Source organism: Microtus oregoni, unplaced genomic scaffold (assembly GCF_018167655.1).
Source record: "Microtus oregoni isolate MIOR12 unplaced genomic scaffold, Mior012 000074F_001, whole genome shotgun sequence".
NCBI lineage: Eukaryota > Metazoa > Chordata > Mammalia > Rodentia > Cricetidae > Microtus > Microtus oregoni.
Genome location: NW_024543988.1, coordinates 304,126 through 356,471, shown reverse-complemented (window position 1 = coordinate 356,471; position 52,346 = coordinate 304,126). Strand labels below are relative to the sequence as shown.

At 44.7% G+C, this 52,346-nt stretch overlaps 1 protein-coding gene across 3 annotated transcripts; it reads right to left on the bottom strand.

Annotated features, from left to right (window-relative positions):
• Positions 1-12,763: 12,763 nt before the first annotated feature.
• On the bottom strand, positions 12,764-36,971 carry LOC121441209 (cAMP-dependent protein kinase catalytic subunit PRKX-like). Of its 3 annotated transcripts, none has more exons than XM_041642363.1 (9): positions 36,617-36,971; positions 27,952-28,120; positions 23,793-24,056; positions 19,138-19,257; positions 17,345-17,440; positions 15,124-15,181; positions 14,331-14,408; positions 13,819-13,968; positions 12,764-13,602 (listed from the first exon to the last, which is right to left on the bottom strand). In XM_041642363.1, the coding sequence occupies exons 1-8, from the start codon at positions 36,780-36,782 to the stop codon at positions 13,843-13,845; spliced, it is 1,077 nt and encodes a 358-aa protein (XP_041498297.1). In that variant the 5' UTR covers positions 36,783-36,971; the 3' UTR covers positions 12,764-13,602; positions 13,819-13,842. The 3 variants fall into 3 exon arrangements, with proteins under 3 accessions (XP_041498297.1, XP_041498298.1, XP_041498299.1); XM_041642364.1 differs by having other exon boundaries at positions 12,764-13,599; XM_041642365.1 differs by lacking the exon at positions 17,345-17,440.
• Between the last annotated feature and the right edge of the window lie 15,375 nt (positions 36,972-52,346).

Below are 52,346 nucleotides of genomic sequence, written 5' to 3'. Positions count from 1 at the left end.
TCAATTCCCAGCAACCACATGGTGGCTCACAACCACCTGTAATGAGCTCTGGTGCGCTCTTCTGGCCTGCAGACATACACAGACAGAATATTGTGTACATAATAAATAAATAAATTAAAAAAAAATTTCTCTCCAGTCAGCAGCCCTCCCTGCAGCTGTGGGAGATGACCTGTTGGTTATCCCATGTCAAGGCAAAAGCCAGAATATTTTTTTGAAATCTCAAGCTTCTCCACCACCAAGCTCTGCTGAGATGTGCCAAGGAGCCCCCACCCCTAAGCACAGTAGGCCACCACTGTCGTTCTCCGCATGGTTTGCATCTTGTGGGATCAGCATTGGTGGCTTCTGCTTTGTAACCAGCTGCCCCTTCCTCAGAGCAGCTGCAGGTGCAGCCCAGGCACAGGATTGCCTTTCCCTCCCTCTGGATTCAGCCTTTCCAAGGTCAAGGTCCACTTGAAGTTCACTCAGTAATATCCTTTTAATGTGTTTTATATTGATTCCACTGCCTTTTTTTGTGGAAATAAAATTTGACCTTAGAACTTATCAAATGAACTTTGTCAAGATTTGAACGTTAATGTCTTTTCAAGGCAAGTGGGACTGTCCTTGAAGCAGTAGTGACGCCCTGAGGAAGCTGTTGGCCTGACTGCCTATGTTCACCAACTCTTTCTACTAGGGGTCTAGAGCCTGTGGAGAAGATTGCCTCAAGAAGTCTTGCTTTCTGCTTTAATCTTAGTTCTTTAACTTCAGGGCTACCTAGGGCTCATAAGCTTGGAAGACAGTTCTGGGTTTTGCCTATAAACAAGGGAAACAGGTCCTCTCAGGCAGTGTAACACTATTTAAGTTTTCCAAGTGTTTGGTTCCTGTGGTGCATAAATGAACTATGCTTTTAGTTCTAGGTGTGCATGGGGCAGGTTTCTGGAGACGTCTATGTGCCCAGGATGGTCAGAGCATTGGGCCTGCATTTCTACATCTGTCTCTACATTGGCAGAAAAGTGACAATGGATCTTATTTCATTCATATTCAAATTTGTAATAAAATGCCAAATTCTGTCAGAAGTTGTCCAAACAAGCCACCATTTGTTCTTATTGCTTTTCTGAATCTAGAGATAGTCCAATTGTCTCATTGCTTAGCTCTACCTGCCTGTTGACCCTTACTGCTCTCTGCTCACTATGAGAGGGTTCTCTTATGCCAGAAGCCCCTCTCAGGGACTCTCAGCCCCAGAACTGACAACCATGGAAGCAGAGGCCTGCCTGGCTTGGAGTCAGTGGTGTCCCTCTGGGTTTGCATGCCTTGCTCTTTCCAGCCCTGCTCTGGAGCAGGCTTTGAGCAAGCTGGCAGGCAGCTCTGGCTGCTCGAAACTCAAGAGCTGGATCCTCTAGAGAAGGGGAGATCTGTGGAGCAGCCAGCTACCCACCCATCCCTGACACAAGTTGGCTCAGGAATTCACATCCCCCTGGTTCCTTGAAGTGCCCCGGGTCTTGTCCTGCTCTTTCCATGATGGCAGAGAATAGACTTTCTAAGATGCTGTGACCCCATTCTGTCCTTAATAAAAATGTTCTCAGACACACACACACACACGGAGTTTTAATCATATATATATGTATGTATATATATATATATATATATATCTTATACAAATAATTTCCATTTCCCCATTCGATACCTACTGTAGCCAAAGACACAAGCAAACAATAAACACAGTTCTAAATATATTATGATGGTATTCTATAAAATGTCTTAATTTTAATAAAAGAAACATTTTAAGCAATAAAAACCTTTAGAAGAGCTCACTTGGTAAAGTACTTGCAACCTCAGTTTGATTCCAAGACACCCCTCCCCCTATTTTTTTTTATTTTGTTTTTCTGGGACAGGGTTTCTTTGTGTAGCTCTGACTGTCTTGGAATGTGCTCCTCAACAAGGCTGGCCCCAAACTCAAAGATTCACCTGCCACTGGGTACTGGGATTAAAGATTTGTGCCACCACCACCCAGCTTCCAGAACCACCCTTTAAAACAAAACAAAACAAAACAAAACAAAAGAAAAAAACCCTCCAGACAAAGTCAGGCATGGTGGTGCACACCTTTAACCTCAGCACTCTGAGCAGAGACACGTGGCTCTTTGTACCTTCAAGGCCAACCTGCTTTACATTGTGAGTTCCCGGCCATATGAAGCTACATAGTAAGACCCTGTTTCAAAATGTGTGTGTGCTCTCTCACACACACACCAAAAAAGAAAAATCTAGGCTTAGAGTACATTCTTGTAAGCTCAGCTCTTGATAGGAGAAACAAGTGGTTCCCTGGGATTCACTAGCCAGCAAGCTAACCTCATCTGCTTGTTAAGTTCCAGGCCAGTAAGAGACCAAAGCAGTAGGATGCAGATTGTAAATGATTACCCAAAATCTGTACATAAGAGTTTCCTAGCTTATGTGGTTCAGGCAATCAAATGCTAACAAAGCATCAGTAGTGTAAAAGATTTGAATGTGGCATATACCTTGTGTATCACAACACTGAGTTTTAGATAGGTTAACAATGGTAATGGACTTATTGGTTATAGGTCCAGTACCACCAGTTCAAGGGAGGTTAGTGATATCCTCTGTGGTTGCCATTAACAAGTGATCAAAGTGTTATTCAAGCCACACAGTACTCTGTCTGATTTGTCTATTCTCTGAAAGAAGTCAATCTAATTGTCCATTTTGCATAGCATCCAAGTGTATAGTTAAAGTGGATTAAACATTCTTAGAAAGTAAAAACTGAGCTGTTAGTTGTGCTGAAACTGCTGTACCTTAACAAGATGTCTTTCATGCTCTGCTAATGTGTCTGCTTGCTGTGCTTGGGGAATAGTTAAAACTGTAATTGCCAGGGGAGCAACAATATCAAACTGAAGGAACCATCATTTCCATTTTTGTTGAATAGGGAAATTAGAAATTTGGTAAGACTGAGAAAATTTAGCACATTTAGGAAAATTATTCTGCACATCAAAATCTATTTCAGAGAACTGGAAGTTATATTTATACACATTGGGTCTTTGGAGTACACCAATATGTCTATGTTTTAAGGACAATATTATAGAGTTTCTGTGTTCTAATATTTCAGAGGTATGTTTTCTTTGGGCATATCCTGGTCTCTGGTGTTTAGTGTATAATTTATGTTTCTGATTATTCCCTTCACATATCATCCAATAGGGTCCAGGGAGATTCCCCAGATATGACAATCCACGAATGATGTAGGAGGGCCATCTGTCTATGTTATTTTCATTGGTTAATAAAGAAACTACCTTGGCCTTTTGATAGTCCAGCCCTTAGGTGAGTGGAGTAGACAGAACAGAATTCTGGGAGAGAGAAGCAGAGTCAGGCAGCCGCCATGGAGCCAGCCGCCAGGTCAGACATGCTGAATCTTTCCTGGTAAGCCACCACCTCGTGGTGCTACACAGATTATTAGAAATGGGTTAATCAAGATGTGAGAGTTAGCCAATAAGAGGCTGGAACTAATGGGCCAGGCAATTTCTTTATTAACCAATGAAAGTAACATAGACAGATGACCCTCCTACATCACACAAAGAATATATGTTTAAAAGAAATGTGTCTCAAAGATGTGAGTTGAGTTAAAACCTATTGTTGGTACATGTGTTATTCGATACTTTAGCCCAATTACCATTAAAAGGTTGAATAGTATTAAGTTTATGACAAGATGCAGTTATTATTTTAGTAATTAAATTATCACAGTTAAATTCCTGTCCAAGGGATGTCAGTGTGGTTATTTCTCAGAAAATTGGGAAACAACCTTCCTCAAGACCCAGTAATTCCACTTTTGGGTATATACCCAAAGGATGCTCAATTGTACTACAAAGACATGTGCTCAACTATGTTCATAGCAGCATTGTTTGTCATAGCCAGAACCTGTAAATAATCTAAATGTCCCTAGACCGAAGAATGGATAAGGAAAATGTGGTACATTTACACAATGGAGTACTACACAGCAGAAAAAAATACAACAACTTGAATTTTGCAGGAAAATGGATGGAGCTAGAAAACATCATTTTGGGTGTGGTAACCCAGACACAGAGAGACAAGTATCACATGTACTCACTCATAAGTGGTTTTTAAACATAAAGCAAAGAAAACCAGTCCACAAATCACAATCCCAGAGAACTTAGACAACAATGAGGACACTAAGAGAGACTTACATAGATCTAATCTACATGGGAAGTAGAAAAAGGCAAGATCTCCTGAGTAAATTGGGAGCATAGGGATCTTGGGGGAGGGTTGAAGGGGAGGAGAGAGGCAGGGAGGAGGCAGAGAAAAATGTAGAGCTCAATAAAAAAAAAGAGAGAGAGAGACTGTTGATCTACTTCATTCTCAGTATTAGTGATCCAGGTGTGATATCTCAGTAGATGCATGGTGCTCGAATAGAGGATATATATTTAAAATAGAGCCAATTCAAAACTGAGGCCAGTAGGACTACAATTAAGGTGATATAAAGTGTGAGGAGAGTGCTGGGCTGTGTATCTGCCATTAGATCTTAGGATGTAGCTTCAGTTTTGGCTTCCAGGACCAAAGCTAAATCTACTGTCAATATGAGCTTGTGTGCTACAAATTTGTAAGTTTTAAAAACGTTATTATGTCTCCTAATGATGGTATATCTGGTAAGTTCTTCTCCTAACTGAAAACAGTCTGGAACAAGGTAAGTTGTATCTGGGAGGCCAAATCTCAAATTAAAACCACTTTTCATATAAAATGAGTGGAACTAGTAAAAATGAAGGTAGTAAAGTAGCAGATAGTGACAAGCTGCTATAGACTATTTAGAGTCTGCAAAATTGGCCTAATACTTTGTTCTGATAAGCGTTGTGAGGCGGGAATGCAAGCATTCCCATTGAGGCAGATAGTGGAATTAGTCAATACCTAGTGTCTCCAGGTAAGATTGAAGGTATTGTTGACATTCAGATGTTGGAAAGGAATAAATTATCATAGATAGGCTGAGTCCCAATACTGTCTGGGTTTTGACTTCAGGGTGTAAGCTGCTTTGCTAATAAAAGCCAATTTTAGGTTGAGTTATTCTGATGTTAGTTGTTCTTTGATTATGGCATTACCACTCTCAATGTTTCCTGATGCTTTAGGGCAGTGGTTCTCAACCTGTCGGTCACAACCCCTTTGAAGGTTGAACAAGCCTTTCACAGGAGTTGTCTAAGACCACTGAAAAACACGGATATTTACATTATGACTCATAGCAGTAGCAAAGCTACAGTTATGAAGTAGCAATGAAAATAATTTTATGGTTGGGGGTCACCACAACATGAGAACATATTAAAGGGTCACAGCATTACAAAGGTCGAGAACCACTGCTCTAGGGTTATATGATGCATAAAAATTCCATCAGATATCTACTTCTTTAGTCAGTCCTTTGCCAGGCTATTATCATAGATTTAAGACAGCCAAAGGCCCTGCCCCAGAACCAAAGATTGTTCATGGAGGCTTGTCATGTAGGATACGTGCATCTGCTGTGCCTAACCCTATAAAGGTATCTGCCACTAAGCGTGCGTATTTGTTCCTATATTTCGTCAATGGTCCTATGAAGTGTATTTGTATAGTTAAATCTATCTTACAACATGTAGCCTTGCCAATGGAGTTGTAATCTAGTTGGCTTCTGTGAACACTTTTCACAACCCTTAATAGTATTCTTAATAACATGCCAGGGTGTCTTATTAGTACATTAATCTAACCAATGTTTTAGTTCTTGTGTTCCTAGATGTCTTAGTTTCTGATGTAGTGGCAATAGCCACTCGTAAGTGACCTTTACTAGATTAATGGTAGATAGTATTTGCTCCTATGTGTCATTTTCCCATTTGATTGTAGTTCTACGTTTTTGCTCCTAGTTAAGCTCATATCTGGTTGCATAGATCTTAGATGGTTGATCATAATGGTATTGTTATGTCTGACTTCCTCTGAGCTGGAGGCCAGCCTGGTCTACAGAGCAAGTTCCAGGACAGCCAGGTGTGTACAGAGAAACCCTGTCTTGAAAAAACAAAACAAAACAAAACAGAACAAAATAAAAACAATCAAAAAACAGAAAAAAAATCTAGGCCTCTTTAGAGCAAAGATCTTTTCTACTGTTGTAAAATTTGTCTTTTTCCATTTTTTTTAGATCAGATTGCAATACCTTTTGCTAAGGCCCAAGTGTGAGTAAATATACATATAATCTGGTGGCCTTCTTTTAGGGACTGTTGGCTAGCCAACCTTGCTCCGTGGATTCTGCATGCTGTACATACCTGGATGTTCCATCCTCTATGATGGTTTTATCACTGGAGGGTCTGAAAGCGGCTGACTTCCAGGCAAACACATTGTCACCGAGGCAGGGGTATTTTGTAGGAACAAAGTATCATATTTAGGGGGTCTAAGTGTTGCTCCTTAGCCTTCCCCTCTGGAGGAGAGACCTCTATGGCTGTAAGTTCCTCAGTCACCACCTGCCTGGGGTTTGGACCAAAATTTGATAGGTTTCAAATTTCATAAATATTTTTTTTCTGTAGAATCCAATTACCATATCCCTTAATATAAATTAGCTCTATGATGCAAGGTAGGGTTGGGTCTAGGTGTATGCCTGCTTTATAATCTGCTATGTTTGGTTAAGGTTAGGGTTAGGGGATTGTGCTCAGCATTTTAGGCCTAATGTTGGTGTTAGCATTAGAGAGGTAGTCCCCTAACTAATTTAGCTTATTTGTTTTGGTTTTCTGAGACAGAATTTCTCTGTGTAACAGCCCTGGCCATCCTGGAACTCACCCTGTGGACCAGACTGACCTCAAACTCACAGAGATCCACCTGCCTCTGAATGCTGCGATTAACGGCGTGCACCACTATCATCTGGCTTAGGTTTGTATTTTGAGACATGGCCTCACTATAAATCTCTGACTGCCCTAGATCTCATTCTGTAGATCAGGCTGGCCTAGCCCAATGTTGGATGCAGTCCCCAGCCCAGGTTTATAGATTCTGCTAAATCCCCTGGGAGATATGAAACTTCCATACACTTGTGGATCTATCTAATCCAGGCTCAGACCCAGTACACTACCTGTGTCCACAGCTACTGGTGAAGACTCTGGCACGGTAAATTTATTCTGGTTTTGCGAGCCTAATCCATACCCAGATCCTGCCCTGGGTCCACATCTTCTGCTGAGGGCTCTACAAGTTTTCTCATCTCCACCATTTTATTTATTGGTTTTTTTTTTTTTATTTGCACTAAGCACCATAGAAGCCCATTAAATTCAGTTAGAAAAGGACTCAACTATACTCCCAGCTCACTGGAAGCTGAGACAGGAGGATTATGACTTCAAGACCAGTTTAGGCTTACAGATACTGCCTCTGATAGAAAAGAGGAGAGCGAGTCCTGCACTGATGAATCATTTATAAAGGTGCATTTGCTGCTTTTCTGTAAGCCCAAGGCTTGATTCTCAACCTCCACATGGCATCTTCCAGCCATCTGCAACTTCACTTCCACAGGATCCTTATGCACTGTGTGGGGACTAAGTATACATACATGCAAGGAAAACACTGTTGCACAGAATATTTTTAAGACAAAAAAATGTGATATATAAACAGAGAGAAATAGATGATGATAGAGCATACAGAGATTCAGCAAAACAATTTGAACAACTAAATAATAACATAATAAATATAATAATAATAATAATGTCTTTAATATTGAGAGTTTCTGGAGCTAGCCTTAAGGACGTTTAAGGATCTTGCTAGTAGCAAGGCCATTCTAAGCACTCTAGAATTCTGAGCAGCAATAGGTAGCTCTCCACAGGTCAGGAGCAACGCCTTCTCCAAAGTGAAAGCAAAAACTGTCATTTGACATTGCCAAGGGTCCTTTCTTGCAGACCACAAGCTATGCTGAGAACCTGTGTCCTGCAGCGAGGGGTCTGTGGGAACAACCACAATCACGTCAGTTAGAAGTGTAACGTCTTTTGTGTATGTAGTGTGCATTCTTAATCCTCCTCCTTAGCCCTCAAGGAGGGGCCCCTATTTTCCTGCATGGCCCTGAGCTCCCTCAGAGTTCTTGCCTTGCCATCTTTCTGTGGTATAACAAGTTATTTCACCCCCAAAGAGCAGCCAGCCCCAGTGTACCAGTGTACCTCCTCTACCATGTCTAGAATCATTTTGCTCATCTCATCCCTCACAGGCTCTCCAGCTGCCTATTTATTCGTCTGATTCAACCTTAGCTGCACATCTAGAGTCAGATGGGTAGGGGGCATGTGCCGAAAATCTGAGGACTCTTTAATATGTTTGGGTTTTGTTTCCTTGAGGCGTTGAAGATCAACGGTAGGACCTTGGGCTTACAAGACAGAATCAACTACCTCATTCTGAGTCATATTCAGGCAGGGCACACCTTAACATTTGTTTTCACTGTTTTGCAGGGAAGTTCCAAATTAGAGTCCCAGCATTTAGGGGCTGGAGAGATGGCTCAGAGGTTCAGATCACTGGGTGCTCTAGCAGAGGCCCCAGGCTTGATTTCCAGCACCCATGCACAGAGTAGTTCACAACCATCCAACTCATCATCCCTGACTCCAGTTCCGGGGGGCTCTGATGCATCTTCTGACGCTGGTGGACACCAAACATGCACACAGTGCACAGTTATACATGCAGAGAAAACACTCAGACATAAAATGAATAAACCTAATCAAAAAGTTAAAAAAAAAAAGGAATCACAGTATTTGTGCCTGATGCCAACCTGAGCTTCAAGCTGCTCTGGGCTCTGTAATGAGACAATATTTAAAAAAAAAAAAAAACAGCTGAGCTGAAACAAAACAAGAACCTATTTCAGTATAAGCTTTTATAAGACACATGAGCCTACTAGGACTGTTTGCTTTTCAGGGCATTTCCTCTCCAGTCAGGGCCTGTCTCTGTCTCTCCCCTGTGTGGGTGAGTCTCCTCCTAGGAATCTCTTGAGAACAGGGAACAGGGAGGGTGTGAACCTCCACCTCCAGGCTCCTCCTGGCCTGATCCCCACCCTCCACAGTCTGGAGAAGCCTGAGTTCCCCACCTTCCCTACATGTCACACTCTTTTCCTTTCCCTTCCTATCCCTATCTGGGGTTGCTGCTCTGAGTGATCCATCCACTTGTAGGGAGGTCACATCCTAGCCCATAGCCTTTGGCGCCTGCTGCCTCAGGAATGCTCCAACCACCCCTTTCCATGCTTTAGCCCTGTCTCCCTGCATCCCAACCGGGCCTGCCATTGATGTGGTAGAACTCCAGGTGAAGTTTCTATATTTATAGCAGTGTCGAAAGCCCACATGCTTTACACAGAGAACCACCTTCTCCAGCGCCCAACCCTTCCTCACCCCACCAAAAGGTTTTCAAACCCTTGTAGTTCCTGGGGTAGTGGAATTGGCTCATGGATTGTGCCGGCTGCAGTGCCGATTTCAATGAGCAGCTACTGGGGGAGAATAGACTAAAAAAAATCGTTTAAAAGAGATTTATGAGACAATTACTTAGGATGTTTGTGATTTGGCAATCTTGCTGCAGATGTCATGTTACCAATGATTTTCTGTGGTTTGGGCTTGGCATTGTTTACTGTTTACCAACTTCTGACCAAGGCACGACGGTGGAGACCTTCTCTCAGTAGTGCTAGGCCCAGTACCTGTGTTAGAAGTTTTATGCACACACACACAAACATGTGATTTGGGGGCCCTGTTCCATGCACCTTATCATCACCTCATATTCCCCATGTATTTGAGAAAATGCTAATATGGCGAGAAAAATGGTTCGAGCTTAAATGTGGTTTTCCTGTCCCATCGGACTCACATTAGTTTGTAGTATTTAACGTAGCTAATTATGTTGTATTATATATTTGTATACAGATTGAAACTTTTAACAGATATTTTTACAAAAAACGAAAGTTGCTAATTCTGCTTGACCTAGTAGTGCAATCATTATTATTTTTTAAATAGTGTTGTTAATTTAGAGCCACTCTAGGTGTGAAGTTTCTGAGGCCTCCAACTGAGGTCTGGCTTGTTTGTTGTTCTTTGAAACTGTCTTGCTGTTTAGCCTTGACTGGCTGCCAACATTGTCCTATCTCAGTGTTCTGGGTGCTGATTACTGAACGTGTCCATCAAGCCAAGTTGAGGCTGGCTAGGAAGGGAGGTTTTTCCGTGTGCCAACAGGAAAACTTGTTTTTTAGCTGCTGAAGAAGGAAGCATTCACTCCTCTGAGAGGCTGAATCCAGGCCTCTGATAGCATGTGCACTTAGTCAACTCCAGGTGGCTTCTACTCTCCCTTGGGAAAAATCTTCCTGTAACAGCAGGTGTTTTGGGTTCATGCAGCCCCACCACTCCCTGCTCACTCTTCTCCCTGACTAGGTTATGACCCTCCTCCCCTTTATGCTGTCTGCAGTTTGTAACACTAGAAAAACCCTGGGGGTGCTAATTTTCATGGAAACAATCATCAGCCCCTGCTACAGGGGTACATACCCATTTCCTTGATAAACCTGACTTTATCTGAGCATCTTCAGTTCTGCCTCTCAGAATGGTCACCAACTGGTGACTGGACCACTGTGGTCATTAACCACTTTTGTTCTATAGTGTTAACCCGGATTACAGGAAAAGCCAAGGAAGGACCTGAGACAGATTTCTTAACATACAAACTTTTATTAAACAAACCTGGACTCAATAGTATTATTTCATAAATTAGACAGCAGAAAAATCTTCCTGGGGGCAAATATATATAGAAAGATATAGATAGATATATACACAAATCACAGTGATTTTTAAATTGTGCAGCAGGATTAGAAAGTAAGATGAAAGACCAGGCTTTTTCATTCCAGGTGCTAATTTCAGATGAGCCAGCAAGTGCTCAGCAGCGGGACACACCTGCACAGTGTACGCGACACCTGTTCCATCAGGAGGTCGAGTGGTGAATCCCCACACTGGGAGAAGAACTGAGGTTGCCAAGGGGTTTTGAGTCTGACCTGTGAGGACCAGGAGGGCCGGGAAGGCTCCTGCTCCCGCTCACTTTCCCCAAGTTACACAAGTAAGGATGTCTATTACATAGCCAGCTAGAGCACCCACACCCCCATGGAAATGACAGTGTGCGGTTGGATGCAAGACTGTGAGGTTCACAAGGCAGATTTGATGGGAACAAGCAAGGATAGGGACACGGACACAAACACACAGATGGGAGAAACCAACTCATACAAAAACCTTGACTTTGCATCATCATTTTCAGGTGGTTTGCAGTGTGTGTGTGAAACAAGAATGACGGGTGTCAGGCATTCATCAATGCTCCCTATGTAGCTTCATCAAAAACAACAACAACAACACACACACACACACACACACACACACACACACACACACACACACACATACACACAACCCAGGAAATCAACACACCTCAAAATATACAGCCAGAAGTGAAAGACCCTTTCTCCAGTTTTTCATTCCAACATAGAGCCCCACACAATGCTAAATCTTGCCTAGGGTTCACCGAGCAACACAGTGGTGATTGACTGCTATGTTTTGGTCCAATGTTGAGATATAAGCACAGCCCGAGGGTCCTGTGAACAGTATTTAGCCGTCAAATCACGTTTTACAGTGTAACATGTAACAGTTAATTAGGTGAGGTGAGCACCATTCCGCAGCACTGAGTACTTTATAGCTACTAAACACACACACACAAAAATTAGTCTTGATTGGAGAGCATGGGGATTTGTTTTTAAATTAGTAGTCGTTACTGATTATCTTTTGTACTTGGTTCAAGTCAACGAACCATCAGAGAAATTTGAAATTCATTAACTGTCCCATTGCTTTAAGAGAAGGTGCTGGGTGCTCAGTTCTCCTTGGACTCAGAGGCAGGAAGAGGACATAGTTCCTTTATCCATTCCAACATGGACAGCGCAGCACGCAATCGCCTAGTATGTCCAGCTGCAGAGTCTCTGGAGTGCTCTGCTGGCCCCGTATGTACTGAAGCCACATGCACACACATTAAGAATATTAAAATAAAAATTATGATTCATACGCACTACCTGATGTCACTACAATGACATCACATGATATAATTTATAAGGGTGTTTAATTTTATTTTTAGGATCAGGGGTCAAACACAGTGGGAGCATGTGCATATGTGTGATCTCCCCGTATATGTTTAGAATTAAGGCGATGTTTCCTACGCTGATTTTATATTATTTCCTACTTAATATCAAATGAAGACAGCACCTATGTGGGTCAGCGTGTGTATTCACAGGGCTTGATTATAATCTTGAGTTCTATCTCCTGTGTATGTTTGTTTGTGGTACATAACCCAGTTATTTTGCATACTCGAAAGGGCTGAGAAAGCTCACTGAAAATATAGCTCTGTACAAACGTTCATAAAAGTTCCCAGCCCGGCCGGGCGGTGGTGGCGCACGCCTTTAATCCCAGCACTTGGGAGGCAGAGGCAGGCGGATCTCTGTGAGTTCGAGACCAGCCTGGTCTACAAGAGCTAGTTCCAGGACAGGCTCCAAAACCACAGAGAAACCCTGTCTCAAAAAACCACAAAAAAAAAAAAAAAAAAAAAGTTCCCAGCCCGGCAGAGCAGTGGTGGTGCACACCTTTAATCCCAGCACTTGGGAGGCAGACGCAGGTGGATCTCTGTGAGTTTGAGGCCAGCCTGGTCTACAGAGCTAGTTCCAGAACAGCTAGGCCCATTACACAGAGAAACTCTTGTCTCAAAAAAAAAAAAAAAAAAAAAAAAAAAAAGAAAAAAAGAAAAGTAAAGTAAAGAAAAAAAAAAGTTACCAGCCTAGAACCTGAGTTTTTACAGATGAACAAGGCTGGAAGAACAGGATTGAGTTTGGTGGGAAGAAAATGTCATTTACAACAGAGGAGGGAGTTGAGGGGTGGATCCTTAAAGTTCCCTTTTGGGAATGTGGATAAATTTGTATTATCATAAAAAGGCAATCTTTGCACCCAGGATGCCAAGTGGTTAATGCATTATACAAAGTTCTGGCTTAATTTTAGGAAAGGATATTTTACTGGAAACGTGTAAACTGGAAGATTGCAGAAAGTCACCTGTTTGTGCCATATTTGAAAGAGGGTCTGCAGGGCATGTGGCTTCCTGCCTTCCAAGTTTATAGTGACCAGAGAGAAACCTAACAAACAATGCACACAAATGACTGCAAAATGCATAGAAAAGCATTTTAAAAATGCATATATCTCACCCCCCCCCTTTTTTTGCCTGCAGGGTGACAGATTTTTCAGAAAACTTGGGAAAATAAACATGTCCCAGGCATATCAAAGTATCAGTTTTGCACATTGTCTGTGCACATACACAGTGACAGCTAGAATTAAATGGGTCAAATTCAAACTTACAAAATTCAGTAGCGAAACAACAACAATAACTACACAGCACAAACACAAGACTCACAAAGAAGGGAAAAAAATCTACAATTTAACAGGTTTTACAAACTTCCCAACGGGCAGGTTTCTAGTTTTGAAATGAGGCTGGGTCCCGAGGGCAATGATCCCGTTAGCCTTGAATGGGTAGTGGATACATATACCGAATCCTTCTAGTTTTTCAGGAAAGAAAATAAAGTCAAGCAACAAAAATGGTTCTGGTCCTCGGCACTGCGTGGAATTCTTCATGCTTCTAGCAAAGAAAAAAGAAAGCGGGAGGGGGGCAGTTAAGTGATTGGCAATATCTACTAGTAACTGACCTGTCAATCATTTTAAGAAATCCTGCAGACTGGCTAACTCCCCATCCTCAGCTGCACAGAGTGTTATTTCTTCGACCACATGCTAAGTTCAAGGCTATCCTTGGCTATATGACATCCTACCTTAAAATTCAGAAATACAAAAGTTTCACCTTGCAGATGTGGGTTCCCGTTCCTCAGAAATTTTTGAACGTTTCCAGTTCTTTGTCAGACACAGGTGGGGTCTTGTCCCACTCACTCTCTGGATAAGTCTCAAAGTTGGAGGTGTCGCCATCACCCGATAACTTGGGTACAATGGGTGGCTAAGGGTCACACAAAATAAATAAGGGAAGCACCATTATGCAGAAATGTGAGGAAGTCGAATACTTTTGTTGACTGACAGTAATGTTTGCATGGCTCACAGGGAATGGTAACACGAGGCAGCTGAGTGGGGCCATGCACTGCCTGTCACTCAGAATGTAAATTTTACAAGGAGGGGCTGAAGCCACCCGGGTATTGCAGTCACATGGTGTACATAAACTAATACACATACATGGAGACAATCACTAAATAAATCTCTGCCAAATTAATTTTTAAGACTGAGACACAGCAGTGGGAGCTTGGTGGATGGTTAGGCTAGGATATGGAGGGGTTCATTTAGTTTAAGGGTGTATGATAGTCCTACCTTGAGTTTCTTCTGTGGCACTGACTCCCACTCCACACCCCGGAACCATAGGTGCCGCTTGATGTCTTCTACCCCGTTCTTGAGAATAAACATATACAGTAAAAAGCTTTAGAAAAACTGTGTGTGTGTGTGTGTGTGTGTATGTGGTAGTATTTGTAAAGTCTCTCTCCAATAAAGCAGATTAAAAAAATAAGTGGCCAGATGTGGTGGCATATGCCTTTAATTCCAGCACTCTGGGAAGGAAGGCAGGTGGATTCCTGTAAAATTTGAGGTCAGTCTAGTCTACATAGAGAGTTCCAGGGCAGCCAGACTACTTGGGGAAACCCCACCTCAAAAACAAACAAACAAACAAATAAGAAAAAACAAGCAAATAAATAATAATAAAACTCTAACAAAGAATAATAAGTCAACCATGAGGAGTGTTGCAAGTCTGTCATGCCTGCTCTGGGAGGTAGAGGTGGGTGGTCACAAGTTCAAGGTGATTCTCAGCTACATAGTTTACGCCTAGCTTGGGCTACATGGAAACAGCAAAAATGGGTCGGAGAGATGGCTACTCTTGTACAGAACCCAGGTTTGGTTTGCAGCACCCACATGGTGGTGGACAACCTATAACTGCAGCAGCAGGGAAACCGGTGTGTTCTGCCCACTGTGGCTGGTGATATACCCAGGTAGTATATACACAGAATTAATAAAAACAAACAAACCACAAAAATAACGAACACTGAGCATGGTCTGGAACACCCTGATGATGTTACTATCAGTGTGCAAACTGGAACACCCTGGCATGACTCACCTTCATGCTGCCCAGGCGCCGGGTCCTATCTACCACCAGCAACTTCTTGATCAGGTCTCTGCATGAACAGAGCAGACACCACTTAGATATGGAAAATGCCAGAAACAACACAGGCACCAACCTCACCTGCACTCGCACAGTGTGTCCATAGGGAAAGCATTTGCAGGGGGCAGGGTGGGTAGGCTGCTTGCTTCCTGGGCTCCCACTCCTAACACTGACCTTCAACCCCTGACCTCTGGCTTCTGCCTATTACAAGCCAGGGCTACAGACGTGTGTAGTACCATTTACACAGTGAGGGATGAAGCCCAGGTCTCGGGGCATGCCAAGAGAGGCACCAGCACAACTCACTGAGTGACAGGCACTCTCCCCACTGAGCCACAAGCACTCTGTCTACTGGGCTACAAGTACTCTACGCAGTGTTCAACTACCAAGTACTCAAATGGTAGAAAATTGGTACAAAATCTCTACTGATTGAAGTATAAGCACTCTCCCCACTGAACAACCAGCACCCAGCCAATTCTGCCGATAAGTACTCTGAACTACAAGCACTCCGCCCACTAAGCCACAAGCCCTCCATCCAGGGAATTTGCCCGCAACCCTTTAGCACTTATCTATCCCAGCATTGTTTCCTCCTGTATAACTGACAAGGCGGCTTTGCAGGACCACACCTGTGTTCGTTTATGCAGGTCTGTCTAGGGAGACCGAGTTTGCAGCCCCAGCACACCTGCTGAATAAAATCCCAAACACCAGCCACTCTGCTGTGTCTTTATTGTGGATAAAAGACAGAGAATGCAAAGGACAGTGAGGTGCAGTAAATCAAAGACTTGGAGAAATTAAGGCAGGGTGGAGATGGGATGCTCTGTGTGTGTGTGTGTGTGTGTGTGTGCGCGCGCACATACACGTGCACACAAATATCCTGCAATCCATAGCACCCATAATAATATCCAAGAGGAACTGTAGTTCAGTGGAAAGGGTGGCTGTAACACAGCGGGCGGAGAGCTTGCAGTTAAATTGGATGAGGGTTTGTCGCTCAGTGGGCAGAATGCTTATTTCTCAGTTGGTTGATTGCTTCTACTCAGTGAGTACAGTGCTCACCCGGCCCTGGGTTCCATCTGCTGTATTACATAGTCTGGATACAGGTAGCACAGATCTGTCTGTCACCCTGCCTTTGGGAGGCTAAAAGAGGAGGATCAGAAGTTCTGAACTGTGTGGACCCTTCTTCCTAATTAACTAAATGAAAAAAATAAACGATTGGAGATGAAGGCTCATTCTGGTTAGAAAATGCTCAAATTTAACCACACTCAAATCAAAGAAAGTTAAAGGTATTTATATATTTTTTAACCCTTGTTTTTTCTTTTCCACTAATTTTACCATAGTCTTCATGAAATGCATGGTCAGTATGAATACTGAGCAAATGTTTTTTAAGCAACATGTTGACCTTGTATATAATAATTCTTTATGATGAATGCAATTTTATAAAGAGAAAAAGACAGAAAAAAAGAACACTTGTGGAGCCACAGAGGTTTGCCTTTCTAGCTCAACTAATAAACCAATCTCAGCAAAATATACCATACATGTGTATGAAATTGTCAAAACATTAATAAAAATACCATATTTACACATTGAAGTGATCATGAAGAAAAGCCTAGGACCCCAGCATCTCCTTCAAGGGCCTATCTCCAATAACCTAACTTCTTCCCACTAAGCCCCTCTTTTCTTAGTGGTTCAAAAAAGAGTTTAAAAACTTAAAGTTAAAAAGTTAATAAATAGGCCTGGCACAGTGTTGTACATTTTTCATTTCAGAACTCAGGGGGATAATATCTATGAGTTCAAGCAAGGCTAGCCTCATCTACACAGCAGTACCAGGACAGCTAGGGCTACAAAATAGGACCCTCACTCAACTATAAATTAATAACTAATAAATTAGATGGATGGATAGATGGATGGATGGATGGATTGATGGACAGAGTGATCACTTATACAATTGGCTCCAAATCTGCATTAATTTCAACACATTCTATCTCAAAAGGAATGAGATATATAACAGGCCTTTCAAATATTATATTTCAGTAAAATGAAAAGCTTTCCCTTCCTGGTGGGAAAAGTGGTTGGCATATGTAATGAATCAGAGAATTTGCCAGGAGTGTGTGCTTTCAGTATTATTTCACAAAGCGCTGAAAATAAACACAGGGACAGGGCAGGAAGTCGCAAGTGCACTTACTTAGAGGTGAAATCCAAGTGTCTGGGGAAATCTATTTTGCACGCAAGGATTTTCTGGTAAATCCCAAATGGGTTGTCATCAAAAAATGGGGGAAACCTGTTGCAGAGAGAAGTGTGTATTTTTAGCAGAATTAAATACAGAATTATGTCTACTTTGTGCCAGTTATTTTTGCTTAATGGAGGCAAAAAATAATTTGTGTCAGATGGCTCCACTGCTTGACAAACTGGCAACATGGCCATGTGAAGACAGATGGCAAGCAGATGCTCTCAGGAGGCAGTGTAGCCACAGGAAGACAGGGAAAGCATAGAGGGCCTCTGTTGATGACTTCATCCCCAGCAGGGGGTGGAACTGACCATTATAAACCTTTGAGAGGTGGGGCTTAGTAGCAGAAAGTATTGGAGATGTGCCCTTTAAAAAGATATTGGGACCCCAGGCTTTTCTTCATAATCAGTACGACATGAAAAAAATTTTATATTGATTTTAAAGCATTTCCTTGTTTGTGTGTATGTGTGTGTGTGCATATGTGTGTATCTTATGAGTTATGTTATATATTATACATTTTGTAGATATTTCAAAGAAATTATATTTCATGTATTGTACACACACACACAGACAATATGTACAAATTTTCCAGAAAACATCACTGGGACCCATTTGCACATAGGGTCTTTACCTAGAGAATGAGTGACAGATTTTGAGATGAGTTCATCCTGAGTAAGGATGACTCTAGATGTAGTAACAGTAACCTTAAGACAGAACAAATACAGAGCCATAGGAGAAGCCATGTGAAGATGGGATTGAAGAGGCCACAAAAGCCAAGCATACCAGGAGCCTCCAGGAGCTGGAAGAGTGGATGGATGCGGTAGATGAGTGGGTGGGTGAGTAGATGGATGAGTTGGGGGATGGATGACTGGTGGGTGGATGGATGGATGGGTAAGTGTGTGGATAAGTGAGTATATGGATGGATGGACAGATGAATGGATTGGTGGGCTGATGTATGAATAGATGGTTAGATGAGTATATGTATGTATATATGGGTGGGTGGGTAGGTGGATGCTCCTTCTTGACAAATCTCATACTATTTTAGTAAAATCCTCCTGCAAGCTGTTTTTTTTTTAATACTTGGTTTGATACACAAAGGATGGACTTTCTTTTATCTAGGCACCAGAGAAAAACCCGTGGGGCTGAGACAACTGTCACTTCCCCAGCAGGAGCCAGTGACTCTAGGTCTACACAGGTGAACACTGTCAGGGTATTGGCCTCCAATTCTTCCAGCTACACCTAGATCTGGGGACATCTCATTTTCTATGTTTATACAATTTTCTCAAGTGTATACTAGACTTGACAGATAATAGTGACCCTCAGGAATGACCAACCTTCCAGGCAAGTGGGAGACAAACAAAGCCCATAACTCCCACATTCTATGCATTGCCAAGAAAGGAAATTTAGGGTGGTGAAGAAACAGCACAGCATTGCCTTCCTCATCTGCTCTTCTATCACTACTACACTGTTTGACTGGTGTCATTTGTTCCCCGTGGGTACTGCTCAGCCTCATGTGTCATCCCACAAATAAGATGGATGTTACACATAGGCAACTATGAATGTCTTTGAAAATTTAAATTCTCGTTTAAGGAAACTAAATACTGGGTTTATAGAAAAATAAATACCCTCCAAATCTTGATAGTGCAGTGAGTACGTCCATGTGCCAAGTGTCAGAAAGGAGATTCAAGGTACTGTGTGGGGTGTGAAGAAGATACCGTGTGTGTCCGGTTGCATTCAGGAGGGTCACTCACCCAGACAGCATCTCGAATATAAGGATGCCCAGTGCCCACCAGTCCACGGCTCTCCCATGGCCTTTGCTCTGAATGACTTCTGGGGCAAGGTATTCCGGTGTTCCACAGAGGGTCCATGTCCTATGGGGGATGACAGAAGCAGTATCCATGAAATTTGGAAGATGCCATAACATAGGGTTGATGAAGACCAAGTTGCAAGTATGGTCACCATGAAGAAAACTGACGGGTGGCCACATAAATTGAATATTCCTACCTGAAAAAATCCAAGATGCTCCCAAATCTAAACCTTTCTGAACACCCACTGATGTGACAAGTCTAAGATTTCATGATGTGAAAGTATTTGAGGCACAAGCCATATTCACTGTGGGCAGACCCATTTTCTACACTGGGATGCTGTGTGAACTTAACTGTCAACTGACATAACCCAGAATCCCCTGGGAAGGGTTTCAGTAAAGGATTTTCTACATCAGACTGGCATGTTGGCCTAGGTAGACGAACCTGTTCCATAAAGCCAAGGAAATCCAAACTTTGGGTATTCAGCTGGTAAAGTCACACAAGCCTAAGATCAATCCACATAAGAAACAGAAGGAGAGAACGAACTGTAAAAGGCTGTCCCGTGATTTCCACACCTGCATTGTGACAAATATGTGCTCAAACATTCAGCATGCACACAATAATAATGACGATGAGGATAATATAAACACTCCTGAATCTAAGCTCTTTTCCTAGTTTGTAGTCCTGGTCGGCCTCAAACTTGCCTACTCCCATGGTTGGCATGGACTACCACACCCAGCTGCCTCATCTATGGTGATAACATAAACTGACCCTGTAGTGACATGTTCTTCGCTGAATGTCTTCCTTGCATTAACTTACACATAATTTGATTAATGGACTCATGATCATTTTCTGGCCCCTGCTAGTACTGTGCTCACATGAACATACACACAGATACACATAATTAAACAAACAAACAAAACTGAAGGTAGTGGAAAGCATACTAGGGAAGGAGAGGGTGGGGGATGATGGGCAAATCAATATGCAGAATCAATAATCAGTATTAATCATCTTTAACATTAGCGATGGGGCTGGAGAGAAGGCTCAGAGGTTAAGAGCACTGGCTGCTCTTCCAGAGAACCTGAGTTCAATTCCCAACAATCACATGGTGGCTCACAACCATCTGTAATGAGATCTGGTGCCCTTTTCTGGTGTGAGGGGTTAATACAGGCAGAATACTGCACATGATAATTAAAAAAATATAAAAAAATAAAGACATTAGGTTCAACCTACACATTCTTTTAAAAAAATTAGTGATGGGGCTAGGAATGTGGCTCAGTTGGCAGAGCACATGCCTGGCGTGCAGTAGGCTCTGGGTTCAATTTCCAGCATGGCATAAAGAGATGTGGAGGCGGAGGCAGGAGCATCAGGACTTCTGAGTTTTTGTTTATTTTGAGAAAACATTTCTCTATGTAACAGAGCTGGCTATCTTGGAACTCACTTGTGTAGATCAGGCCAGCCTCATACTCACAGAGATCCTCCTGCTTCTGCCTGTTGAGCGCTGGGATCAAAGGTGTGTGCCACCATACCCAGCCTTAATTTATATTTAAAAACAGCCAATTGGTGTGGAAAACAGCTGCTGACATCTGCAAACTGTAGAACATATAAGAAAATTGATTGTTTCTTTCTTCAAAAGAAAGATTCAACTAAAAAAAGAAATTAAGCTATATAATGTTTAATAAAGCCACGTGGTCAAACTCTAAAATGAAATATTATTCAGCAATGAAAAGGATGATAGGTTGGAGGGCGGCACTACATAGATAAAGAGGCCATTGCATAAGTTGGACATGAAAAGGAAAAAATATTGCAATGATGTTGTGTGTGTATGAAGTGTGTGGGCCAGGAAGATGTAGAGCGATATGATGTATTCCAATGGGCTGTGAGGGGCGAATGAAGGGTGTGTGGAGAGGTTCATGTTTACACATGATGAAAATGTCCTGAAGCTGGGGCCATGGCAAAGTGGACAGAGCATTGGCATAGCATGCTTGAAACCCTAGGCAGATGCTCACTGGGTCAAAGCACTGTGTCAAGCCTGAGAACCGTAGTTCAATTCCTGGGACCCACATGGAGGCGGGAGGGCACTAACTCTTGCAAGCTGTCCCTCTGACCTATGCACCACGGCACATTTCCCCATCCAAAATAAATAAATGTAATAAATTATTTTTTAAAAAGTGGGCTTGAGCTAGGCAGTGGTGGTGTACACTTTTAATCCCAGCACTCAGGAGACAGAGGCAGGCGGATCTCTGTTTGAGGCCAAGCTGGTCTACAGAACAAGTTCCAGGGCAGGCTCCAAAAGTTACAGAGAAACCCTGTCTAGAAAAACCAAAAAAGGGGGGGGGGGAGAGGGCTTGAGAGATGGCTCAGTGAATAAGAGTATTTGTTCTTGTGATCCCCAGCATCCACGTGGTGGTGGTACAACCACCTGTAACTCCAGTTACAGGGGACTTGACAAGTCACAGCACAAGGACTTTCCGAAAAGGACTCTAGTGGCTCAGGAAGGTTGGCAGTGGGAGGGCACAACACGAAAAACCTCTGTGCAGTGAACCAGACAGAGCAGGGAATAGATGGGGAGAAAAGTCCTGCAAGTGAAATGTACAGAAGGGACTCAGGCCCAGAATCTGTAAATAATGGATCCGGACCTGGTGCAAGGGATTGTGCAGGGATGGAACTATAGGTCAGTGAGTAGAGTGCCGACAGCTTTGTGGGTGGGAAGCGTGTAGCTGAATAGATAGAGCGCTTGCCTAGCAGACACAGGGCCCAGGTTCTAGTCCCAGTGGAAACAGGACATGAGATGCGCACCTGTCATCTAAGCACTCGGGAGGTTAAGGCACAAGGATCAGGAGTTCAAGCTCATCCAGTTTGGGGTGCACACACACCCTTTGCCTCATACCCCATCCCGATGGAATACACTAGGAGCCAGTCAGTCACTGGCTCCTGTGTGCTTCTGGGCCCATTAACTCAGATTTCGATCCTTGTAGCCTGACTCAGTTAGAACAAGATCAGGGTAGATAGAGCACAGTAGCTGAGGAGGCCACAGGTAACTGGACCTGAGAGAGCTCCACTTACCGGGCTGAAAGCTGAGTCTTTCTGTGTCTGCCCCAGGCTGGAGGTTTGCATGCCTTAGGTGGAAATTTCTACAGCCTTGGGCCTGACTTCTTTCTACAGCCTTGAAACTCTCTACAGGCAATCCGTTTTTTTTTTTTTTTTTTTTTTTTTTTTTTTTTGCAAAAATACCCCAATGGTTGTCTGGTTGGTCAAGGGTATTTAGCATACTCTGCTAGTATTGGGACCACAGAGAATCTGTCCCCAGCACAGAGATACCCTGCTGAGGCTGCAAAGTGCCTGATTTCCTCAATGTGAAGCCTTCTCCCCCCACCCCCACCCCCACCCTATGGCTTAACAGGAATGTGACACCATCTTCTTCATTACCTACGAGGGGCTCCCTTAGCCCTGAGCAGAGGACCCTAAGGAAAGAGTTCTATAAATAGAAAACACTAAGATGGAGGCTGGAGAGGTGGCTCAGCCTTAAGAGGGCTGGCTGCTCTTGCAGAGAACCTGGGTTCAGTACCCAGGGCCCACATGACTGCAGGCATTCACTTGTAACTCCAGTTCTAGGGGATCCAATGCTCTCTTATGATCTCTGTGGGTAACGCATGTGCATGTATGTGCACGTGCATGCACACACACACTCACTCACACACATACAATACATCTTGAGGCAAAAAAATACATTAAAAATCAAACTGCCCCCTAGCGGTGCTGGCGCACGCCTTTAATCTCAGCGCTTGGGAGGCAGAGGCAGGCGGATCTCTGAGAGCTCAAGGCCAGCCTGGTCAACAAGGTAAGTTCCAGGACAGCCAGAGCTGTTACACAGAGAAACTCTTGAAAAACAACAACAAAAATGGAACTAACATGTTACCTAGCTATAGTATCCCTGAACATATGCTTGTGTGTGTAAAATCTACATGTATGTGTATATCTGTAAGCATACATACATGTATGTAAACATATAAACTGCACAAATGTACGTGTAATATAGATATGTATTTAAATATATTTGCATATGCACATATATTCAAATACAAAGTTATTCTCACATGGACATTATTACAATTTTCCAGAACAAAATTCAACCACTCTGATAACAGAATGATTTTCTCCTTTGCTCACAACCTGGACACCACCACTCCCAAAGTTGTACACTGGGTGTGGACTGCTTCCCACAGACTCAGGTATTTTAACACTTGGTGCCCAGCAGGGGGTGAGCTCAGGGTTTGAGAACCCTGCCTTATTTCCTATTTTCTCTTCCTGTATGTGGCTGCAATGTGAGCAGCTGCCCTCTACACATGGTCCTATTGGCACGTGATCCCATGATGGAACCAGGAACCAACTAATATAAGCCCATTCTTCCTTAAAAAACTTTTTTAGGAGTGTTTAACAACATTAGTAAGAAAATAATAGGATACCCAATTAGATAGATGGAGGGAGGGGTGCATCACACCAGAGCCTACTGTGCATTCTGCTTATGTCTGTTCACCCACCTAAATCAAACCTTCAATTGTCGATCAACCTCCGATGACCCTGTGATTGTTCCCACTCACCTATCCACCAGCTTCTTCGAGAAGCCAAAGTCAGTGAGTTTGATGTGCCCTTCCCTATCTAGAAGGATATTTTCAGGCTTTAGGTCCCTGTACACGATCTCTTTGGAGTGCAGGTACTCGATGGCACACACGATCTCTGTGGAGTAGAAGATTGCTGCAACTGAGGAGAAGTGGCCACGGTTCCTCAGGTAAGTGAACAGCTCACCACCAGGCACGAACTCCATCAGCATGTACAGGAAGCGGTTGTCATGGCCAGTCCAGAACCTGCAAGATGCAACAGAGTGCATGATGGGTGTTGAGGTAGGTGCTCAGATGTAGATGCAGATGGATGTTGGTGATTGATAGATACGGATGGCAAGACATGTGTGCAGACTCTGGATATACAGAGGTAGATGTTCCCGTTAATATACTGGTGTATACAGACACTAACATGTGTCTATATACAAATATCAAAGTATAAATACAGATATAAAGATAAATACACAAAAAGGTGCAAACATATGTATGTGCCCTGGTTATCTTTAACTGTCAACGGTACGGCAAAGAACTTTCTTTATCAGACTGGCCTGTTGTATAAATACAGATATAAAGATAAATACACAAAAAGGTGCAAACATATGTATGTGCCCTGGTTAGCTTTAACTGTCAACGGTACAACAAAGAACTTTCTATATCAGACTGGCCTGTGGGCATGTCTGTGAGGAGGTTCTTCATTCAATTGATTGATGAATGCAGATCATGCCCACTGTGGGTGACACCATTCCCTAGCTGCAGTAAGATGTGCTGTCACCTTCGACACAGCCTGGAGTCACCTAGGTAGGATCTTAGTGAGACATTTCCCACATCAGACTGGCCCGTGGGTATCTGCAGGGAGTTGATGACTGACATGGGAGAACTTGCCCACTGTGGAGAGGGCTTCTTGTGCTGGATGAAAACTTTCTGCTTCTGCTTGCTCTGCCTTACCTCCAAGATGGGGGGGGGGGGGGGTATGGTGACAGAGAAGTGAAAGCCAAGTTAACCCTTAGAGACTCTCAGTCCCTTTGTGTCACTGTTTTATCATAGCAACAGAGTCAAAGCTGGCCAGTAAGAAATGAGGATGTTTGATTAAGATGCCCGATGTCAGTTCACCTAATGGTAAGGTTGTGCTTAGATGGACTGTGGCTGCAGGTTGATGTTAGGATGTCTTAGGTTGCTATGTGAGGACAACCTGAGGGTGAAGTTCGCAGGCAGAGTATGTGCTAAGCCAGTGTTGCCCTAGGTGGGACCTTCACCAACACCCTGATCTTAACCAAAACTATGTATGTATTATGTATGTATGAACATATGCATGTGTGTATGTATGTATGTATGTATGTATGTATCTACCTTTCTTCTATTTACCAATCATCTATTAACTAGCTATTTAACCTATCCATCCAACCATCTATCTTGTCTACCATCTATCATCTATCCATTATCCATCCATCATTTATCTTTAACTATCATTTATATCATCTATCTACTAATATCTATCTACTAATATCTATCTACTAATATCTATCTATCTATCTATCTATCTATCTATCTATCTATCTATCTATCTATCCCTCTCTCTCTTCCCCTCCCCCCGCCAAGTAACTCTCCCAACTACCACAAGGTTTTCATCCAAAAACATCACTGCTTTCCACGCGCACAAAGCAATGTCTACAGATCACTCTCTGACTATAATCCCCTAGGATGGGAGGCTCCTCTAGACACCTGCTGTATTGTGTCCGGAGACACTGGGCCTTTCAGAGATTATAGTTCATACCTCTCCAAAAATTTACTCTACTCAAGGCTTCATTCCTGGTTAGATCTCTGTGTGTATATCCCTCTGACATAAAAGGAATGGTTGTACAAGAAGAGAGATCATGGTCTCCAATCAGAGCACAAATTTTCTGTGTCAAGTGACAGCACACTCTCATCCTACCTGGGGATGGTGCCGCCTGCAGTGGGCAGATCCCTACATCAGTCATCAATCAGAACACTCCCACAGACATGCCCACAGGCTGATCTGAAGTGGAAGATTCCTCAGTGAGACCTTTTTGGGTTGTGTCAGTTGACAGTTGAAACAGGACATTTTCCCTGTACTTTGGGAATGGTGCCACCCACAGTGGGCTAAGTCTAATACCAACTCTTACTAAAGCCATTTGCAAATAAGCCCAGATCCCTGCAGCAATACAAACTGAGAGTCCTATCAGCTGTTTGAAGCCATTCTCATTATGCATCCCATGTCTGTTCAAGACAAACAGACTACTCCACGTTCACAGCTGACACACGCAAGCAGGATGATGACCCTGAAGATCTCCAGCAGCATGCACATCATCCTTGAAAGTTCAAAGGCCCGACTAAGTTGTGTTCCCACAGCTGGGCAGATACACGGCATGTTCTGCCAGGCTGTAAGTACTCCAAGTCCCTGTAACACTAAGTGAACTTTAACCTAGCTCTTAACCTGCCTGTTGAGTCCTATGAATGCAAAATATATAAAAGCAAGAAAAGATTCCTATAAGGAATGTGTAGTCACACAGGAGTGGGTGGAGATGTCTAGTCTGACTTAACCACTCAGGATTCATCCTTCCAAAATTTCTGTGTTAAAAGTCTGCACACCCAAGACCTTGGGACAGGACTGTGTGTGGAACCGGGTCTTTATGGGGAAACAGGTAGAATGATGTCTCTGGGATAGATTTGACTTAACAGGACTGAGTCCTCATAAGAAGGACTGGGACAGATACAGAGGGATGAGCCTTAGTTGGTGTTTCCACCAAGAGGAACCCATTTTGGCTAATATTTAAGTTCATGTATAATTTAAGGTCCTTGTGTTTTAAATTTTTAAAAAATACTTCTCTGTATTTTATTTATATCTGTGTGTTTAAGTGTGTACATATATATGTGTGTGTGTGTGTGTGTACATATAAGAGTACAGCAGACACAGAGGCCAGCAGAGGGCATAGGATCTCCTGGAATTAGAATTATAGAGGACTGTGTGTTGCAAGGTGAGGGTTGGGAATTGAACTGGGGTCCTCTGCAAGAGAAGCAGATGCTTTTAACCACTGAATCCTCTCTCCAAACTCTGATACTCTAATTCTATGCTATTCTAATGAATTTTGACTATAGTGTACATCTATGATGTTCTAACAAGATGGAACACTCTAGAATAACATGACTATCATGTGGTGGTATTTCAATGATGTCATGCCGGGTAATTTACCCTCTCCTGGGCTCACGGGACAGTCATACTTGCTGAGTTCCAGCAGGAGACCTTGTCTCAAACTCTTAGTGCGAACTAAGTAACAATGGCAGATGTTATCCTTTGATCTCCACATATATATATAGACATATATATGTGCACATATATATATAATATATTTTACATAAATGTGTATATATTTCTAAAATACAAAAAAGGGTTTTAACATTGATAAAAATCACCAGTTGAGTTTTAGATGAAAATTATGAATGAATAATTAGGTTACTCTGTCATCTTGACTAGATGCTGTAATAAAAGATCCAGGTCTTTGACTTCTACAGGTGCATCATATTGAAGAAGAGATTGATATCAGCATCACAAGGCCTATTCAGGTCACACAAAAGGAGTTGTTATAAAAATTCATAGGTTGAGACTAGAGGGATGGATCAGAGGTTAAGCACACTTGCTGCTCCTGTGGAGGATGCAACTTTGCATCCCAACACCTGGCTGGGCAGTACACAACTACCCAAAACTACAGTTCCAAGGGGATATAGCACCCTGTTCTGGCCTCTGTGGGTATGATTTGGATGTGCACAGTCATGCACAATTAAGAAGAAATCAAGACAAAACCCGGGTAGCATCTCCTACCTCATACCTCTGAGCTACAAGCACTCTATTAGGTGAGGGCAAGCACTCTTCCCACTGAGCTACAAGCATTATATTAGCTGGCTGCAAGCACTCTATCCTCTGGGCAACAAACTTTCTCCCTGCTGAGTTACATGCAATCAGTCAACTGGACTACAAGTGCTCTACCCACTGAGCGACAAGCTCTCTATCATGTAAGCTGCAAGCATTCTACTCACTGAGCTACAGCCAGCACCTTCCCGATAATGCTCCCTTGAGAGAATAACCTTGCAGAAGTGGGGAGCTAGAAAGAAGGAGCCAGGAACTCACAGCTTAACAAGGAAGGGATGGTTGATTTCCTTCAGAACTGCCTTCTCATTCTGCACATGCTGCTCCTGCTTCAGGCGGATGACATCCGGGATGCTCATAATCTTCAAGGCATAGTACCTCCTGCCTGTCTTCTCCTTCACCAAGTTCACGCGGCCGAATGTTCCGGTGCCTTAAAGAAAACAAAGCAGCCAGTCAAATCTCCCCTCAATCAGGAAAAGCATACATATCTGAGAAATGAACACCATATTGACCTGGGACCTGAAAGCTGGACACAGGGAGAGAAACTTACTTGAGCACTGAGGACTTTATGCATATGTTTTTATACACAACTGTCAATTAAGCAGCCAGGGAAATGGCTCTGAGGGTAAAGGGCTTGCATTGCAAACCTGATAACCTGAGATCAAATCTAGACACCCATGTAAGGCAGGGCGGGGGTGGTTTAAACTCACTCAACAACTTTCCTATGATGTCCACAAGGATGCTATAATATGCAACCATACATATAGTAATAATAATGACTAAAACTTAAAAAAATAATTGTCTGCTATACGTATTGGAGATTGTATTTCAAGTCGGCCATGATTTAAACACTGTCACGGGAAGAGCCCAGATGCTAGACTCCGCAACTCCTAGTGGGGTACGTTTTTTGTTTCTCAAGACAGAGTTTCTTTGTGTAGCCTTGGCTGTCTTGGAACTAGCTCTGTAGAGCAGAACTGACCTCAAACTCACAGAAATCCACCTGCCTCTATCTCCCGAGTGCTGGGATTAAAGGCCTGTGCTACCACCACCTGACCTGGTGGGGTAATTTTAATCCTAGCTCTCTCTATTTACCACCTCTTCCTCGGTCCTCCACCTCTATCACCTCCCTTGTTTCCTCTCATTCCTCCAGTTCTTCCTGGAGCTTCTGCTCCGCTTCTTGAATCTCTCTGCTCTTCCTGCACTTTCTTCCTCCATCCACCCCTCAGCTGCCTCTGCTCTTTTATCTCCTCATTTTTTCCTCTCCCAACAGCATTTGCCCTCTCCTAATTCTTCCTTTCCTCATCTTTCTCCATCCTCATCTCTAGCTATGCCCCTTTTGTTCCTTTCCTTTTCCAGCTCCATATCCATCTCTTCCTCTCTCTCCTCTCACTCCTTTTCTGTTTCACTCTATGTACTAAACCATCCACCCCCACTCCCAATTTATTCATCCATTCACCCATCTAACTACCCACTCACACTCCCACATCCTGGCATTTTTTTATAGACAGGGTTTCTTTGTGTAGCCCTGACTGTACTGGAACTCACTCTGTAGACCAGGCTGGCCTCAAACTCAAGAAATCCACCTGTCTCTGGCTCCCAAACGCTGGGATTAAAGGTGTGTACCATCAATACCCAGCCCCCATCTCAACTTTTAATTAAACACAGTTGCTTTCTGCCTTATGATACTTCAACATACAGTGCTTACCCTTATAATGTAGTAAAGAAAAGGCAAAACTCACTGGATGGTGTTGGTGCACACCTTTAATCCCAGCACTTTAGAGGCAGAATTAGGCAGATCTCTGTGAGTCCAAGGTCAGCCTGGTCTACAGAGAAAGCTCCAGAATATCCAGGATAGTTACAGAAACCAACCCTGTCCTCAACCCCCTGCTCCCAAAATAAAAAAAAAAAAGAAAGAAAAGAAAAAGCAAACCTCATAAAATCCCAATCTTTGCAAACATGCAGGATGTTCCCCACAGCAAGGTAGAGCTAGGCACAGGACCAAGAAAGACACCCACCCACCCACAGTTAGACCGTGGGCTGAATAGCCCAATGACCAAGAGAACCATGTTCAGCACCAAAGTTGTATTAAAGGGGGAAAAGGCATGCTTTGTCATGCCCAGTCTCAAAAACACTTCTTTTGACTTCTGCTATCTTAGCTTAAAATAAATTAATTAGGATATAAAATGGATCTCTGTAGCTCTGTTATTTAGAAAAGGATGCCAACCAATCAGGAGACACCTGTCACAGAACACACAGGACTGGAGGGGGCACAGAGAGTCAAAAGTGATCCTGAAGTCAGGACTGGCCTAGAGTGGATCAGATGGGAAAAGTGGGTGGGAGTATTTACATACACTTTTCCAGAGAGGATTGGGGTAAGCATGCTCCAAATGTTCTTAGAATAACCTCAGCAGGGTCTGCCCCAGGCTATCCTGAATATGGGGCTCACTGAAGTGGGGGGGGGGTCACTGAGGTGGGAAATCCCACCCTGAATGTGGGCATTATCATTCCTTCGCTGGGGTTCCCGGATTAAAGGAGGAGGAGAAAGACCTGAGTCCCAGTGGTCACCTCTCTCTGCTCCTGACATTTATATTCCTGTCTCCATGATGGACTGGCACCAGTCTGGGACACAATAAATCCTCCTCCCTTAAATTTTGATTATCAGGCATTTTGTCGCAGCAATGAGAAAAGCAAGTGCTGCGACACTAGAACCCTGTGAGTGTTTCTGATTGGTGGGGGACACATCACTTTTGTGTGAGCAGAACCTGACAGATGCACTGTGATGTGCAGTCCACGGCATGGCTTCTGCGTCAGATGGCTGCCGACCTGTTTCCTTCACACTTGTGCCTGCGGCTTGTGGGTACAGAGGCAGCTGGTGGTGTTGATTACACAGAGCAGGGGAGCTGCAGAGGCAAAGCAGCTGAGAAACCTAACACCGTGGAAAAGCACAGTGCAACAGAGCGCCAACTGCCAGAAGCTGCCAGAACAAAGACAACAAGAAAGTACCAGAAACTCCCAGGGCAAGGTGCTGTTTACTGCCTAGTGGGAGAAACTTAGCTCATCAGGGACGTGTCATTGAATGGGGCACTGGGACTCCAGTCTCCTCTTCTGTTTCCTGACCACTATGTAGTGAGCACCTCTGCTCTACCACATGCTCCCATGATGCTCTGGGTTACCACAGGTCCAAAGCAATGGAGTTATAGACAGACACATTTGAGACCAGGCGCTAACACATCTTTATAATTTTATTATGTCAAGGATTTTTTTCCACAGCAATGGAAAGCTAGCTAATACACATTGCACACCATTTTTCAAAGTCTGTAGAAGGAATTGTGTTGTCACTGGATCCGGTTGTTTGCCCCTATACAACCTCCACCCCTAATCCCTTGGTTGTAAACTACAGCATACCCACAATCACTCAAATGTATGTTGTTATCTGCCCATCCCAGTGAATGCCCCAGCATCCCTATGTGATAAAAAAAAAAAAATCACTCCATCTTCGATGTTTAAGCCCCAGTCATTAACACCAGTCACTCTAGCACAGTCCCTTGACCTGTAAAGTGACTCCCAGGTCACGGGGGCAGCGAGGTAACAAACATCACCACCCAAATTAATTGTACACCATTTTATAGCCTTTACACACTTCGAGGTTGCCCTCTATGCCACAAGGATGAGTGGCCTCCTCAATTAAAAAAATGACTACCTCAGAGTAGGAAGATGCTGCCCACACCCTGTGCACACTCTACAAATGGTAGTCAAGTGCCCCATCCATGGATGATACCTGGAAACTTCCAGAAGTAATTCTCTGTATGACTGGCATGGGGGAGGGATGAATTTTTATGTAATAGGCTCCCAGGGTGGCGGACACAGATGTTACATGAAAGTGGCCCAGATGCCCAGAACCAGGTATCAGTAACCAATGGGGTGCAAGTAGGGACAATCCCAGTAGGCTGTGTAGAGGCATGCAGGTTCTTTCCCTTTTCGCCATCATATTGGAATATGGTGATTCTTGTCCCAGGTCAAATATAGCACATTATGTGTTCAAAGAGCTGGGCGGTATGGATGGGGGTGCAGCTCAGTGCTGGAGTACGTGCCTGGCACAAATGAGTCCCCTGGCCATATCCCCAGCACCTAGCACAATAACAATAATGATGATGATAATAACACTAATAAGATTTTTCTTGGACTGGGTGTGTAACTCAGGGGAGTGCTTGCCTAGCATACACAAGGTCCTAGGTTCCATCCCTCAAAAATAATAATAAAAAAATTTCCCCACATTCCATTCCTAGCCTCACAAAAGGAAAATAAACAGAAGAGTGGACTGGAAGTACAGCCCAGAATATTCCTGGAGGAGCCAAGTGTCGGGTATATCAATGTGTCATTAGCACTGATGGCCTTCCATAAGAAGAGCCAATCTACTAAGCCACAAGTACTCTTCCCACAGAGTTAAAAGCACTTTATCAACTGAGTTACACCCTCAACCTCAGGAGAAAATCTTTTTAAAATAAAGGAAGTGTGATGACCTGATGGCTATTTCAGACAGGAAATAAAACTGAAAGTAATATATTTGGTGTAGCACACATGAAGCCCTGGGCTCAATCCCCAGCTTTGCATAAACTTGGCCTGGTGAGGCAGGCTTTAATCCTAGCACTTCTGAGGTAGGGACAGAAGGATTAACAGTGGTTTGAGGACACCCTGGACTATACAGTGAGTTCCAGGAAAGACTGAGCTACAAGGGGAGACTCAGGAAACAAAGGGGGAGGAGTGAGGAGACTTAAGAGGGAGAAGGAGGGGATTGTCTTAGTGTAAATGAGATTCTATATTCAATGCCCAGTATTTCAAAGATAAAATAAAATGAAAATTTGAGTGAATACAGAGAAAGCCCCAGTAAGCTCAACTTCTCCAGATAATGAAGGTACTGTCCTAAGAGTGTGGTCAGACTCAGCGTAGAGCACCCAGGCTTAGGGGTGACTGAAGCAAGAAGCACGGGCCTGTGTGACTGACGTTGTGACAGGTTCTTGCTTTCCTCCTTCTGGGTGGCATCCCAGTCTGGCCCCAGTCCTAAAACAAAAACATCCTGAAACTCACTCTAGAACCACCTTCACAGTGATACAGGACAAGTGCCTCTGAGAGAGGGACAACAGAGTGTCACCTTTGGTGATTCGAGAAAGGATGCCAGTGGCTGAGGAGATGGACAAACACACAGCTAAGGGTTGAGGATACCTTAAGTCCTAGGAGAGTTTTGAGGAGTAAACAGTCAGGAAAAGTAATCTGAAAGAATAAATCAAGTCAGTGAACAATTCAAAATGCCTGCCAAGAGGTGGGATTTGAGATGGTGCATGTAGGTTATTTAAGATGAAGCAGGCCAGGTAGAATTCAAGATGATGAAGGTAGGTTCAGTTAAGATAGTACAGGGTGGGTGGCTTTCATGAAGACGCACATAGGTTCAAGTCAAAATGGCACAGGGTTGGTGGACTCCAAGATGGCACATATAGGGTCAAGCCAAAATGGTAGAGGTTGGGTGAGATTTAAGATGGCGGAAGGTGGGCGGGGTTCAAGATGATGCACATAGGGTTAAACCAAAATGGCACAGGTTGGTGGAGTTTAAGATGGCATGGGGCGAGTAGATTCACCTGTTGGTCTCCCAACAAACACAGGAGTGTAAGGTGTAAGTGCATCAGCCCCACCACTCACAGGCCCCAGGGAGGACCCTTCCTATCCAGTTCAGCTCCTGGGTGCTTCAGCCAGACACATCCCTCTACCCTATGATCCTTCACTCTCCATCGGGGGCAGATGCTTGGCTTGAATGACAATGAGCCCCACCCCTAGAAACCACAAGGAATTAGAAGGTGGTGCTCAGGGACTTGGTGCTGTGGCGAGGGGCTTTGTGCAGTGTGTCTGTCTTTAGGAACTTTGCAAAGATCTATGATGAGACTTCCCTTTCCTGTTTAGGATGGGACTGCTCTAGAAGGAGCTGGAGGCCTTCGAGGTACAATGTGGGTAAGTATATATTTACATATCCATGAATGTTATGCAAATCTCACATCTTACTCCTCTAGTGCTAATCAGGCAAGTGACAGTGAGGCTGGGGCTTGTGGAGGGGACAACATAATGGACACAGGCGCATGACACAGCTGCTCTTATTTCATCCACAGGCATGAATGCTTGTGACTGACAGTATTGACTGGTGATTGACTGAATGAGTTTCTGAATGATATTTTTCCTTTTTAAGCACTCTGGGTCCCCATCCGTGTCCAAACACCTCCCTCCTCAACGTAATTACCTGAAGTGTCTTCTAGATGGCTCTAGATATGGATTATTGTTACTATGGACGACCAGGTGCCTACTCCCCCTCAACAATTCCTCTCTAGTGTATAATAAGGTGCTAGCCTGTTGGTGATCGGAAAGACAGCCAGACATGTGACCATACATCTTAGTAGACTCCCACCCAGACAGAGCTCCTGCCCTAGCAGTACTGAGAATTTAACACCAAGTTTCAGATTTAACACCGGCTTTCATAAAGCCAGCCAGGAAGGTGCTGAACAGTAAACTGAGGCACAGGTGACAGCTCAGAACACAAGGCATCACCCCCGAGTCCAGGGAAATGAGTGCAGAAGTCCAGCCAAGCAGAGGGGGCCTGTTACGCAAATTTAGATCTGAGATCCACTGAGCTGCAAGCACTCTGCCCGCTGAGCAGTAGGCAGTCTACCCACTGAGTCACAAGCACTCACCCACGTAGCTATACTACTCTATCCACTGAATGGAAGCACTGTATCAACTGAGCTACTCTACCCACGGAGCTATAAATACTGTCCACTGAATCACACAAAACCCTATCTGCAGAACCACAAGCAGTCTTCCCATTGGGCTGTAAGAACTATTCCACCTAAGCTACAAGCACTGTACTCACGGAGTCACATCTTCAGCCTGGAATGAAATGAATTTCAGGTAGGAGGCAATATCATCAATATTTATTTTCTGGAGAATGCAGAGTAGGGCGTGTGCTGGGGACTGACTAGGGATGCAGGAGTCGCCTGGTGAGCTCTAGAGTACTCTTGTGAGCGTGGGGGTGGCTCCCTGTGGATTTGGGTGGTGTGTACTTGTAGGCACCTGCAGCTCCAGGCCAGTCTAGTCTACACAACAAGCACCAGGACAGGCAGGACTACACATGAAAGCTCTGTCTCAAACACCCCCAGAACACCATGTTTGTCATAGTCACAGTCTAAACTTATATGAGTCCTCAATGATGAGAGTTCTTGTAGCTCAGTTAAGTGTGTGTATATAAAATAAAAGGCTGACTGGGGAGAGGGGAAGCTGACATGTGCACACACCCAGGTCCTTCTAGAAGACTCGGAGGGAACAAGCTCACAGCAGAGAAAGGATGTAGGATTCAGGATGTGACACGGCCCAGGGAGGCTCCCAAGATGCCCAATGGGGTCCAATGGGAGACCCAGTGGGCCTGAAAGAGGGCTTAGTAGGTGAAGAGGCTTGCTGCCAAACCCAAGAATTTGAGTTCAATACCCTGGACCAACTTGGTGGAGGGCAGAATAACAGATGTCTGTAAATTGATCCCTGACCCCCACCCTGCCCATATGCGGAGCAGTAAATAAGTGAATTTAAAAATTAACAAAGAAGCCAGGAGTGGTGGTATACGAATTTAATCCTAACACTTGGGAGGTGGGATCATCTCTAGGTTCAAAGCCAGCCTGGTCCACACAGTAAGTTCCAGGACAGCCAGGCCTATGTAGAGAGTCCTTGTCTCCAAAAAAGAAAGAAAAGGGTGGAGAACCAGTTGAAGTGTTGAGTGTCCGTGAGTTCCTATGGTCCCAGCACTGGGAAAGCTAAGACAAGAGGATTGCCTGAAGTCTCCAGTGGGCTTGGGCTATGCAGTGACTTTCAGTTCAAACAATATCTCAAAAACAAGGGCGGGGGCTCGGTTCGCAGCACTATATAACCAATCTGCGGTGGAGTAGGGCCGCAATTTCAGCACTTAGAAAGGATTGGCAGGGGAATGTGCACTTTAAGGTCATCTTGAGCTACACAGTGACAGTAAGGTCAACCAGGGCTACATCATAATAAGTAAAAGACATTCACAGGGGCTCCGTTTCCTTCAAAAGTCAATCAAAAGCCGGTTTCCTCCAAGCTGGAACCTTGATCAAACTCGGGTCACAAACTTCTTTACCCACCAAGCCATCTCTCCAGCCCGGCTCAGAAGGTATTAATCCTCCTTCAAGCCTAGCGCGGAACCCCGACTTGACTCCCTCAACCTAGGCACTGAACCCCTTCTAACACCAGGGTGCACGAAGAAGTCTCTAGCATCTGTGCCAGCAGAGGACGCCAATCCCTCCCTTCGTCCCTCCTCCAGGAACACTTTCCTAAAAATCAACACACTGGGCGTAACTGTCCTAGCGACCGAGGTCTCCGAGATGCCCCAGACAGACTTGAGAAGCTGCTGCCCACGATACCTTGCGTGATCCCAGCCCCCTCATAGCATCCCGGCCCGTGAGGGAAGCCACCGACTTCTCGAGTAACCTGGAGGGTCACGGGGAGACCAAACTAGGAGCCACTAAAGAAAAACCTAGACCCAGGCACACAGGGGATGCGGGGAAAACATCGGCATAGCTGTCCCTGAAGGGTCCTCCGGAGGTGAACCCCACCAGGTGTCCACACTAGGGAGGCTGGATTCGACCCCGAGGCACCCTAGGGCCCAAGCGGGTGCGCAAGCGCCAGAGAGGCCGGGCGTGGTGTCCCCGGGGTGACTGGCACCCCAGCAGGGAGCCACCGAGTCCCCAAGGTGAAGTCACCCTCCTTAAAGCTCTGTGACGTAGGGCCGCCCCATTTCCGGAGACCGTGTACTGAAATGTGTGGGAGATAAAAGCCCCAGGGTCGCAGGGGACCCTTGCGTCCCGACACGCGAGTTCTCACTCACCCACTGTGGCCACGGTGTCCCAGTTTTGTAGCGCGTGTCCAGCTTTCTGCGGAGGCGACGTCCTGGTCGGGGGGTCCCCAACTGGCGCCGAGACCTTGGCATCCTTGGGGTCGTCTTTGGGCGCAGGATCCTTTTCGGTCGCCGCGGCCCCCGCGGGCGGCTCCATGGGGCGGGAGACGCACCGTGAGACGGGGGCGCAAAGGCAGCCTCGGCATCAGCAGAGGCAGCGCACACGCGTCCCGGCTCCCACAGCCGTAAGGACAATGGAAGCGCGCGCAGCGGGGCTCAGAGCGGCGGGAACCGGCGGGACGCGCGTGGGGTCCGCGGGACAGACGCCAATGGCAACGCTCTTCATTCCAGGCGGAAGCCGGCTGGGCGGGGACCGGTCTACGCGGGCGGGGGGGGGGCGGGACGACGTGATTGGGGAGGTGTCTTCCTCGCGCTCCGCCCTTCCGCCTACCCCGAGATGGGAGGAGCCGGGTTGCAGCCCCGCCCTGCCTGTTACCTTCGGAGCCCACGGGATGCGCCTGTACCAAAGTAAATAGAACGAGGGGGATGCTCGGGGGTCCCGGCTCACGTCTCCCCCCCCCCCCCCCGGCAGGAAACGAGAAGATGCGCAGGAACTTCCGGCTGACATCCGTGGATGTTCCTGGCAGAGCCCAAGCGGTGGAGAGGTGGAGGCACCAGGGGAGGAGTCCAGGTGGGGCACGGCTTCCAGGAGTTTCCCGAGGTTTGGGGGATAGAACTTACGACGATGCTGTCGGGCGAACACCGCAAGCGTCTTGCAGCCCCCACTGCCCCCCCCCCCCCCGAAAGTTCCTGCTCCCCGTGGACCCGCGACACCTGCTGATCCTGAGCCCGAGGATTCCTGGGTAGACAGGGTTTCCAGGGACCTGTTAAGTGGTATCATACACGATTGGGCTCGCCGGGATTGCTAAGAACACGGTACTTTTCAGACCACAGCAGCCACCTGCAAAGCCTGGGCAGAGTTTCTCAGAGCCTGGCATGCAAAGAATGCGGTTTCCCCGGCTGCTTAGAGCATGCGCGTGGCAGAGTCCTGCTTTAGCTAGGAGACACAGTCCTGAGAGACACAGGGACGAAAGGGGCCCAGAAACAGGGATAAAGATCATCCACTCAGTAGCAGGTGCCCTGCTGGAGCCTGTGGGTGGCAGGTACATCTGATTTTGAAAGCAAGGAAGTCTGCTGGGTTTTTTTTTTTTTATTGTTTAACGTTGAGAACAATATTTTTTCATTCAGTAAACACTGAGTGCCTGCTAGGACCTGATACTTCACTAGTCAGAATGCACCGAGCATGCTATATTTTGGTTTTGGTTTCATGATGACAAAATCATTTATTAAACTCAACATTAACCATCTGATACAGCCAAATACTCTGTGTGATTGACTGCTCGAGCAATTAGGATCTAAGTTCTAATTCCCAGGACCTATGTGGATCCACATATGCCTGAGCCAGGGGGATGGCTGGACTTGTTCCAGTGTGTTCCTCTGCCTACTCCCTTTTGTGTGTGCACATCCCACTCAGCCTAGGACTCGCCATCACCTTAACAGGTGCCATCCTCCTGAAACCCTGGGGCGATGTGAGGCCTAGTACCCAGGAAGGGCTATAGGCTCAGTACCTAGGGCTGCTCTGCTTGGCTGTGTCCTCCCTTCCCCCTTGTCACATAGTGGGTCTCCCCCTGCTTTGCTTTCTGCAGCCTTTTTTGTTTGTCGCCACACATCACTTAGTCCCGTGGACCCACCCCTTTCTGTATTGGCTGCTTTTGTGACACTTCTGCATGCTCTGCTGACATCATATGCCCCATGGGTATATATGGCTTCAGAGTATCAGGGTTTCAGCACTGGTGATGCTGGGGTCACCTGGAGTCATAGAGCACTTCTACATGCACCTGAAAGCAACTCCTGCTTTGGCTTGAACGAAGGTCGTGACCCAATGCATTTTTTTTATTGGCATCTTGATCTCTGCCAGGCAAAGCAGGATTGGTAAAAAACCAGACGCCAGCCACTGATAACTGATGCGAAACTGCCTCAGATGTAGAGCATGTGCTGTTCAGCCCCCACAGCAACGAATTCCTGGTAGCAAAGAATTCATCCCAACCAGGAATATGGTAGAAATAGGGAAAAATAAATCAAAGGAAAAATGGGCAATCAAGGATTGGGTATGGGGCAGGGGGTGTGGTTCAGTGGTTCAGTGCTTTTAGCTCAGTGGGTGGAGTACTTGTAGCTTGTTTGATAGAGTGCTGGATCAAGAGGGAGTGAAATTCAAGATGGCGCAGGATGGGATGGTTCCAAGATGTTGCAGGAGCCCCCAGAAGGTGCAGGGTGGATGGGGCTCACGTCGTGGCTTCCTTGTCAGGCCTCAGGGATGACCCTTTCAGCTACTTTCAGCTTCTCAGTGCCTCATGGGCTGCTGTTTTCCTCCTCATGGGTGGCCCTGGTTTCTCTTCCCTATCCCTGATTTTCGGGAAAATGCTGCTGCTTTCCGCCCTTTGTTCAGTTCCTGTATTTGGTAATGAAGTTGCAAGTAAGCTCCTGACGGTTCTTGTTTTTAAAATAAAAGTCACTTTCTTTCCTGCTCGTCAAGGAGTTTGTCACAGCAACAAGAAATCAAAACACAAGCTACATCGCTCAGGCTAATGTCAAATGCCCTTCTGCCTCAGCTTCCTAAGTGTGCTAGCATAGCCACCTGGGTGCTGTCTGAAAATATTAAAAAACAAACAATAAAACGGGTAAAGGCTCTTGCATCGTGCCTGACAGCCTGCGTTCAGTCCTTTGAACCACAACGCTAAGAGAACTGAACTGCTAACCTCCTGAATGTTAGGTAAGCGCCCTACTGGCTGAGCTACAAGCACTCTGCTCATTAATCTGCGAGCGCCCTACTCAGCCCCTCAGCTATAATAGCCTCAGAAAGAACGAGAAATGCGTCTTTCGTAGTCTAAAACTGTTTAAGATGGGTTTGTGGGTTTGGTGTAGTGTTAGTTAAAGCATCTTGTCAACAAAGCCTTAGGGTTTCCTTGCTATCAGTTACACGTGGTGGTAGACAAGCAGGTGGGTGGAGCCTGACATCAAGCGCTTGGGAGAAAGTACTTGCTTTATGTGAGGTGTCAAATTGCCTGTGTGTGGGGGGGGGTGCTTTGTGGTGGGGCTGCAATCGCAGGTGCCAGTGGGAACTGAAACAGCCAGGAGGTCAAAGCTTCAGAGTTCCTATGGGGAGGCTGCATCTGTTTTACATCAGAAGTTGGCTTTACTTTCTAGAACAATCAGAAGTCCTTGAGACTCTGGAGTTATGGAGATTGTTAGGCTCCCTGTGGACACAGGGTACTGAACCTGGGTCCTCTGCAAGGGCGGAGCCTATATACTCTTAACTGTTGAGCTGTCTCACCAGCTCCAAAAATACTTTCACTATATTTCACTCATTCATTCATGCATGCATTTAGTTTCTAAGAGCTTCCTGCTTTTACAGGGTTGCATACATACTATTTCATGGCTGGATTTGTGCTTATTTTTCTCCTCTTAGATTTGTGGATTATCTGAACTTTACTGTGGATCCCCCCCTGGACAACCCTTGAGGACACTTGCACACATCCCCCAATCTCAGATCCTCCTTAAAGCCCGGGATGTTTCAGGGTCACATCTTGGACTTCTACATAATCAGGTTCCCTTGGGCACCCGCCTCCCCTGTGGTGACTTTATCTCCCCTCCCTGTTCTGACTCAGCACCCATCTCTGCAGATACCACCTTCGTTTCATGTGAAAATATCTGCAAATTCCTTTTTCTCTTCTTTCTGGCGACCCCTTGGTGACTGTAGCCTGGGGTCAAGGAATATAAGCTAAGAACAGCCAGGAAATATCGCAGACTCCAGACTCTCACCTAAAAGCTTACTAAAAGGCTGGTGTGTGGTGCATGCCTGTGAGCGTGGCTCTCAGGAAGCTGAGGCAGGGGGATATCTGTGAGTTTCAGGCCAGCCAGGGCTGTGTAGTGAGACTTCATCTCAAAAGAAACAGAAAAACAAAACAAAACAAAAAATCCCAAATCAGAACATTGCATGAAATTTTATTCAGGGTATACACGTGGAGGGGTGAGGAAAATGCATAACAGGCCAGGCAGGCCACCCACCTTCTGTCCTTCTTGTAAAAATGTCATTGGTCACTTAAAATGTCAATCTAGCTGGGCCATGGTGGTACATGCCTTTAATCCCAGTACTCAGGAAGCAGCGGCAGGTGGATCTCTGTGAGTTCAAGCCCAGCCTGGTCTACAGAGAGAGTTCCAGCACAGCCAGGACTGTTACACAGAGAGACTCTGTCTCAGAAATTTTTTAAGTAAATGAACAAAGAATTGATATTAATAAATAAATAAAACCAACCCTTGGAAGCTGGAATGCTGGCCAAATCTGGGGAGAGCAGGCTATTTCACTTGTTGTCCAGGCTAGCAATTTTGAAGCTGTCTGGGATGCAGATTTTCAAGGAACCCCTAGCTTGTTGCTGCAGTTGATTTGAAATCTGTTGAAGTCTGCAGTTGACTTGAAATCTGTTGACAAAGATAGACTAGGAAGAGAAGGTAAAGTTAAGGAGTTTAGAGGATTTTTTTTTTTATCTTGGGTGTACATTTGAAACTTCTAGGCTTACGGTCCTGCCAATTGGGAGAGGGAAGTTCCAAGACCAGGAAAGGTGGAGAGATTGCTACCTCCAGGAATAGGCAGTAGGTAAGAAAACTTAGGCTGTTCGCTCGCAGAATACTTATCTGCAGTCTGTTTGACTCCGGAGAGGCAGATTCAAGTCGATTCCCTGAAACTTACAGGAATTTTTTTTTTAAAGTCATTCTTTTTATGTATACAATATTCTGTCTACATGTATGCCTGCAGGCAAGAAGGGGGTACCAGTCCTCATTACGGATGGTTGTGAGCCTCCATGTGGTTGTTGGGAATTGAACTCAGGACCTTTGGAAGAGCAGGCAAAGCTCTTAATGGCTGAGCCATCTCTCCAACCCAGGATTTTTTTTTTAGTTTACAAAAAGAGAGGTTTTAGTTATGTTTCCCTCACCACTGTGTGTAATTTGTACTGAAATCCACATTGTACAAGGAGCGGTAGACTCATGTCTTCTGAATGAAAAAGAAAAAAATAAAGAGAAAAAGAAAGGTCATGACTGCTCCTGGGTATGGTGGAGGAGAAAGTTTATTATAGATATGAAGGAGAGCATATCCAGAGGCAGGGACATCTGGGAGAGTCCAGAGTGGACATGACCAGACTGAGCTGTACCATGTGGGAAGAGGCAGTGGGGAAAGGAAGAGGGGACAGAGAGAGCCAGGAGCAGCAGCCAGGAGGCCAAAGGTACAGAAAGGACAGCTAATCAAAATGGTAAAATTATGTGGGGAAGAGCAGCCCAGACCCTGGACTGGACAGTTCAAGGTAGCGGGCAGGGTTTGCCAGCCAAAATCTGTAACAGGAAGGGGCTGAGGCATGCAGGGAGAGCCTGGCGGCCAGTGTCCACTTAGATATGTTAAATAGGCACCTCTGTCAGGTTTGAAACCTGACATCTTTGAGTCATACTGAAAGCTTGGGGTCCCAAAATGATTCTGGGTTAAAAGCATGAACACTCTTTCCTCTCTTCAGGAGACTGGGTGGATATAGATCAGACGTGGTTTTAGCACAACAAGCAGCAAATTTTAAGTCTACAAGACAACCAAAGGAAGTTTAAAATCTTGAGCTTGTGACTATGACAATAGTAGTCAGCGCTTACCAGAGCTAGATTAATAGCTTACCAGAAGGCCATTGGTTAATATTAAGACTCTGAACTTTTGAAGTCTTAGTATATCAATAGCATAGAGAGGTAAATTAATCCAAGCATTTTATATACTGTAAATAATTTCCTTAGACTTTTATAACTTGTGCTTATATAGCTTAGGACTTTTGTTTTGTCCTCCGAACTTACATAAACTTTTAAAAATCCCATTATTTGTCATGAGACACAGGTGGTTGATTACCGACAGCAGTCACTGGAAAGCAAGTTCCTTTAAGTGAACAGTAAAAAAAAGTTACTTTGAAACCTGTTTTGTGAGTTTTTCTCTTTTTAGAACCTGATAGCAAGGTAAACTGTTTGTCTTTCTCAGCTGGAGGCTTAGTAGCTCTCCAAGGAGGCCTGAGGCCTGACTTTTACTTGTGAAGAGAAGAAAGAAGGCCTCTGAAGCCTTTGGGAAAGTAGCTGAGTGCTTAGCTTGTTGCTATTAAAGGAACAGCTAGCCAGTATCAGCAGAGACCAGAAAATGATAAACTAGAGGGGGAAGTCTAATCTAAATGGTCTATGTATCAATTAAAATGACAGAGACTCATTACCTAGATGGGTTACCTTAGGCTCTGGTGACTCCATAGTTTTACTGGGGGCAGTAGTCAATCTTTGACAGCATTTAATCTTCAATCCATCATATAAAGGAGCAGAGAATTTGGCTGTCAGACCCAGGTCTGAGAGGGTTTTTTTTTTTCTATAGAGGCACTTGGGAAACTGACCTTACTTTGACAAGGCAAAGTAGCACAATGGTCCCCAAAGTGTCCACAATTTGCTGTATAGAGTCCTGACAGCAGGTGAGGCATGGGTCAGTTTTTGCCCAGTGATTAGTGTTTTTATCAAACATATGTTGCTACTTATCTAAATTATCTAGAAGCCTGGTATTGAACAGTTAGCAAAGACTTAAGTAGTTAGTTGTAAATATCTGTTAGCTTTTGGTAATCTCTGTAGACTTTCATAACCTTAAAGTTTTATCATAATACAAAAATCCATACCAATCGAAAATACTTGAGACCTGTTGTTTCTTTAGTCTAAAAGGAGATAGTGATAAGCAGAGGGCTCAGTAGGGCTAAGAAGTTTTATAATGATTACTTTATACCAGATGGTCATCTGAAGATGGCGGTGAGGTTGCATGGCAAGTACACTTTGACCTTAGTAAAAATGACTGCCACGGGTGTGGTTGCTTACATCTTGATGAGGACAAAATGGAGGAGAGCTACATGGTTGCTATTTTCCTAAACAAGGGTTGAATCTGTTACATATACAGTATACTCTAACCAAGAGCTGAATCTCATATATAGTATGACTTTAGTTATGTTTTAAGCTGAATTATATTACAGATTTTATAGAATTTAAACCACACTCAATGAATTTACCAATCCTCAGATAGAGTTTACAGCACAATCTTAAAAGATTTTTTTTTTTAGAGCAGAGTGGGAAGTTGTAGAACCTTAGAGATAAAAGATTTTGGGATCATTTGAGTGGGGGCAGAAGTTGTTGTAATCTGCAAGACCTGGAAACCAATTGTGCCAACTTTTGGCTATTGATCTGTACTGAGACCAAGCTGTAGTACTAAAATCTGAGTCTGAGGAGCAAGAGAGAGTGAGTCGCAAAACAGAACATCACTCCAGCGTGGGGTGGGGGTGGAGGGGGTCCTGAGGGACCTGAGAGTGGGAGCAAGGTACAGTGCAGGGGGATTGTGGGTGAGCTGTAGATCCCCTGAAAAGGTGAGAGAAATCTAGGAGAGAGCTGTGAGTAGCTTAAGTGATTAAAGTGTAGCGACAAGAATTTCCATCCAGGGCATCTCCAAGTGGAATGGCAAACTTATCAGAGAGAATAATTTTCCAAATTACAAAGGAAAGGTGTCCCTTGTCCTTGTGATTGGAGCCCAGTGGGGGCAAGAGGAGCTTCCTAGCACACGGTGTGGCTTTTGTACTAATAGTAAACAAATCAGGCAGCTTGGGGTGACACTTACCCCATAGAGAAGGAGATGGGAGAGAGCAGGAGAAAGGGGCAATGAAACAGGCCAAAGCATTCCAGACTGGAGGAGACCGAGAGATGTCCATGTGGAAAGCCGAGTTCCTTCGGGAAGGAACTCATTTACGGCATTTGCCTGTGTCAGCACCAGATGAAAGAAAGAAAGAAAGAAAGAAAGAAAGAAAGAAAGAAAGAAAGAAAGAAAGAAAGGGGGAAAAAAAGGACATGACTGGGTATTGGCACCACCTAGTGGCCAGCGTCTAATTTGATATGTTAAATAGGAACCTCGGCCTTTTGTCCCAGGTTTGAAAACTAACAACAACCTTGTGTGAAATAGGATCTTTTAGCTTGCTTCTAGAAGCACCCAGTGACCCAGGCCAAGCTTAGGGCACCTGGTTGGGACCTTGTAGTTTCCCAAAGGTAGCAGGTCCTTCACTTTCAGTGGTATCTACACCGTTGTTCCTGGTTAGGATTGGTGTGATTCCAACTCCTTGCTTCCTTTGTGGAAATGAGAAAGAGGGACAAGTTTGCAAGCAATTCTATTTTTGAAGTTGATGTTCCTGTACTGTGCTTTTGCAGTTGAACCACCTCTGCAGGTTGTTTCCCTCCTCCTCCCCTCTCCCACACCCTCTCCTCTCCTCCTGTCCATTTCTCTCCCCTCCCACGTTTCCCTCCCTTTTCTTCTTTTTATGGGCTGTATAGAAATTGTCTTTCACCAGGTGGTGGTGGCACACGCCTGGGAGACAGAGGCAGGTGGATCTCTGTGAGTTTGAGGCCAGCCTGGCCTACAAATTGAGTTCCAGGACAGTCAGGCATATACAGTGAAACCCTGTCTTGAAAAACAAGACAAAAAAACAAAAACAAAAAACAAAGCCAAAAAACCAAAACCAAACCAAAAAACAAAAAAGAAAGAAAGAAAGAAAAAAAGAGAGATCGTCTTTCTGCTCCACAAATGTACCATCCTCTGTCCCTCTCATATAGTCCTGATTGTGGCCGAGCTGATGATCTACACTAGGATGTTTAAGGTCCAAGGCACAAGGAACGTGGTGTCTGGTGACTTAAGATGCTTGGTGCTAAAAGACCCCTTGGCCTCCCTCCTGATCCTCACATTTGAACCAGTGTGTGTTCTGGGAAGAGGCATGGTTCCCTTGAATTTGCTGTTGCTGGACTGGTTCGTGGTGTAACATCCTTTCTTGCAGTGAGCCATGGATGGTCAAGACCTGGCTGTGGCCTTGTTGTGGACATCACACATAATTTTGGACCTTGGAAACAATGATGATAGTACATTGTTGAATGGGACCTTATGGTATTAGAGTTATTACCCAGCAACATTGAAGAATGTATTCTCCATTGGTAAACCCATCCATCCACCCATCTATCCATCGATCCATCTACATATCCATCCACACATCTATCATCTATCTACTCACACATCCACATATCCACCATCTACCCATCCATCCATTCACCCATCCATCCACCTAGCCACCCATCCATATACCCATCACCCACCCATCCATCCATACACCAACTCATCCATACATACACCCACTTATACATACATATACCCACCTATCATCTACCCATCCACCCATACATCCACTCATCACCCACTCACCCATCGACACACTTATCCATCCATCCATCCATCCATCCATCCACACACCCATCTATCTACCTACCATTCCACACTCATATATCCACACATCCATTCATCTACCCATCACCCACTCATCCATCCATACGTCCATCCAACCACCTACCCATGCATCTACCCATCAACCACTCACCCACCCACCCATCCATCCATCCACTCCATCCATCCACTCCATCCATCCACTCCATCCATCCATCCATCCATCCATCCATCCATCCATCCATCCATCCCCTCATCCATTCCCCAGCTATACACATCCTACCCACCCACCCATTCAGTCATCTACACATCCATTCATCAATCCCCCATCTGTTCACTTATTCATGCATTCATATGTACATCCATATGTCCATCTCTGGCTGTTCATGCATATATCCATGCAGCCATCCATATTTCTTTCCATCAATGAAGATATACCCCCATCATCCATCCATCCATCCATCCATCCATCCATCCATCCATCCATCCATCCACCCAGTTAGCCAGCCAGCCAGCCAACCAGTCAGCCAGCCAGCCAGCCAGCCAGCCAGCCAGCCAGCCAGCCAGCCAGCCAGCCAGCCAGCCAGCTATTAACTATTCTTTCACAGGTGTATGTTTGTATATATGTGTTTGAATGAAATCCCTGTCACTGGTGTGTGTTTGTATATATGTGTTTGAATGAAATCCCTGTCACTGGTGTGTGTGGAAAAGAAAGCTAGCCTTGGAACCTGGACCTGAGCATGCTGAGGAGTCACTGTTTTGTTTTGGTTTATTTCCTCCCAATAAAGCACTATATGTGTGTGTGTGTGTGTGTGTGTGTGTGTGTGTGTGTGTGTGTGTGTGTCTCCATGCCTGTAAACAGCAGCACCAAGGAAGTGGAGGCAAAAGCGTTGGACATCTGCAGCTGCCTTGAGCCCATACTACAAAAACCAATCAAACCCCCAATATATATTTGGGTGGGTGGGTAGTTGGGTGGATGGATAGATGGATGGATGGTTAGGTGGGAGGATGTATGGGTTGGTGGGTAAGTGGGAGGATGAACTGATGGGTGGGTGGATGGGTGAGTGGGTGATGAATACACACACACACACACACACACACACACACACACACACACACACACAATATAGCCAGAATTGCTCTATGTCAGTGAATATTTTTCTATCAGTGAATAGTTTTCTAAGAAAGACTGGCTGAGATTTTCATATGGAATTTTACGGGTAGCTTTCAAATATTTGTAAGTCACAAGTTTGGTTTTTAGTGAATAAATACACAGACTTTCTGTGGGCAGAACTTACACAAAAAAATCCTTACAGATTTGTCTTTTGCCTTTGATTCTGATGCCATCTTGACAGAAGTAAATGAACAAATGGGAAGCATACAGTAATGCAATTATTCATTTAGATAAAGGTCGATGTCATCAAGCAAAGAACTTTCTGTTTACAGATCTGAGATTCCCAGAGAGGGGTCATCTAATATTCTGCATTTGATTTCGGGAAGAGCTGTCAGTATCTAAACATAGCAGAAGCCACTAGCGGGAAAAGCCATTATCAGAAAGACAGCAAGACAGCCGCACTGGTACAATTTTGCTTTGCGGTAGAGGGGAAAGAGGGCTCAGGGGAGGGAGGGTGAGTGGGTGGCTCCTTCTTTTACAGTGGCTAGTCACAGGGCTATGGTGTGCAGGTGATGACCGAGGCCCACACTCAGGTGAGAACTAAATTCTTTCTTTATAGGTATCTGTTGTATGCACACATGTGTGCATGAATGAAAAGGCAGAGGAGGGTGTGGCATAATTCCCTTCTACCACTATCCTCCTGAACCTGAAACTCACTTTTCTGCCTAGACTGGCAGCCAGTTGTCCAACCCTACCCCCCTCAGCTCCCTCTAACCTCCTCACTCCCCCTGCACCCGCCCTCTGTTCCTGGGAACCAAATTCTCTCCTGTCAGTGCTGCTGAGAGTGTAACAGGGACTGAAATCCATTATGTAGATCAGGCCAGCCAGGAACTCACAGAAATTTCCCCGCCTCTGCTTCCTAAGTGCTGGGTGGGATGAAAGGTGTGTGCCGCGGAGCCCTGCTGCAAGCATGCCCTCATCAAGTGAGTGAGAGAGTGCGTTTCTGCTGATGTAAGCTCTCCAAGGGTATTAGTTAACTTACACATCGCTGTGACAAAATCCCCACATACAGCAATTTAAAGGAAGGAAGGGTTTGTTTGAATTCATAGTTCAAGGCTTCGGTGCATCAGCCTGGGAAAGACACGGGGCCCGGGGCATGAGGCAGAGGAAAAAAATTGCATCCAAAATTCCATGTTGAAACACGGATACAGTCTCATGAAGTTTTATACGAATAAGTCATCCATCAAAGTTCTTTTCAAAATACATGGGTGGGAATATTAAACAGGCAGGAAGCAGCAGAGCACGAAGTGCTTGCTCTTACTAGGTCTCTGATGACTTGGCCTCTTGCTCTGATAAAAGGACAATTTGGTCAAGTTAGAAAAAAAAGAAGAGGGTTCTGTTAGTCACAGGATGTCAGGTCTGATACAAAGGTGGCTTAGGAACGGCTATTCGGAATGCTAAAGGTGGTCCAACATAAATAATAATTAGACTCTGGACCAGCCACATTCCTACTCTGCACAGTTATAGACATTCTAAGCCGTTAATCAACCTCCAAGAAAGGTTTCCTTTCTGCTAATTTTGGGAAATTTTGCTCCCGGCTACAGCAACAGCACCACCTGCTGGGGACAAATAGTTCACACCTCAGAGCACATGGAAAATCTCAAGGAAAGTGTTTTCAGAGGGCTTTTCCCAAGAGCAGGAAAGTCTGAGTGCAGGACCCTGTGGGGAAGGTACAGGAGAGATGGGGCAGAAGAATAGCAGAGAGAAGTGGGTAGAAGGACGGGAAAAAACATTAGAGGGTTCCCACCATCCTCTGCGCACACCACACTGCTCCAGTTTCCGTCTCTGTGGGTTCCTGACACTGGAATTCATTCCTTTCCTTGTCCCCATTACACTGTGGCACTATAGGTCCCCAGTCTGACATAAATACAACCGGAATTCAGACTTTAATCACGAATTGTGGATTTTATCTGTCTACTAGCTTTTTTTTTCTTTTCTTTTCCAGGCATGTAGAGGAAAGCAATAATAAGAAGCCCGAGGTTGCTTTTATTTCCCTTGGAGCCTTTTACGAAAGCCCTGGAGCTTGTTTTTATGCTTCTGGGGAATAGAAAGTAAAGGCTAATTTTGGTCTGGAGACAGGGCTCTGAGAGTAAGAGGGCCTGGGTTCACTTGCTCAGCAAACACTGATGATTGCCTTTTTTTAATTATTTAGTTTTTATTTTATTTCTTAGCATTATTTTTCTTTTAGATTTTTACTTTTTTTTTAATACATGCGTGAAGAGCATTGCTTCATTTCTACCTTCGTATTAACCCTCTTTATAACACTGAGTATATTCCAAGGGGACTCTTGTGACCCTTCAGCTATCAGGGCTTTGCAACAAATGGACCCAAGAAATTAGAACTTTTCCTAGGAGAAAGCATGAAAGCCCAGGGTAAGCAGCAGGGAGAATCGAAGGAAGACACTGCACACTGAATGAAATGAGAACATGATCCCTCCAAGGTATGGATGAGGGTTTTTTTTTATTGTAGATATAAGGGAGAGAGAACAGCTAGAGGCCTCTGGAAGGGTCCAGATCAGGGAGAGAAAGTAGTGGACTAAATGTGAGAAGTAGACTGATCCAGGACCAGAGGGGGCCGGAGGGTGAGGAGAGCAAGAGAAGAAGAGAGAAAGGGAGTAAAGAAGACCCAGAGGACCTAGAGGGCGCATGTCAGGGTTATATAGAAAAGAGAAACTAGGGGGAGGGAAGCAAAGTCCCCTGGGCTGGAGAGGTTTAAGTTGGGGGACTTGGTGAGAAGAGATGAGCCACAGGTACTGAATCTAGAGGCCAGCATCCGCTTTGGTAGGCTAATACAGACACCTCAGTAGCCTTTGGTCCTGACTTTCTTTTAGACCTGACACTCACACTTCTGCTAACTTCTCAGGCATCCCTGAAGCCCAGACAGTGCAGCCTTACCTAGGCCTGCTTCTGGTGTGCACATCTTTCATTAAACCCAACAACCCTCATCTCCCTAGAGCTCCAAAGTCTATGACCTTATTTATTTGTGCATCTCAGTGTCGCATAAAATTTGCATAATTTGTGACTCCTCCCTGCAGTACCGACAGCGCCCAGAGGAGGGCGACTGACCTCTTGTGCTGCAAAAAAAGACTACATAATCCAGCATACTTTGCGCTTAGACAGACACTTCCGGAAGAAGGCAACAGGGTGGAAGTCGGTCAGTCATGTAAGGGCTGCACCCCATCTTACTTTGCACCCCACTCCCACACACTTGTGACAACTTGCCCATCGCGTGAATGAACAGGGTTCCTTGTGAGGCATATCATGCCTTTCTTTACAGGATGGTCCATTGCCACCCGGAAGCCTCTCTTCGCAGTAGTGCTTAACAGGGCCGCAAGGGAACCTGGGAAGTTTCTTTTAACGGGAAACTACCAGCTGGCAGATCTTTGTCACACTTGTTGCTTTAGGACTAATAGATTGCTAATTAATAATTTTTTTTATTAACAATGGCTACAACTTAATAATCCATACAGAGATGCAATGCATAACGCTAAAATTAAGATAATAGGATTTCTATTGCGATGAATACTTTTTTTCCCCCCCAGACAGGGTTTTTCTGTAGCCTTGGCTGTCCTAGAACTTGCTCTGTAGTCCAGGCTGGCCTCGAACTCACAGCTACCTCTGCCTCCAGAATGCTGGTATTAAAGGCATGTGCCACCACTGCCCAGTTAATCCCATTTAAAAAAAAGATTTAGTTTATGTGTCTGTGAACAAGGGATTCCCTCCCTCACAACCTTTGCAGGTTTTCAATATTGCCTCACTTAGGTCAGTGTTCCTTTAAAAAGATAGCTTCAAAAAGCCAAAACAGAAAATCTGAAAGACTTTCATATCCCTCTAACTTTAAATCTGCGAACACCAAATCTTAATTATATTGTAATTATCCTCATCTGAATAACCTGGGACAGCTTTCCTGATTAATTCTTTTTTTTTTTTGAGACAGGTTTTTGTGGGGGCCAGCCACAATAAGCTAAATATGGACAGGTCACCCAAAGAAAGTTCTTTGCCAGAGTAGAACTTGGCCATTGATAAATTTAATAAGAGGCCGGAGTCTCAGTAGTTTACCCTGAGGCAATGCCTGGCTGCAGGAGGAACCACAAGCTGAGATTACCTGACCCCCACCCAAGAACAGACCATTCAAAGGAAATACCTGGCATTCCAACCTTTGTACACAGAGTCACCTGCCGGTGCACTTTCACCAGGACACCCCTAGTCAGATGTCAACCAATCAGAGGTCCTGAACCTCAGAAACCCCTCACCCCCACCTTTACTACTATAAAAACCCAATTCTAATTGAGCTTGAGGCTCTTCGGTTATTCCAATACGTTGGAAACGGAGAGACCGAGTTTGCAAACTTGTTTAAAATAAAGGCTCTTTGCTTTTACATATGGGACTTGGTCTCTTTGTTGGCTTTTGTGGGGACTCCGCGGATTTGGGCATAACAGTTTTCTCTGTGGAGCTTTGGAGCCTGTCCTGGAACTTTCAGGCCAGCCTCAAAATCACAGAGATCCTCCTTCCTCGGCAGCTTGAGGGCTGGGATTAAAGGCATGTGCCACCACCGCCTGGCTACCAGTTAAATCTTATTTCTGAGAAATAAATAAATTAAAGAGTTTAGGTCTGGGTTTTTTGTTTTGTTTTGATGCTCCTTGTTAGGAATGTATAGCACAACAGTGCCCTCCAGATGTTGGAACTAAATGCCGAAAACCCTAAGTTCCATCTATCCTTAGCATCACATAAAACTTGACAAGGTTTCAACTGGTAAAATTTATATTACAAAATGTCTAGACATTTTAATATATATATATTTAAAGGTGTTTTGCTTAAACAAAACAAAAAAGTGTTTTGAGATGACTGCAATTGCGAGGCGAGACCGATAGGTGGCGATGCTGGACTGCCTCTGCGACTGAATACTTCTGGAAACTAGTTTTGGCAAATCTTTCGACCTGGCTTGGAGGCTAACCGTCCTGAGAGGGTTTTGCCTGCCAGCCTCCTCCAGACTCAAGTATGGATAATAAGTATTCACAGCTGATGTGGAAACCTGCAACATTGTCCCAGTGTTTTCTTCTAAATCCGTAGTATAGAAATGCCTGTTTCACTTGCATACATTCTGTTTTATTAAAACAGTGATTTATGCAGTTTTTTATTCTAGACAGA

Coding starts and splice junctions, on each gene's coding strand:
- LOC121441209 (XM_041642363.1), bottom strand. CDS start 36,782: ATGGAGCCGCCCGCGGGGGCCGCGGCGACCGAAAAGGATCCTGCGCCC. Junction 24,057..27,951: donor CATCCCTTCCTTGTTAAGCT/GTGAGTTCCTGG, acceptor TGCATCTTGCAG/GTTCTGGACTGGCCATGACA. Junction 17,441..19,137: donor ATATTCGAGATGCTGTCTGG/GTGAGTGACCCT, acceptor TCTCTGCAACAG/GTTTCCCCCATTTTTTGATG.